General features: G+C 35.0%; 3 protein-coding genes and 2 long non-coding RNA genes across 5 annotated transcripts; 2 read left to right on the forward strand and 3 right to left on the reverse strand.

Annotated features, from left to right (window-relative positions):
* Nucleotides 1-10,957: 10,957 nt before the first annotated feature.
* LOC149201464 (uncharacterized) lies at nucleotides 10,958-11,541 on the reverse strand. The gene is made up of 2 exons (XM_089399736.1): nucleotides 11,239-11,541; nucleotides 10,958-11,119 (listed from the first exon to the last, which is right to left on the reverse strand). Exons 1-2 carry the CDS (start codon nucleotides 11,395-11,397, stop codon nucleotides 10,958-10,960), a joined length of 321 nt encoding a protein of 106 aa, XP_089255862.1. The 5' UTR covers nucleotides 11,398-11,541.
* Nucleotides 11,542-35,812: 24,271 nt separating this feature from the next.
* On the forward strand, nucleotides 35,813-36,482 carry LOC149201465 (abscisic stress-ripening protein 3-like). The gene is made up of 2 exons (XM_089399737.1): nucleotides 35,813-36,115; nucleotides 36,233-36,482. Exons 1-2 carry the CDS (start codon nucleotides 35,957-35,959, stop codon nucleotides 36,392-36,394), a joined length of 321 nt encoding a protein of 106 aa, XP_089255863.1. The 5' UTR covers nucleotides 35,813-35,956; the 3' UTR covers nucleotides 36,395-36,482.
* Nucleotides 36,483-37,982: 1,500 nt separating this feature from the next.
* Nucleotides 37,983-43,851, reverse strand: LOC149201466 (uncharacterized). Its single transcript, XR_016253434.1, has 2 exons — nucleotides 43,576-43,851; nucleotides 37,983-38,218 (listed from the first exon to the last, which is right to left on the reverse strand). It is a non-coding gene; the product is annotated as an uncharacterized LOC149201466 (long non-coding RNA).
* Nucleotides 39,571-42,801, forward strand: LOC149201467 (uncharacterized). The gene is made up of 4 exons (XR_016253433.1): nucleotides 39,571-39,635; nucleotides 40,861-40,936; nucleotides 42,478-42,601; nucleotides 42,784-42,801. It is a non-coding gene; the product is annotated as an uncharacterized LOC149201467 (long non-coding RNA).
* Nucleotides 43,852-64,084: 20,233 nt separating the features above from the next.
* Nucleotides 64,085-64,522, reverse strand: LOC149201468 (abscisic stress-ripening protein 1-like). Its single transcript, XM_089401282.1, has 2 exons — nucleotides 64,364-64,522; nucleotides 64,085-64,246 (listed from the first exon to the last, which is right to left on the reverse strand). The coding sequence occupies exons 1-2, from the start codon at nucleotides 64,520-64,522 to the stop codon at nucleotides 64,085-64,087; spliced, it is 321 nt and encodes a 106-aa protein (XP_089257408.1).
* Nucleotides 64,523-72,089: the final 7,567 nt, after the last annotated feature.

Raw genomic sequence — 72,089 nt, forward strand, 5'->3', positions numbered from 1 at the left:
GAATCATCGGTAAGCCTCCATGTCGACTCCTGCCTGCTTTGAAGCCTCCATGTTGTCTGCCTGCTGCGCCGGTTGTTCCTCCTCGATAAAACAGTGGTAAGGATCCATGTCTTTGTCGTCATGTTGGTCCAGGTTCGTCTCCTTCCCACTTTGCTGTGTCCCTGCAATGTGAGTGCTCTTCTAAACCATGGCTAGTTCTGCTCTGGTGTGGCAACCACCTTCAATGGTCTACTCCTCCTCGCTAGAGGTGATGGGATGGGAGCTCCCCGCAGCTCTGGCTGGCGTTTTGGAATGGTGTCCACCCTCAATTTATTAGTCCTTCTCATGAAAGGCTAAAGAGATGGTGGCAGTAATAATGGGCCTGTTCATGGAGGAACGAAATATGAATTGGGTGGAATTGAGAGGCGGCTGTGGATTGGAAGGAGTTCCACTCGGAGGCGAAGCAGGGGGGGTCGGATTGAGGTGGTGAGGTCATGAGTGGCCTCTGCCACTACGAGTGTTTGGGTAGTAGCCAATATTCTATTGAGCTGAAGAGGATGTGGTTTCAGAGGCTGGAGAATGAGGGGGACAATTCAATCTTCCTCTACTTCCACCCCTGCGACTACACATTCGATATCAAGTTCTCGACATGTTGACTCCAAGTGTATGAGAATTTCTGCTGGGATTAGGCTCAAAGTGTTGAGAAGGCTCGGAAGGATAAGCAGGTAGTTCAGTGGAGGGATTAGCTGCAGAGGCCGAGTGGAAAACAAAATGGCATGCTAGGCTATGAGTGAAGTGAGTTCCTGGGGCTAAATCAATGCAGCAAAGGATGTTGCAGCACCTCCCCGTAGTAGTGCGAGAGCTAGGTGCTGCAGCTGCCTGAGGGCATAGACATTGTAGAGGTAGAGGATAAGAGACAGGTGTGGTTGTATGATTATCACCAGAGGTCATCTTTGCGTGAAGCTGAGGTGAGTAGTTGCAGGGTGGTTGAAGACGGTACCAACTTAAATGCCATTTATGGCTAGTGTTAATGCAATTTTTAGACTGATGTGCCGAATTACAAATGGCCATGTGGGAATGGCTACTTGCCGTCCATTTCGGCTACCACCTTACTATCCTTGCTGAGCACCCGCATCCGGGAGTTGTGCTTCCTTGTGCACCAGGTCTGTGTAGGCTTGTAATTGAGTTTGGTCATTTAAAATATTGATTGTTCCATATTGTTGTACCTGATCTTGTTCAACTCCTATGTTTACCAAAAGATCAGCCACCTTGTTGTTTTCTCTTTTGACGTGAATGAAAGTGGTGGTTTGTCTATTTTCCATCCATTTCTCTATTAGTTCAAGCCGAGCCGCTAGTCTCCAGCTGGTAGCGACTCTCGAAGCTATGGTTCCCATTTGTATTTGGGTAACCATGTTTATCAGAATTTGGGAATCCCCTTTTATTATAATAGGGTGAAAACTATATTGGTGCGCTAGATTCATACCTCGCCACAACCCTTCCAGTTCCGCAGAATTATTCGTGTCCCATCCAATTGAACCAAAGTATACTAGCAAAGGTCGGCCTTCTTGATCTCTGAATATTCCACCATGTCCTGCTTTTCCTAGATTGCCTTTTGAGGAACCATCAAAATTTAGTTTGATCACATTTGTTGGAGGGGGGTTCCAACGTGCTGGCTTCTTGTTGATAATGCTTGATTTGTTGGGATCACTTTGAACCTGTGGGATCCTTAATTTCCAGTTGTCCCATATACTCTATTCATGTGCCTGAGTGGGAAAGTCCTCAACATTCCACTGTTGGAGAGTGAGGGTTTCTTGAATGTTCTAACATAAATTGGTCCAGATGATCTCCAATGTAGTGCTTTGATTTTTGAAAATTCTTTTGTTTCTTTCCTTCCAAATTGTCGAGAAAAGGAAGCCCAAGAGAGTTGTCCATAGCGCATTTAAGAGTCTGCTTTTATATGGAGTAGGGGTCCAATTGCGAATGGTACCTTTGATATCCCCCAAGATTCTGCAAGGTCGCTGACATTTGAATGTGAGTTTTTCCCATAATTTATTAGCCATGTGGCAGGAATCCATGAGATGTTGTTTAGTTCCTCCTTTTTTTTTTGACAATTATGATAGTATGAGGTTCCCTGGAATCCTATATTAATTAAATTATCCCAAGTGAGAATTCTCTGATGATAGAGCAACCAAGTGAAGGTAGAGATTTTGGGCCATATTCCTGTAGTCCAGAGACGAGTCCAAGCAGGATCCACTGGTTCCTATGTTTGGAGCATCAGCCTATATGCTTCTTTTGTTGTGAAAGTTCCCCTTGGAGTGTAACCCCATCTCTGAACATATTTTCCAGTTATGTATCTGATTTTCCTTCTGGTGAGTTACTTGTGTAACTCCGAGTAAAAGTCTTCAGTTTCATGATGTATTATCTCTTCAGTTGGTTTCCATTGTCTAAAGCCTTTATTGTTACTTTGAGTCCAGTACTGTGATACATGGTCAGTTTGGTTGAGGTTATTTCCATCATGATTTGGAGGGGGAAGGATTTCTGCAATTTTTGGCCTCTATTGCCACGAATCCACCCAAAAACGCGCAGCTCAACCATCTCGTATCTCCCAGAAGTTGTGCTTTTGTATTAGCTCTTTATGTTGTTTTGCTGCATTCCCGATTAGAGATCCTGTATCTGTAGTGGTGATACTAATCAACTCTTCCTGCGGATGATTATTCGCATATTTTGCAGTCCATAGTTGGGCCCATGGCTTCTGTGGGCTTGAAACCCATTGCCACCATATTCATGCTCCCATCAATGTATTACTGTTTTGCGAGTCTCGCAATCCTAAACCCCCCGCTTTTTTGGAGTGCAAATGGTGGCCCATTTTACTAGCGTCCATTTACGGCTTTCCCCTATGGAGCCCCATAAAAAGTTGCATTGCAAATCTTTGATCTTTTTTAGAGCCATTTCGGTGCTGCAAGAACTAAGAAGAGATAGAGAGGCGTGGATTGTAAAATCGCCTTTATCAGAATAAGCCTGCTTGCAATGTTGAGAGTTTTGTAGGTCCAAGACGATAAGTGGCTTTTGATTTTCTCAATGAGTTGGTTCCAGGAGGCATGCTTTAAGGCTGATTCTATCAGTGGAGCACCCAAGTATTTAGATGGAAGTTTAGCTTGTGAGAATCCTATGATCCTCGCAATTATTCTTTGGGTAGCAGGAGGAGTATGGAAAAAGAAGAATTGTGATTTAGCAGTATTGATGGTGGTTCCTCAGGCCATGGAAAAAGTGTCTAGCAGAGCTTTGAAAGCATGGGCTTCATTAACAGAAGGATGACCGAACAACATATTTTCATCAAAAAATTGTTGATGAGTTCCAGTCGCAGATCTTTAACCATGTTTAGGGACTATATGGTTTCAATTGCGTCATCTTCCTTAATTGGCTTAACAAGATGAGAATTTTCCTGATACAAAACAATGGAGGTGAGACATGAGATGAAGTATTTCTACATTTCCGAGCCATTTACTTTCTCCCTAGAATGTGGATTCTTGAAGAAGAAAAAGTCCTCTCTTAATTTCCTAGAAAAAAGATATTTTAAGGTGACCTCGAGAAGAAATTTTCTTTACTCGATTCATAGTTTCTCTTTATTTAGTATGCTTGTGAAAAAAGGATGTATTTATATCACATGAGGCTTCGAGACATGAGATGCTAGTATTCTTCCTCCTTTCCTGTTGATTTTAAATATTTGGTTACTAGGTATTTTTCTTCTTCTAACTTCTTGTGAGTGATGGTCTGGACTCCATCAAGCCTTTATCTCTTGCTGCAGGGGCATATAATTTATTTTGTCCCAGGTTCTAAGAGCATAATTCACCTCCTTCATATTTTATTCCCAAACATAGCTAAGAGACCTGCGAACTGGCATAGCCCAAGCATGAGTTATCAGGAGAGCCTCTCTTTCCTTTTGGAGCCCCCCTGGATTAAACCAGAAAGGAATCAGATCTAAATCTTATGGAGAGTCTAAATCCAACCCAATGGGTTTGTGATCAGAATCCCCTTGAGCCAGAATACTAGAAATACATTATATGCCATTTACCAACCAATTACTACGGATGAGAAAGCGGTCTAACTTTTTTGCAATGTGGGAAATGTCACATCTCCAATTTTTCCAAGTATACTTACCCTTTTTTTAAAAGCATTGAGAAGCTCAAACTCACTCACGATATCTTCCATTCTTTCACAGTGAGGATCCCTTACAATGCTTCCACCATTTTTTTCTAAGAAAGATACAAGAGAGGCTAAATCAAAGCAAACTATCAAACTTGGAAACCAACCTCAGATCACAAAATTTCTTCGAAACGTGAGCAACAAAGAAAATGCGAGATGTAAGGCTGGAGGAGGTAAGTATGCTCTCTGAAAGTCTAAATGAAAATTACATCGTTGAATATTAGGAGACTTGGAGACCTCATCAAACCAAAGGTAGTAAAGGAAGTAAAATAACTAGTGAATTTGAGGAAACTGCACGTCTTATTTCTCCAAGAAATAAAACTAACTGAAGAAGAGACCATGGCCTTGTCACAAACAATTCGGAAAAATTGTTTGGGACCTTGGGTGTAGCGCAAAGATCTCAGCGAGATTTTGGTGACATTTGCAGCCTTTGGTAAAAATACCGATTAATGCTAATATATAATGTCAAATTATGTTTCTGGGTGGCTTTCAAAGTAGAAGATAAGTAGTCAAAAGAATCATTGTCCCTTATAAATGTCTCTATGTTCCAGTATTGTAGAGTGAAAAATAATATTTTTGGTACTCTTTAACACTTATAAAGGAGGGTCACTAGCACATAGATAATGTGATAGGAAGTGATTTTAACACAATGATTTTCAATTTTGAAAAACATGGTGGAAGCATTGTAAGGGATCTTCACTGTGAAAGAATGGAAGATGTCATCAGTGATTGGGAGATTCTTAATGGTTTTCAAAAAATGGTAAGTATACTTGGAAAAATTGGAGAAGTGACATTTCCCACATTGCAGAAAAGTTAGACCGCTTTCTCATCCATAGTAATTGGTTGGTAAAGCAATAGATTAGTATGTTAGAAATATTTTCATTTAGTATCATTATGATTATGTTTCATGATGACTCAAGATGGAAAATTAGTTTTGTTTCTATGAATTATCGTTTTCCATTATCTAATAGATACAGAGCATTGCAGTGTGCATTTAATATTACGATCCTAGTGAATCATGTCACCAATTTGTAGTGTGCGTTTAATATTTTGGATGTTATTCCAAAAAAGAAATGAACATTTCCTAGTTGTTTAAATGACTAATCACAATTCTTCAATTCCATTTTTTTTACTAGTTTTTATCTTCAATGATTGTTTATATATCATGATGCTTCTCGAATTTATGCCTTACGACATTTCCTTTGCAACATTTGGTGCAATTTCTAGTAATAATTCTAATGTTACTCTTAACATTAATAAAACTTTATTATAATAAAACCAACGTAGATCCATCTTAAGTAGGGATCTGACAAGAGCTTCGAGGGATCAAATTTGTTCAGGTGCAAACTCAGTTTAGAGTGCAAAAAATAATGTGTAATTTTTCAATGTTTAAATTTTATTTTTGAATGCTATAGAGATTACACCACTTAAACTTGTGATTCCAAAAAATCTTTGTTAGATTTTGACAAACAAACATATACCCAAAAAAGTGTTAAACTTTAAAACGCATAGACCAATTCAAATGTTTTAACCAAAAAAAACTTATCTTTTTCAATAAGTTTATGTGATATTGATTATTTTTTAAAACAATATATAAAATATTTTAAACATAAAATGAGAATTGAGTGATTTTATTAGGGCACATTAAAATTCTTTTTTTGGTTATTAATATATTTTTAATTCATATTAAAATGTTTTATTCGTAAAGCACATTGGATATTTTGTTATATACAACATTCAAATAATTTCTTTTAACACTTTTCTCTATATATAGAGATATATAAAATTGATGTCAATAAAATATAGTTAATGTAGATCTTCAAATAGTTTTTTTAAATCACATGTTAAAATATTTTAAAAAGTGTAAGGTTTAAGCATCTTACTCACACATTTTTTTTAATTCTAATTAGTTCACATGAAATTATATTCGTTGATATGGACAACTAATTAAACAAGCATAACATATAATTTTTTCCCTTTTATTATAGCTAACATCAATTTTCTATTTAGAGAATATTTTATTTTCATTTTAAAAGGAACACACGTCGACATAGTTAAACATCGCCTTCACACTCATTGTAGAATGAGCCTCTCGGCTCAACAAGTGAGTTATTAAGTTTACTAATATTTGTATATAATATTATTAATGTTGTTAGTATTGTTAAATTTTTTAATAATATATTTGATTTATTAATGTAACATGATAAATTTATTAATATTATTAATGGTATTATTAAAAGTGCTTTTTATTAATATTATATTTTTAACAATACTGTTATTTTTTTTCTAGGCAAATAAAAAACATTATATTACCAAAAATATTTTACATAGAGTACATTGTGAGAAAAACTATAAAGGTATAGTTGAGATGAGGAGAAGTATGCAAAGTGCTAATTATGGATTGAAAAGAGATAGGGATGGATCATCTCCTGTGAGAGGGAAACAAGTTGGTCCTTTAGTATGAGCAAATATATGATTGGAAATCATGGACCATACAAAAATGTAGATAGGAGATATAAAACTGAACGAAGACCCTGCAAAAAGGATACCTACTAGTGTGACCATGGAAACTTAAATGACATAATAATCTAAAGAAATACATTGTCGAATAAAGAATATTGGGAAACCCCATCAATGTGCTTTCTTCACTTTGGAACTATTTGGTGCTTTTTTGCTTTGTTGTGGTCTTCTCCACCTACTCCAACATTTTTAGGTGTACCCATTTATCCATTTTCTTCGATGATAAAGCGGCAATAGGAAATCGTTTCTTCCTCAAAGGGTTTTGCTTTAATGGTGTAGTTTACACTTGTGGAAGGCTTCAGTTAATTATCTGCCATTTATTGAGGTTTTTCGCTGTGAAATGATCCTTGGACAATAATGCCTTTTCCTTTCACTTTTGCCACTAGAGGAGAAGGGAGAGGAGGGGAACCAGGTTGGTGTGAGGAATTAAATCAACAGAGCTTTCGATGGAGTTAGTGGTTGTCAAAGTTAGAGGAACATGAGGTAAATCAATGCCTATAGCCCTGGGTAGATTGCATAGCACCAGATGGGTATTGTTGAATTGAATACCCACCTATGCCATCATTCATTCTACTTTTCCCTCACGCCCTCCAAGGTCCAAAGATGGTGCACTACAATTTTTTGAACTTACCAATGGCCATCACCTAAACACCTACACTTTGCCTCCATGGAAGCCACCATGATGCATATGTAGGCTAGTATATCAGGGTCAAACAATTCTACATTTTCATCGTGCTAGGCAGAGTGGGGTGAATTCCCTCATCCTCGGCCTTCTTGTGTCTCTCTACACCCTTCTCTAACCATATTTCATATATGAGAGTCATTGAACCAAGAGCACTGGCTTCTGATATTTTTGGAAGAGAAAATAATGTTTTTGCTGCTTTTGTCAACACCTACCTCCTGAAAGATGGAATGGGGGAGGAAATTAAGGGACTGAGGTATACATATTAACCGGAACATGAGATCCAACTTAAGACCTATCACAAGGAATCAAGATGATTTCGAGGGGAATGTTTCACAAAACCTAAATTAAACGAGGCATATCTCACTTAAAGGAATTGTGCGGTGCATGACTGCAACCTTGACACTTTATTGATGACAGGCGCGATTGTTGTCCCGCAAGACCTAACAAAAATCATAAATCAAAATAGAATCCCAATCAAGGAATTACAAATATTATTATTAATGATATTATTGACATTTCTTTTTGTAAGCTTAGCAGGACTACATCTTCATCATGTCCAATATATCATCCTAATCGAGACAAGGAATTAAACTATTAACTTCACATCAAAGAATGCGTTAACATAGCACCCAATCACACTCATGAACAATAATAATATTAATATTAATATCAAAAACATTATTAATATTATTAATAATATAACTAAATATTAAAAATAATTTTATAATATTAAAGTAAAAATTAATAATACAAAAATAATATAATATCAAATTTATTTTAATATTAACAATTATTTTAAACCTAAAATAAATAATACATCAAATAAAATCTTAATATTTCACCATTTAGCAGTTAAAACCTAAACCTTGATGCAAGAAAACCCTCTTGTTATTTCCACTTCTTCAACAACAAACCACATAAAAAAGCCACCAAATAACCGCATTTAACCACTTAAAACCTTAATGCAAGGAAAACCCTAATGGTAGCTTTTCTCCGCATTTCTTCAACAACGAAACCTCATAAGGCTGCCAACAAATAACCACATTTAATCACAATCACATTTAATTATTTTTATTGCGTTTATCCATGCCCATGCCTAACCACTAACCCTAGTAGAGGAAGATGCGAATCGAATACGTTTGATAAGGAAAGGTTGGATTAAAAAAGGTTGAATACAACTACGGAAAAATGAGTCAAAGAGACAAAAGAAAGGAAGCAAATTGATGAAATAAAGTAAAAATAAAGCTTAGAACGTTCGAGTTACTCAATTACTTTTATTTCGCAAGCATGGTAGCATAAACAACTGCTTATAATGTAATTAGATATAAAAAAATAACACTTATATATAATTCAAAGGAAATGTTACTAAATCTGAGAATTTTAATATTAATATTAAAAAATATCTCATTTAATTTTTTATAACATATTTAAATTATATATATTATTTAAAATATAATTAATTTACAAATTTCTCAACATGAAAATTTATATATATATATTTAATATTTTAAATTATAATTATAATTATTTATTTTTTCCAATATAAATTTATCAAACATACTAAAAATTATATGTTTATAAATTGTACTTGTATTGAAATCTAAATCTCTATGAATTGTGTTTCTTTAATAAGTTTTTTTCTGAGAGATTTACGTGTGTATTGATTTTGAAAAGACAAAATGAAGAAATTAAATTTCACAGAAAAGAAGTTGCAATAGTGAAATTCAACAGCCATTGTTAAATCTAGAAGTAAGCTTCAACATTAATTATTACATATCAAGAATATTGTCAATCAATTCAACAACCCATGTTAAATCCATAAGCAAGCTTAACCATTAGTTATTTCTTATCAAGAGTATAGTCAATCCAGTAACCACATACGATTATCAAATAAGTTATTAGTTATGGAATATGATTACAAAGGCACTGGCTCCAATTCTTCATTTATTTCTAGCTACATTGTACGCATCTAGATATTTGTAGTCTTGAGCTCTAGTGATGGCAAAAAGCAAGCTTCTTGGATGAGTGGTCAAGGTTTATTTTTTTGATGAAGTGATAAGTGGTTAGTGAGTTTATTGGAGTATTAATTATACTTATTGTCTTATCCAAATAAGTTGATGTAATTCCTTGCTTCTAGTCATGATGTAATTCCCTATTTCCTATTGTGGGTGATTTGCAAGCCAATTATATTTCACAACTTATTTTATGTGCAACATCAAAAATCAAATTATTTTACAAGCTGAGGCTCTTAGGCTAACACATTATTTAAAATGAAACAAATACATGTGATGGATTAGAATGGAGAGACAATTTCTAAAAAAACATCATTTCCTAAGTTAAAAAAATTGCACAATTAAAGATTAAAAAAAAATTAAGAATGACACAAAACCTTACCAAGAATAGTATAATTGTTAAAAAAATTAATGAAGAATGACACAAAACCTTACCAATAGCACAATGTGAAATCATTCCATTGTTGTTACAAAATCCCAAAATTTACAAGAATCATTTCATTGTTGTCAACATAATCATTCCATTGGTATCACTGGATCTTACTGAAAGTTCCACCACTTAGCAGAAGTTCCACCACTCTCAGTCCCAAGCAGAAGCTCTTCTCAAACCCTCGCCATAAATGCTAAAGTTACCTAGGCTAAAAAAACCTAATATTCTCTACCCAAATCCCAAATCTAACTCCAAGAAGCTAAACATCTAAAGGGAGAATTGAAGTTGAAATACAATAGTGAATTAAGGGCTTTGATGATGGGCCATAAATGGGGTATCAAATTTTTTGGATTTTTTTATTCCAAGAGTGGAGGAGAACGAGAATGAGAGGGCATTTTAGTAGTCCACATTCCTAAGGGCTAAGCCACTTGTCATGGGAAAGTGGGGAATGTGAATGAACATCTAGACATTTGATAAATAACCAAACATTTTATAACGGCATTTGCAAAATAAAGTTTGGAAGATATATACTTTTTATAAAATATTTTTTTGAATGTAATGGAATGTAATTTCATCAATATACATGTATAGTCAATTATAAAAAACACAATCCATTTTTAATTATAAATGCATTTAGATAAAACAAAAACCATTTTTCCCAACTCGAAAGATATTAAGAAGTATCTTTCATTCCCAATGGTATAATTAGGTTGACTAATATGTTAAATCAGTCTTTTAAGGTATGACAATTTTGGAGGTATGGAATTGATTGATTTCGGAATTTTGGAGGTATGGAATTGGAATAGAGGTGTTGGTGGACTGAGAATCACCGTACAAATATTAATAACAATAACAGCATCACAATACTATTAAGTATTTACGTTAAAATATACTATTAAGTATTTACGTTAAAATGCTTATTAGGATCATAAAGAGATACAATGAACGAATGAAGCTGAAGCCAGTGTCAACATGACGGATGACTTTTTCAGCGAAAGAATGAAAACTGTTTTAAAGCATAGGTACACGGCGCAGGTGGCTAGAAATGATGATCTTTCACTTCCTTTTTGGCTGCCTTCTTTTTGTGACGCTCGTGGAACGCATAGCCCCAGCTCCCACTGCAGCTGGCTAGAAATGATGATCTTTCACTTCCTTTTTGGCTGCCTTCTTTTTGTGACGCTCATGGAACGCATAGCCCCCAGCTCCCACTGCAGCTGTTGCTGCAATCTCCTCCTCAATCTTGTGCCTGTGCACGTTCTCTGGATCCTTCTTTGCTTTATGTTTCTCGTACTGCATACCCAATGAGAGAATTAGTAATCCTATAATTGTATAGGTAAACTCTATAAAACTGATTTAGTTTATCAACTTACTAAAAATTACAGAATAAGAGAGATATATATATATAGTACCAGTGCAAACGTTCCAGCAGCGACTGCTCCGAGTTCACCTAAATGCTCCATTCGCTTATGCTGCTTCTCCTCCTTCATCGCTTTCTCGTACGGCGTCGCCTCCGAGTTGGCGTTCTGGTTCTTGTGATGGTGGAAGTGATGGTGTTTATTCTCAGACATGCTTTCCGAAATTGATTTCAATTACAACGGTTTGAAAGGAAATTCGAAAACCACTTATATACCCTTACAATAATCAAATCTGTAGATCCCAATGCAATGTAAGGAAATGCAGACAATGACTTTTACCCGCTGACAATACTCAAATTCCTGAGCAGATTAGATTACATGAATGAATGGTAGGGAATTAGTCCGGTATATATATAGCCAGAGTTGAATATTAAACACGCTATACCGTGTGGAAACAGCGTTCACGCGTGCGCGGTTTCCAAACGGCCGGTGTGCCTGCATGGTCTCTCCTTATCCAATAGAGAAGACTGACGAGGAAGGTGTGTTTGATCGGAGGTGCGCTAATTTGACATCGTTAACCGAATGGACAACGCGTTCGTGCAGCTTCCAGAGTGGCTGCGGCGACCACATAGCCTGTGCTTATCGGAAAGTGAATGATGATGACGAGGAAGGTACGTTTAATTAGATGGAGTAATGTGACATTGTGAAGAAACGAATATTAATAATTAATAAACTTAAATCACGCTTATAACAGGTCTACGCGGGGCCGTCACATTGATTTTATTAACGTCATGCATAACCGCGAGTTAACTGAATCAGAATCAGACTAATGGTCCATGGTACACAGAGGAAAGCTTTTTAGGTAAAGATGGTTTAAGATAGATCGATAAAGTGCAACATAGTGATTAAACCCATGGGAAAGTAAACACATGTTATTTAGCAGCGTAATCATGCTTTAGAAATGCGCATGGACAAATAAAGTATGCACATTCCAATATACAAGTGGTTTATTACCTCTGTTTAGGAAATTTATGTTACACGTTTTAATTAAAAAAATTCGTTTATTTAGATTTTAAGTTTATGTGGTAGTTTTTTGCAGTTCGGATTATCCACAGTTTCATGTTCATTCCGTCGACGTTTCAAACCCCAAAGGGGGGCCATCATCAGGACTAAATCAGAAAGAATATGAATGAAAACTTATTGAGAGAAGAGCTATAATGACCTAGGTATAAATAAACCTAGAACCCTAATTTTTAAGAAGCATAATTTTTTTCTCATTTATTTTTATTTATTTATATTATTATTATTTCCAAATTAATTATTCCTCTTAATTTACCTAGAACCTAAATTATTTTAATTGATATATCTCATTCATGAATAAGTTTAATTTTTCATTTCCTTCCAACTGTTTTTATTAATTTAACATTTTTTTTTTTTTTTCTAAATTAAGACTACTGCTATATTAAGGAAAAGAAAATATGTACAGAGGTTTACTTTCTGCGAGGAGGCCGAAGCCAGTCCTCAAGCTTAAGCAGCTTTAACCGTATCATGAGACAGAGTCCATTATAGTTCTTGGACTTCATACAATCTAGACCCAAAATGACAAAGACTTCATATTCACTGGCCGGACAGAGCCAGTTTACATTATGAACCATTAAACAGAAATAGCAAATTGCTGAAGCCTGAGGCTTGCAGCAAAGACCTGACCCAAAAACATAAAAAGGACTCCAAAAACACAACATGAAATGCAGTATCATGACGGTAAGAAAAACTAAAACAGAGCACCCGTGACTTAGACTCGCTGGTTGGATGTGGCCTCCTGCCTTCCAGTATCTGGGCTTGGCGGGCCGAGCCAAATCACCGACTCGTCCTCATTCTGGAGCGGGTGTCCCTGGGCTGGCGAAGCACGACCATTGAAGACCTCCACCTCCATATTTGAATTGGGTGGTTGCAGGACCTCGTGAACAGAGGCGGCGTGAACGGTAATGCCCTGTCTCGGAGCACAAGAGCTGTAAACATTCTTCTCCACATTGGAAATGGGCAGCGGCTGGACCTCTTGCCCAGAGGCTTCATGGCCCGAAGTTTCCTGAATTGGTTGCTGGGCAGCGTAACGATGAGTGCGATACACCAGACCTTCCATATCGGCCAGGAAGATGTCGCTGTCTTGGACAATTTCCACTGTAGGGGAGCTGGAAGAAGTCCGGCCAGGCTCCTCTTCTGAGATGAAGACTGTGAAGGTGACCACCACTTCAGGGTGAACAAGGCGGCTGGGAAAACGAAATCTGAATGTCTGGTAAGTGCCCTGAGGGAGGAGACACTCCTGCTCCGAGCTAGAGGACGAAGGTGGCTCTACAGCAATTGGCGCAATTGGGTGTATATCGTCTATAATCACCCGGGTGCCACACCTTCCCCCACGCATAGGAATCCCTCTACTGCGCTGCATGGCTTGAAGGAGAAGCACTACCAAACCCTCAGCAATCCCTTGAGAAGTTGCAGACAGGATGCCTTCCCTCAGAGCTCTTAAAATAACAATAGGATGGTTCTGTGTCGTGTTTGGCATTTCCAGAGCCATATAATACTCAACGTGCAGATTCAACACGGGGGAAAGGCTTTGGGCCTTTCTCCCCTTTCGCATCAGAGCTTGAATCGCCATGCTTGGCGTTAATGCTTCGTCCTCCCTTTTTTGTCGCAGACCAAGAGCCATAAACCACTGCATTAACTCCCTGAGCCTTGTACAGGCTGCCTTGTACAGGCGCCGGCGTTCACTTCTGCCTACAGGTGTCATGGCGCATGCCATGGTGAGGGGCTATTAAAGACACCCGCATCTGGGTTTAATTTAACAAATTTTAATTTTATTTTATTTTATCTGATTGATTAATTAATTAATATAATTCTTACTTATTGTTTTTATTTTCATTTAATTAATTAATTTGAATTTAATTGATTAATTAATTTAATTTATTGTTATTTACCATTCTAATTAATTAGTTAATTAATTACTTTAATTTAATTAGATTAATTTATAATCTTAATTATTTATTAATCCAATGTTAATCCTTGGTTATTATTAATTCTTTTAATTCATTAGCTAATTTTATTTAATTCTTATTTTAATTAGAATAGAATAACTAAATTAATTAATTTTGATTTAATTGATCTATTTAGATTAATTAAATAATTGATTTATAATTCTTCCTATTATTTTTATTCGATTAGTTAATTAAATTAAATTTATTGATTAATTAATCTTATTGATTAATTAATTTTATTTTTATTTAATTAATTAATTAAATAAATTTATTGATTAATTAAATTTATTGATTAATTAACTTTATTTAATTTAATTATAACCATAATTATTTTTAATTAATTTTTGATATTTACCATTTTAACCTATTAAGCCTTCATTGCCTAATTAATTAATTAATTAATCAATTAAATTGATTAATTAATTGATTAATTAAGTGATCGATTAATTAATTAATTAATTAATTTTATTTTATTTTATTTTTATTTTATTTTATTATTATTAATTATTTGAGAAATTCTATTTAATTCTTATTTAGAATTAATTTCAATTTTTATTAAATTAATATAATTAATTAAATAAATAAAATTTTAATTTAATTAATTAATTTTGATTTAATTAATCTAATTAAATTCTACTTAAATTTATCTAATTAAATTTTATTTTTATTAAGAACCCTGATACTATGCTTCCAAAGCCCTGGAGGGGTTTATTTGTTTGATCAGGGGAAGCCAGTTTCCACTAATTTCACTCCCATTGTCCCTGTTGAGGTTTTGAGGAAATTTCATAATTTCGATGGCCTCTCTGATTTTTCTTTTCTGATAATTATTCTCTCTTGCAATCACTTTAGCGTCCTCCACACACACATGATGTTTGGTTTTGGACGAGTGTTCCACAAGCGCCGATGTACGGGATATCTCATTCTTTATATCAGCCACGTGCTCCTTTAGTCTTATTTTCAGAGATCGACCTGTTTCCCCAATATAACTCTTACCACAAGAGCAGTCAATCTTATACACACCCTTGAGTTGTTGAGGATCGATGTTATCCTTTACTGACCTCATCATCTGCCTTATAGTTCCACATGTTGTAAATTGAGTGTTTATGTTCTTCTTCCTTAAAATTTTTGCAATCTTATCTGTAATCCCCTGGATGAATGGAAGGTAGACCTTCCCAGAATCTTCTTTCTTGTCTTCAGGAGGATGCTTGGAGAGGGCCTTATCCTGAGCTCTTCTTATAGCCTTCTTGATACTCCATTCTTTGTATCCAAGGTTTTTGAAGACAAAGGTTAAGTGCTCAATCTCTTCTTTTAGGTGATCCGGGTCAAAATACTGAAAGCCCTAAAAACTAGAGTGTTTAAGACGCCAGATTTTTGGGAAGGATGATGGTAAGAGTCAGCGTGAAGATAACTATCAGTATGAGTTTTCTTTCTTTAGACCTGGCGTCCAAAAGTACCATCCTCTTTTCTACTAATCTGTAATCCCCTGGTTTCCACTTTGTTGCAATGTGGGAAATGTCACATCTCCAATTTTTCCAAGTATACTTACCCTTTTTTGAAAACCATTGAGAAGCTCCAACTCACTGATTATATCTTCCATTCTTTCACAGTGAGGATCCCTTACAATGCTTCCACCATGTTTTTCTAAGAAAGATACAAGAGAGGCTAAATCAAAGCAAACTATCAAACTTGGAAACCAACCTCAGATCACAAAATTTCTTCGGAACATGAGCAACAAAGAAAATGCAAGATGTAACACTGGAGGAGGTAAGTATGCTCTCTCAATGTCTAAATGAAAATTACATCGTTGAATATTAGGGGACTTGGAGACCTCATCAAACAAAAGGTAGTAAAAGAAGTAAAATAATTAGTGGATTTGAGGAAACCGCATGTCTTATTTCTCCAAGAAATAAAACTAGTTGAAGTAGAGACCATGGCCTTGTCACAAGCTATGACTCAGAGTGCAAGTTGTCTACAGTTAGCCGAGCTATTTTCAAAAGTAGTTGATTTTCTGAAAAATGGTATTCCAGCGCGGGTTCCTGCCAATTTACACCAAAAAGAATTTCTTGATTTCATGAGAAAGAGGATAAATGAACATATGAATCAAAAAATGTACAAGCATTATAGACTATTTGTATAAGCTCATTCACAGAGGAAGTTGTTCGAAAGGAATATGACAATAATTTGGAGGTGAAGGGATTTGAAATCTACCGAGTGAAGCTCTAGTGCACAAAAATTGTATGGATGTAAGTTGGCAGCATTGATGGATTATTATGGGTTGCGGAGATTATCAATGGAAACATCATAACTTTGTCAATATTCCATGGTAATAGGAAGCATAGAGATCTAAAGGAAACAATCATGTATGCAGTAAGGTCTCTCAGAACACTGCAGGGGGTGGTTTGAAAATGGCTATCATGATTACGAGAACACTGCAACTAGCTTTGCTGACAAGCAAAGTGCCAAGGCATCAACTGGGTATCATGTAACATGTCACCCAGATTATTGGGGCCGTAAAAATTTGAAAGGATCTGGTACTACCGATCCCCATTTTATAAGTTTTCCATGGGTGATATATGACAAACTACTTAGCATCAAACGCAAGAGGATTACTCTTGTTATTAACATGGAATAAGAGGTTACAGTTAATAAATTGTCATTTAATCATGTGGGCAAGTTGATTATATTGTTTCAAGAAACCTCAAAGTGATGGAGCCCTTGGAAGTCATCTCTCTTCAGCTCGAGAATCATAAAACCGTGCCTGTAAAATGCATTGTTTCACCGTCAGATGTGAAGTGGGTGGTCTCCAGACAACTAATACAGTTACTTGTGTTTATGTTTCAGGGTTTAAATTATGTTTCACTATATTACTGACGGAGATGGTGAATTATTTTTATTTTTCTAGGTGACGAGCAAACTATAGATGGTTGGTTACATTGGCAAAAGGGGCCATGCCTCTGCCATGATTCCTCTACCTAGAGTATAAATTTAATTAATCTTTGAATATAATCAACAGTCTTTGATGTATATTTCCAAACAGAGTTTGATTTTTGATATGAGTGTAAATGGTAAATCTTTTTGAGCAAATAGCTTAAGGTTTTTGTTAGCAAACGTTCTAGGCCAAATTACACATTGAGATTGTCCAGAATCGAGAGAATGAGGACAACTATGTCTCCTTCAGAATTAGAGCTAAAAAGGATGAGTTCGTATTGCCCCCAAACCTTCATTTAAATATGGAGGAGTTAAGAATTCACATTAAAAATTATAAAGAAGTCATCCAGTCGCAGATCTTTAACCATGTTTAGGGACTATATGGTTTCAATTGCGTCATCTTCCTTAATTGGCTTAACAAGATGAGAATTTTCCTGATACAAAACAATGGAGGTGAGACATGAGATGAAGTATTTCTACATTTCCGAGCCATTTACTTTGTCCCTAGAATGTGGATTATTGAAGAAGAAAAAGTCCTCTCTTAATTTCTAGAAAAAAACATATTTTAAGGTGACCTCGAGAAGAAAATTTTATTTACTCGATTCCTAGTTTCTCTTTATTTAGTATGCTTGTGAAAAAAGGATGTATTTATATCACATGAGGCTTCAAGACATGAGATGCCAGTATTCTTCCTCCTTTCCTATTGATTTAAATATTTGGTTACTAGGTTTTTTTTCTTCTTCTAACTTCTTGTGAGTGATGGTCTGGACTCCATCAAGCCTTGATGATCTTCAATCTTTTGAATTAGTTCTTTTATCTCTTGCTGCAGGGGCATATAATTTATTTTGTCCCAGGTTCTAAGAGCATAATTCACCTCCTTCATATTTTATTCCAAAGATAGCTAAGAGACATGCGAACTGGCATAGCCCAAGCATGAGTTATCAGGCCAGCCTCTCTTTCCTTTTGGAGCCCCCCTAGATTAAACCAGAAAGGAATCAGATCTAAATCTTATGGAGAGTCTAAATCCAACCTGATGGGTTTGTGATCAGAATCCCCTTGAGCCAGAATACTAGAAATACATTATATGCCATTTACCAACCAATTACTACGGATGAGAAAGCGGTCTAACTTTTTTGCAATTTGGGAAATGTCACATCTCCAATTTTTCCAAGTATACGTACCCTTTTTTGAAAAGCATTGAGAAGCTCAAAATCACTGACGATATCTTCCATTCTTTCACAGTGAGGATCCCTTACAATGCTTCCACCATTTTTTTCTAAGAAAGATACAAGAGAGGCTAAATCAAAGCAAACTATCAAACTTGGAAACCAACCTCAGATCACAAAATTTCTTCGAAACGTGAGCAACAAATAAAATGCGAGATGTAAGGCTGGAGGAGGTAAGTATGCTCTCTGAAAGTCTAAATGAAAATTACATCGTTGAATATTAGGAGACTTGGAGACCTCATCAAACCAAAGGTAGTAAAGGAAGTAAAATAACTAGTGAATTTGAGGAAACTGCAGGTCTTATTTCTCCAAGAAATAAAATTAACTGAAGAAGAGACCATGGCCTTGTCACAAACAATTCGGAAAAATTGTTTGGGACCTTGGGTGTAGCGCAAATATCTCAGCGAGATTTTGGTGACATTTGCAGCCTTTGGTAAAAATACCGATTAATGCTAATATATAATGTCAAATTATGTTTCTGGGTGGCTTTCAAAGTAGAATATAAGTAGTCAAAAGAATCATTGTCCCTTATAAATGTCTCTATGTTCCAGTAGTGTAGAGTGAAAAATAAGATTTTTGGTACTCTTTAACACTTATAAAGGAGGGTCACTAGCACATAGATAATGTGATAGGAAATGATTTTAACACAATGATTTTCAATTTTGAAAAACATGGTGGAAGCATTGTAAGGGATCTTCACTGTGAAAGAATGGAAGATGTCATCAGTGATTGGGAGATTCTTAATGGTTTTCAAAAAATGGTAAGTATACTTGGAAAAATTGGAGAAGTGACATTTCCCACATTGCAGAAAAGTTAGACCGCTTTCTCATCCATAGTAATTGGTTGGTAAAGCAGTAGATTAGTATGTTAGACATATTTTCATTTAGTATCATTATGATTATGTTTCATGATGACTCAAGATGGAAAATTAGTTTTGTTTCTATGAATTATCGTGTTCCATTATCTAATAGATACAGAGCATTGCAGTGTGCATTTAATATTACGATCCTAGTGAATCATGTCACCAATTTGTAGTGTGCGTTTAATATTTTGGATGTTATTCCAAAAAAGAAATGAACATTGCCTAGTTGTTTAAATGACTAATCACAATTCTTCAATTCCATTATTTTTACTAGTTTTTATCTTCAATGATTGTTTATATATCATGATGCTTCTCGAATTTATGCCTTACGACATTTCCTTTGCAACATTTGGTGCAATTTCTAGTAATAATTCTAATGTTACTCTTAACATTAATAAAACTTTATTATAATAAAACCAACGTAGATCCATCTTAAGTAGGGATCTGACAAGACCTTCGAGGGATCAAATTTGTTCAGGTGCAAACTCAGTTTAGAGTGCAAAAAATAATGTGTAATTTTTCAATGTTTAAATTTTATGTTTGAATGCTATAGAGATTACACCACTTAAACTTGTGATTCCAAAAAATCTTTGTTAGATTTTGACAAACAAACATATACCCAAATAAGTGTTAAACTTTAAACGCATAGACAAATTCAAATGTTTTAACCAAAAAAAACTTATCTTTTTCAATAAGTTTATGTGATATTGATTATTTTTTAAAACAATATATAAAATATTTTAAACATAAAATGTGAATTGAGTGATTTTATTAGGGCACATTAAAATGCTTTTTTTGGTTATTAATATATTTTTAATTCATATTAAAATGTTTTATTCGTAAAGCACATTGGATATTTTGTTATATACAACATTCAAATAATTTCTTTTAACACTTTTCTCTATATATAGAGATATATAAAATTGATGTCAATAAAATATAGTTAATGTAGATCTTCAAATAGTTTTTTTTAAATCACATGTTAAATATTTTAAAAAGTGTAAGGTTTAACCATCTTACTCACACATTTTTTTTAATTCTAATTAGTTCACATGAAATTATATTAGTTTATATGGACAACTAATTAAACAAGCATAACATATAATTTTTTCCCCTTTATTATAGCTAACATCAATTTTCTATTTAGAGAATATTTTATTTTCATTTTAAAAGGAACACACGTCGGCATAGTTAAACATCGCCTTCACACTCGTTGTAGAATGAGCCTCTCGGCTCAACAAGTGAGTTATTAAGTTTACTAATATTTGTATATAATATTATTAATGTTGTTAATATTGTTAAATTTTTTATTAATATATTTGATTTATTAATGTAACATGATAAATTTATTAATATTATTAATGGTATTATTAAAAGTGTTTTTATTAATATTATATTTTTAACAATACTGTTATTTTTTTTCTAGGCAAATAAAAAACATTATATTACCAAAAATATTTTACATAGAGTACATTGTGAGAAGAACTATAAAGGTATAGTTGAGATGAGGAGAAGTATGCAAAGTGCTATTTCTGAATTGAAAAGAGATAGGGATGGATCATCTCCTGTGAGAGGGAAACCAGTTGGTCCTTTAGTATGAGCAAATATATGATTGGAAATCATGGACCATACAAAAATGTAGATAGGAGATATAAAACTGAACGAAGACCCTGCAAAAAGGATACCTACTAGTGTGACCATGGAAACTTAAATGACATAATAATCTAAAGAAATACTTTGTCGAATAAAGAATATTGGGAAACCCCATCAATGTGTTTTCTTCATTTTGGAACTATTTGGTGCTTTTGTGCTTTGTTGTGGTCTTCTCCACCTACTCCAACATTTCTAGGTGTACCCATTTATCCATTTTCTTCGATGATAAAGCGGCAATAGGAAATCGTTTCTTCCTCAAAGGGTTTTGCTTTAATGGTGTAGTTTACACTTGTGGAAGGTTTCAGTTAATTATCTGCCATTTATTGAGGTTTTTCGCTGCGAAATGATCCTTGGACAATAATGCCTTTTCCTTTCACTTTTTCCACTAGAGGAGAAGGGAGAGGAGGGGAACCAGGGTGGTGTGAGGAATTAAATCAACAGAGCTTTCGATGGAGTTAGTGGTTGCCAAAGTTAGAGGAACATGAGGTAAATCAATGCCTATAACCCTGGGTAGATTGCATAGCACCAGATGGGTATTGTTGAATTGAATACCCACCTATGCCATCATTCATTCTACTTTTCCCTCACGCCCTCCAAGGTCCAAAGATGATGCACTACAATTTTTTGAACGTACCAATGGCCATCACCTAAACACCTACACTTTGCCTCCATGGAAGCCACCATGATGCATATGTAGGCTAGTATATCAGGTCAAACACACTACATTTTCATCGTGCTAGGCAGAGTGGGGTGAATTCCCTCATCCTCGGCCTTCTTGTGTCTCTCTACACCCTTCTCTAACCATATTTCATATATGAGAGTCATTGAACCAAGAGCACTGGCTTCTGATATTTTTGGAAGAGAAAATAATGTTTTTGCTGCTTTTGTCAACACCTACCTCCTGGAAGATGGAATGGGGGAGGAAATTAAGGGACTGAGGTATACATATTAACCGGAACATGAGATCCAATTTGAGACCTATCACAAGGAATCAAGATGATTTCGAGGGGAATGTTTCACAAAACCTAAATTAAACGAGGCATATCTCACTTAAAGGAATTGTGCGGTGATGAAGGAGGAGAAGCACCATATGCGAATGGAGCATTTAGGTGAACTGGGAGTAGTCGCTGCTGGAACGTTTGCACTGGTACTATATATATATATATCTCTCTTATTCTGTAACTTTTAGTAAGTTGATAAACTAAATCAGGTTTATAGAGTTTACCTATACAATTATAGGATTACTAATTCTCTCATTGGGTATGCAGTACGAGAAACATAAAGCAAAGGATCCAGAGAACGCGCACAGGCACAAGATTGAGGAGGAGATTGCAGAAACATCTGCAGTGGGAGCTGGGGGCTATGCCTTCCACGAGCATCACAAAAAGAAGGCAGCCAAAAAGGAAGTGAAAGATCATCATTTCTAGGCACCTGCGCCCGTACCTATGCTTTAAAACAGTTTTCATTCTTTCGCTGAAAAAGTCATCCGTGAGGTTGACACTGGCTTCAGCTTCATTCGTTCATTGTATCTCTTTATGATCCTAATAAGCATTTTAACGTAAATAAACTAATAGTATTGTGATGCTGTTATTGTTATTAATATTTGTATGGTGATTCTCAGTCCACCAACACCTCTATTCCAATTCCATACCTCCAAAATTCCGAAATCAATCAATTCCATACCTCCAAAATTGTCATACCTTAAGAGACAAATTGTCATACCTTAAAAGACTGATTTAACATATTAGTCAACCTAATTATACCATTGGGAATGAAAGATACTTCTTAATATATTTCGAGTTGGGAAAAATGGTTTTTGTTTTATCTAAATGCATTTATAATTAAAAATGGATTGTGTCTTTTATAATTGACTATACATGTATATTGATGAAATTACATTCCATTACATTCAAAAAATATTTTATAAAAAGTATATATCTTCCAAATTTTTATTTGCAAATGTCCTTATAAAATGTTTGGTTATTTATCAAATGTCTAGATGTTCATTCACATTCCCCACTTTCCATAACAAGTGGCTTAGCCCTTAGGAATGTGGACTACTAAAATGCCTTCTCATTCTCGTTCTCCTCCACTCTTTGGAATAAAAAAATCCAAAAAATCTGATAACCCTTTTATGGCCCATCATCAAAGCCCTTAATTCACTATTGTATTTCAACTTCAATTCTCCCTTTAGATGTTTAGCTTCTTGGAGTTAGATTTGGGATTTGGGGTAGAGAATATTAGGTTTTTTAGCCTAGGTAACTTTAGCATTTATGGCGAGGGTTTGAGAAGAACTTTTGCTTGGGACTGAGAGTGGTGGAACTTCTGCTAAGTGGTGGAACTTTCGGTAAGATCCAGTGGTACCAATGGAATGAATATGTTGACAACAATGAAATGATTCTCGTAAATTTTTAGATTTTGTAACAACAATGGAATGATTTTAGATTGTGCTATTGGTAAGGTTTTGTGTCATTCTTCATTTTTTTTTTTTTAACAATTATACTATTCCTGGTAAGGTTTTGTGTCATTCTTAATTTTTTTAATAATTGTGCCAATTTTCTTTAACTTAGGAAATGATGTTTTTTTTAGAAATTGTCTCTCCATTCTAATCCATCACATGTATTTGTTTCATTTTAAATAATGTGTTAGCCTAAGAGCCTCAGCTTGTAGAATAATTTGATTTTTGATGTTGCACATAAAATAAGTTGTGAAATATAATTGGCTTGCAAATCACCCACAATAGGAAATAGGGAATTACATCAATATGGACATGACTAGAAGCAAGGAATTACATCAACTTATTTGGATAAGACAATAAGTATAATTAAGGTTGCAGTCAAGGTTGCAGTCATGCACCGCACAATTCCTTTAAGTGAGATATGCCTCGTTTAATTTAGGTTTTGTGAAACATTCCCCTCGAAATCATCTTGATTCCTTGTGATAGGTCTCAAATTGGATCTCATGTTCCGGTTAATATGTATACCTCAGTCCCTTAATTTCCTCCCCCATTCCATCTTCCAGGAGGTAGGTGTTGACAAAAGCAGCAAAAACATTATTTTCTCTTCCAAAAATATCAGAAGCCAGTGCTCTTGGTTCAATGACTCTCATATATGAAATATGGTTAGAGAAGGGTGTAGAGAGACACAAGAAGGCCGAGGATGAGGGAATTCACCCCACTCTGCCTAGCACGATGAAAATGTAGTGTTTGACCCTGATATACTAGCCTACATATGCATCATGGTGGCTTCCATGGAGGCAAAGTGTAGGTGTTTAGGTGATGGCCATTGGTAAGTTCAAAAAATTGTAGTGCATCATCTTTGGACCTTGGAGGGCGTGAGGGAAAAGTAGAATGAATGATGGCATAGGTGGGTATTCAATTCATCAATACCCATCTGGTGCTATGCAATCTACCCAGGGTTATAGGCATTGATTTACCTCGTGTTCCTCTAACTTTGGCAACCACTAACTCCATCGAAAGCTCTGTTGATTTAATTCCTCACACCACCCTGGTTCCCCTCCTCTCCCTTCTCCTCTAGTGGAAAAAGTGAAAGGAAAAGGCATTATTGTCCAAGGATCATTTCGCAGTGAAAAACCTCAATAAATGGCAGATAATTAACTGAAGCCTTCCACAAGTGTAAACTACACCATTAAAGCAAAACCCTTTGAGGAAGAAACGATTTCCTATTGCTGCTTTATCATCGAAGAAAATGGATAAATGGGTACACCTAGAAATGTTGGAGTAGGTGGAGAAGACCACAACAAAGCACAAAAGCACCAAATAGTTCCAAAGTGAAGAAAACACATTGATGGGTTTTCCCAATATTCTTTATTCGACAAAGTATTTCTTTAGATTATTATGTCATTTAAGTTTCCATGGTCACACTAGTAGGTATCCTTTTTGCAGGGTCTTCGTTCAGTTTTATATCTCCTATCTACATTTCTGTATGGTCCATGATTTCCAATCATATATTTGCTCATACTAAAGGACCAACTGGTTTCCCTCTCACAGGAGATGATCCATCCCTATCTCTTTTCAATCGAGAATTAGCACTTTGCATACTTCTCCTCATCTCAACTATACCTTTATAGTTCTTCTCACAATGTACTATATGTAAAATATTTTTGGTAATATAATGCTTTTTATTTGCCTAGAAAAAAATAACAGTATTGTTAAAAATATAATATTAATAAAAACACTTTTAATAATACCATTAATAATATTAATAAATTTATCATGTTACATTAATAAATCAAATATATTATTAAAAAATTTAACAATATTAACAACATTAATAATATTATATACAAATATTAGTAAACTTAATAACTCACATATTGAGCTGAGAGGCTCATTCTACAACGAGTGTGAAGGCGATGTTTAACTATGTCGACGTGTGTTCCTTTTAAAATGAAAATAAAATATTCTCTAAATAGAAAATTGATGTTAGCTATAATAAAAGGGAAAAAATTATATGTTATGCTTGTTTAATTAGTTGTCCATATCAACGAATATAATTTCATGTGAACTAATTAGAATTAAAAAAATTGTGTGAGTAAGATGCTTAAACCTTACACTTTTTAAAATATTTTAACATGTGATTTAAAAAAAACTATTTGAAGATCTACATTAACTATATTTTATTGAGATCAATTTTATATATCTCTATATATAGAGAAAAGTGTTAAAAGAAATTATTTGAATGTTGTATATAACAAAATATCCAATGTGCTTTAGGAATAAAACATTTTAATATGAATTAAAAATATATTAATAACCAAAAAAAGCATTTTAATGTGCCCTAATAAAATCACTCAATTCACATTTTATGTTTAAAATATTTTGTATATTGTTTTAAAAAATAATCAATATCACATAAACTTATTGAAAAAGATAAGTTTTTTTTGGTTAAAACATTTGAATTGGTCTATGCGTTTTAAAGTTTAACACTTTTTTGGGTATATGTTTGTTTGTCAAAATCTAACAAAGATTTTTTGTTATCACGAGTTAAAGTGGTGTAATCTCTATAGCATTCAAAAATAAAATTTAAACATTGAAAAATTACACATTATTTTTTGCACTCTAAACTGAGTTTGCACCTGAACAAATTTGATCCCTCGAAGCTCTTGTCAGATCCCTACTTAAGATGGATCTACGTTGGTTTTATTATAATAATTTTTTGTTAATGTTAAGAGTAACATTAGAATTATTACTAGAAATTGCACCAAATGTTGCAAAGGAAATGTCGTAAGGCATAAATTCGAGAAGCATCATGATATATAAACAATCATTGAAGATAAAAACTAGTAAAAAAAATGGAATTGAAGAATTGTGATTATTCATTTAAACAAGTAGGCAATGTTCATTTCTTTTTTGGAATAACATCCAAAATATTAAACGCACACTACAAATTGGTGACATGATTCACTAGGATCGTAATATTAAATGCACACTGCAATGCTTTGTATCTATTAGATAATGGAAAACGATAATTCATAGAAAGAAAACTAATTTTCCATCTTGAGTCATCATGAAACATAATCATAATGATACTAAATGAAAATATGTCTAACGTACTAATCTACTGCTTTACCAACCAATTACTATGGATGAGAAAGCGGTCTAACTTTTCTGCAATGTGGGAAATGTCACTTCTCCAATTTTTCCAAGTATACTTACCATTTTTTGAAAACCATTAAGAATCTCCCAATCACTGATGACATCTTCCATTCTTTCACAGTGAAGATCCCTTACAATGCTTCCACCATGTTTTTCAAAATTGAAAATCATTGTGTTAAAATCACTTCCTACCACATTATCTATGTGCTAGTGACCCTCCTTTATAAGTGTTAAAGAGTACCAAAAATCTTATTTTTCACTCTACAATACTGGAACATAGAGACATTTATAAGGGACAATGATTCTTTTGACTACTTATCTTCTACTTTGAAAGCCACCCAGAAACATAATTTGACATTATATATTAGCATTAATCGGTATTTTTACCAAAGGCTGCAAAAGTCACCAAAATCTCGCTGAGATCTTTGCGCTACACCTAAGGTCCCAAACAATTTTTCCGAATTGTTTGTGACAAGGCCATGGTCTGTTCTTCAGTTAGTTTTATTTCTTGGAGAAATAAGACCTGCAGTTTCCTCAAATTCACTAGTTATTTTACTTCCTTTACTACCTTTGGTTTGATGAGGTCTCCAAGTCTACTGATATTCAACGATGTAATTTTCATTTATACTTTCAGAGAGCATACTTACCTCCTCCAGCCTTACATCTCGCATTTTCTTTGTTGCTCACGTTTCGAAGAAATTTTGTGATCTGAGGTTGGTTTCCAAGTTTGATAGTTTGCTTTGATTTAGCCTCTCTTGTATCTTTCTTAGAAAAAAATGGTGGAAGCATTGTAAGGGATCCTCACTGTGAAAGAATGGAAGATATCGTCAGTGAGTTTGAGCTTCTCAATGCTTTTCAAAAAAGGGTAAGTATACTTGGAAAAATTGGAGATGTGACATTTCCCACATTGCAAAAAAGTTAGACCGCTCTCTCATTCGTAGTAATTGGTTGGTAAATGGCATATAATGTATTTCTAGTATTCCGGCTAAAGGGGATTCTGATCACAAACCCATCAGGTTGGATTTAGACTCTCCATAAGATTTAGATCTGATTCCTTTCTGGTTTAATCCAGGGGGGCTCCAAAAGGAAAGAGAGGCTGGCCTGATAACTCATGCTTGGGCTATGCCAGTTCACAGGTCTCTTAGCTATGTTTGGGAATAAAATATGAAGGAGGTGAATTATGCTCTTAGAACCTGGGACAAAATAAATTATATGCCCCTGCAGCAAGAGATAAAAGAACTAATTCAAAAGATTGAAGATCATCAAGGCTTGATGGAGTCCAGACCATCACTCACAAGAAGTTAGAAGAAGAAAAAAACCTAGTAACCAAATATTTAAAATCAACACGAAAGGAGGAAGAATATTGGCATCTCATGTCTCGAAGCCTCATGTGATTTAAATACATCCTTTTTTCACAAGCATACTAAATAAAGAGAAACTAGGAATCGAGTAAAGAAAATTTCTTCTCGAGGTCACCTTAAAATATGTTTTTTCTAGGAAATTAAGAGAGGACTTTTTCTTCTTCAAGAATCCACATTCTAGGGACAAAGTAAATGGCTCGGAAATGTAGAAATACTTCATCTCATGTCTCACCTCCATTGTTTTGTATCAGGAAAATTCTCATCTTGTTAAGCCAATTAAGGAAGATGACGCAACTGAAACCATATAGTCCCTAAACATGGTTAAAGATCTGCGACTGGATGACTTCTTTATAATTTTTAATGTGAATTCTTAACTCCTCCATATTTAAATGAAGGTTTGGGGGCAATACCAACTCATCCTTTTTAGCTCTAATTCTGAAGGAGACATAGTTGTCCTCATTCTCTCGATTCTGGACAATCTCAATGTGTAATTTGGCCTAGAAGTTTCTAAAAAAAAAATTAGCTATTATGCTCAAAAAGATTTTCCCTACAATCATGTCAAAAAACCAAGTTGGTTTCATGAAGCATTGATAAATCATAGACATCATCATTCTTGTTCAGGAGGTAATTCATTCAAGAAAGAAACGGGGTTAGCTGGGTATGATTATCAAACTTGACATGGAAAACACCTTCAATAGAACCCATCACTCCTCGGTGATGGAAAAGTTGGGTTTCTGTAATGAGTTCATAAATTGGACTAGAGATTGTATTGGAAGCCCGTGGATAGCTCCTTTAGAAACCTTAATATATTAGTGGCAGAAAACTTAATAAGGAACCCAGAGATGGGAAGAAGGGAAGGGAAGGGAGAATATGAGGACTAAGTATAGAAAATAGCAATAAATATGTGTATCATTCCCAGTTTGCTGACGATACATTGTTGTTAGGGGTAGCCTCCAAAAATTATTGCTCAGCGATTCAAACCAGTGTTGGATCAATATCTAGACCTATTGGGGGGATTCATGGATAAAACAAAGAGCCTAATGATAGGATGGAACTGTCCACTTCAAAATATTAATGAAATTTTGATGGTTCTTGGATTCCCTTTAGAATGGAATGGAAATTATTTAGATATTTAGGAATTCCCCTTTTGATCGGTGCCTCTAATATGGAGAGTTGAATCGATAGCTTAAATAAATTTTCGAAGAAATTTCAAGCCTGGGGTGCTCAATGGCTCTCTTCATTAGAATGTGTTGTGATAGTTAAATATGTTCTATCGTCACTTCCTATCTACCTATAATCTGACCTTCTTGACCCAAAAGTTGTGCTCAATCAGTTGAGCTTGTTAATTCACAAGTTTCTATGGCATGGAGGGAGGAATAGTGAAAGAAAATTCCATTTAGTAAACTGGAATGTAATTTGTCTCCCAACGGTTAATGGGGTATTGGCAGTCTAAGACCCTATATTTATGAATATTGCTCCTAGAGCTACAATCATTTGGATACTTATTTCAGATTTCAGTGTGTGGTGGAAATTTGGCTTTCTGCCGGAATATTCAATAAGAATTCTCTCATCAGGGTAGAATCAACTTATTAGGCAGGTCTAGGTTTTACTATTTGAAATCTGTGAAAGGAAGCAACCCCTCTTATTATTGATCACCTTAGTTGGAAACGGGGAAATAGGTCTTGCTTATATATTTTGAGATAACAAATATTTCCAAATATCCTATTGAGTGGAAGTGAAGAATTCAAAATCCTTGCTCAGTGGATGAAAAAAATGGTTTTTCTCAAATTAAAGGACATATAAGTATGGGATATCAAAGGGGTATGGAAGGGTTGGATCAACCTAGAGCTGCTGATTCATTTAAAGCTGGTTTGGGTTAATTAGAATTTAGTGATAAATGGTTGTTTATAGGAGCTGCCTAAACGTGTAGCAAACTTCCCTCCCTTGCCGAAGTGTTATGTAAAATTCAGTCAGAGTGTTGATTGATCTGGAACTCTGACTGTTTTGGATGATCTGGTTTAATTTAAAATTGGGCAAAACAAACCAATGGAATCATTCCAACACAGAGAATCTTCACTGTGTGTGAAATTCTTGCTGGATTCTTGTCAAATTTGTGGTTGGAAAGAGGGTCTGTTTGCTATACAATTAACGTACTCTATTGTTCATGAGTAGCATGGTTTTTGTACCCCAATGAGCTTGTCAAATATTTCTGAAATGATATTTTGAACAGGTCAATCCTCACAATCATCAACCAAAGTTATGTGATTTTGGAAGTGCCAAATGCTCTGGTGAGTTGTTGGTGAAGTGTAACTAGTAGATTCCTGAATTGGTTTAAATGATTTGATGGCAGCATTTAATGTTTTATGAAATGTGTAATGTTTAGAATACTAGATTTTGTTCAATGGACTTGGGATTTAAGGTTTGATTCATGAGTCTATTTAATGTAGAACTTCATTTCTCTGTATGTATGTATATATGTATATGTTGATGCTCTTCTTATAAGGTAAAAGGTGAACCAAATATATCATACATTTTCTTCAGTTATTATAGAGCTCCTGAGCTTATATTTGGAGCCACTGAGCATACTTTTGCTATTGATATCTGGTCCATGGGTTGTGTCTTGGTTGAGCTACTTCTTGGTCAGGGAAGTGGGTTTTCAGTTTTAGAGTAGTCTTACCTCTACAGATCATGCATCAATACCGAAGTTGCAGTTTGTAATATTCCTAATGACATCATGCTTACATATACTTGATGAAATTTTACCAAATTTGTACCAAAAGACAGTGTAGCATGCTGATAATTCTCACTATGCAGAAATCCTGCAATCATGTTTCGATATTATATCAATTAAGGTATTCTAGGAACACAAATTTATGATTTTCCTTGCTCTTTACAGGCTCTCTTAGGCTCCCACTGGGATCATATTTCATCCCCAGCTATCACTACCCAGTGTGTGGGTTGGAACAAAAGGTCTTTTGATCATTAGTGTAAAAGCTACATACAGTTTGACAAAGATATGTAAATTATTATTATCAAAGTATGGAAATTTAGGATTTTATTTTTTATGCAGTTGGAAAATATTAAGGCTAAGTAGTAAGGTTTCTTTGTGTAAGTTCAGTAATATGGTTAAACTTCTAATAGTCATACTTCAAAAAATCACTTTTGAACAGTCCAAGTAGTGTACTGCTAAGTCAGGAATAGAAGGACCAATTCAGCTTCAATTCAACATGAATGCATGAATAACTATAGTGTTGCAGTAAGTTATGTAAGCCGAATTGTTTTGAATAGTGGAGGTGTTTAGTAGGTTTGAGAATACCCTATACTAGCCTTGGGTATGATATTCAAAGCATCAAAATCACTCTCGGTTTTCTAGGCCATACTGCCTTGAGCATTAACCCTAATTAAGAGGCATACAGTTGGAGAATATATTTGGATTTTGTATCATTGCACTCGGATATAAGCATCCAATTGAATGGTCATTGTCCTCTTTTCACCTTACACGTTTGCAAATATGCCTCTTTTCACCTTAAGCTATTTGACAAAAATGGATTTACCATTTACACTCATATCCTATCAAACTCTGCTTGGAAATATACAAATCACTGTTGATTATATTCAAAGATTAATTAAATTTATACTCTAGGTAGAGGAATCATGGCAGAGCATGGCCCCTTTTGCCAATGTAACCAACCATCTATAGTTTGCTCGTCACCTAGAAAAATAAAAATAATTCACCATCTCCGTCAGTAATATAGTGAAACATAATTTAAACCCTGAAACATGAACACAAGTAACTGTATTAGTTGTCCTGGAGACCACCCACTTCACATCTGACGGTGAAACAATGCATTTTACAGGCACGGTTTTATGATTCTCGAGCTGAAGAGAGATGACTTCCAAGGGCTCCATCCCTTTGAGGTTTCTTGAAACAATATAATCAAGTTGCCCACATGATTAAATGACAATTTATTAACTGTAACCTCTTATTCCATGTTAATAACAAGAGTAATCCTCTTGCGTTTGATGCTAAGTAGTTTGTCATATATCACCCATGGAAAACTTATAAAATGGGGATCGGTAGTACCAGATCCTTTCAAATTTTTACGGCCCCAATAATCTGGGTGACATGTTACATGATACCCAGTTAATGCCCTGGCACTTTGCTTGTCAGCAAAGCTAGTTGCAGTGTTCTCGTAATCATGATAGCCATTTTCAAACCACCCCCTGCAGTGTTCTGAGAGACCTTACTGCATACATGATTGTTTCCTTTAGATCTCTATGCTTCCTATTACCATGGAATATTGACAAAGTTATGATGTATCCATTGATAATCTCCGCAACCCATAATAATCCATCAGTGCTGCCAACTTACATCCATACAATTTTTTGTGCACTAGAGCTTCACTGAGGTAGATTTCAAATCCCTTCACCTCCAAATTATTGTCATATTCCTTCCGAACAACTTCCTCTGTGAATGAGCTTATACAAATAGTCTATAATGCTTGTACATGTTTTGATTCATATGTTCATTTATCCTCTTTCTCCATGAAATCAAGAAATTCTTTTTGGTGTAAATTGGCAGGAACCCGCGCTGGAATACCATTTTTCAGAAAATCAACTACTTTTGAAAATAGCTCGGCTAACTGTAGACAACTTGCACTCTGAGTCATAGCTTGTGACAAGGCCATGGTCTCTACTTCAACTAGTTTTATTTCTTGGAGAAATAAGACATGTGGTTTCCTCAAATTCACTAATTATTTTACTTCTTTTACTACCTTTGGTTTGATGAGGTCTCCAAGTCCCCTAATATTCAACGATGTAATTTTCATTTAGACATTGAGAGAGCATACTTACCTCCTCCAGTGTTACATCTCGCATTTTCTTTGTTGCTCATGTTCCGAAGAAATTTTGTGATCTGAGGTTGGTTTCCAAGTTTGATAGTTTGCTTTGATTTAGCCTCTCTTGTATCTTTCTTAGAAAAACATGGTGGAAGCATTGTAAGGGATCCTCACTGTGAAAGAATGGAAGATATAATCAGTGAGTTGGAGCTTCTCAATGGTTTTCAAAAAAGGGTAAGTATACATGGAAAAATTGGAGATGTGACATTTCCCACATTGCAACAAAGTGGAAACCTGGGGATTACAGATTAGTAGAAAAGAGGATGGTACTTTGGGACACCAGGTCTACAGAAAGAAAACTCATACTGATAGCTATCTTCACGCTGACTCTTACCATCATCCTTCCCAAAAATCTGGCGTCTTAAACACTCTAGTTGTTAGGGCTTTCATTATTTCTGACCCGGATCACCTAAAAGAAGAGATTGAGCACTTAATCTCTCTCTCAAAAACCTTGGATACAAAGAATGGAGTATCAAGAAGGCTATAAGAAGAGCTCAGGATAAGGCCCTCTCCAAGCATCCTCCTGAAGACAAGAAAGAAGATTCTGGGAAGGTCTACCTTCCATTCATCCAGGGGATTACAGATAAGATTGCAAAAATTTTAAGGAAGAAGAACATAAACACTCAATTTACAACAAGTGGAACTATAAGGCAGATGATGAGGTCAGTAAAGGATAACATTGATCCTCAACAACTCAAGGGTGTGTATAAGATTGACTGCTCTTGTGGTAAGAGTTATATTGGGGAAACAGGTCGATCTCTGAAAATAAGACTAAAGGAGCACGTGGCTGATATAAAGAATGAGAGATCCCGTACATCGGCGCTTGTGGAACACTCGTCCAAAACCAAACGTCATGTGTGTGTGGAGGACGCTAAAGTGATTGCAAGAGAGAATAATTATCAGAAAAGAAAAATCAGAGAGGCCATCGAAATTATGAAATTTCCTCAAAACCTCAACAGGGACAATGAGAGTGAAATTAGTGGAAATTGGCTTCCCCTGATCAAACAAATAAACCCCTCCAGGGCTTTGGAAGCATAGTATCAGGGTCTCTTAATAAAAATAAAATTTAACTAGATAAATTTAATTAGATTAATTAAATCAAAATTAATTAATTAAATTAAAATTTTATTATTTAATTAATTATACTAATTTAATAAAAATTGTAATTAATTCTAAATAAGAATTAAATAAAATTTCTCAAATAATTAATAATAATAAAATAAAATAAAATTAATTAATTAATTAATTAATCGATCACTTAATTAATTAATTAATTAATCAATCAATTAATTAATTAATTAATTAATTAGGCAATGAAGGCTTAATAGGTTAAAATGGTAAATATCAAAAATTAATTAAAAAAAATTATGGTTATAATTAAATTAAATAAAGTTAATTAATCAATAAAGTTAATTAATCAATAAAATTAATTAATCAATAAATTTAATTTAATTAATTAATTAAATAAAAATAAAATTAATTAATCAATAATATTAATTAATCAATAAATTTAATTTAATTAATTAACTAAATAAAAATTAATTAATCAATAAGATTAATTAATCAATAAATTTAATTTAATTAACTAATCGAATAAAAATAATAGGAAGAATTATAAATCAATCATTTAATTAATCTAAATAGATGAATTAAATCAAAATTAATTAATTTAGTTATTCTATTCTAATTAAAATAAGAATTAAATAAAATTAGCTAATTAATTAAAAGAATTAATAATAACCAAGGATTAACATTGGATTAATAAATAATTAAGATTATAAATTAATCTAATTAAATTAAAGTAATTAATTAAAGTAATTAATTAACTAATTAATTAGAATGGTAAATAACAATAAATTAAATTAATTAATCAATTAAATTTAAATTAATTAATTAAATGAAAATAAAAACAATAAGTAAGAATTATATTAATTAATTAATTAATCAAATTAAATTAAATAAAATTAAAATTTGTTAAATTAATAAAAACAGTTGGAAGGAAATGAAAATTAAACTTATTCATGAATGAGATATATCAATTAAAAAATTTAGGTTCTAGGTAAATTAAGAGGAATAATTAATTTGGAAATTATAATAATATAAATAAATAAAAATAAATGAGAAAAAAATTATGCTTTTTAAAAAATAGGGTTGTAGGTTTATTTATACCTAGGTCATTATAGCTCTTCTGTCAATAAGTTTTCATTCATATTCTTTCTGATTTAGTCCTGATGATGGACCCCTTTGGGGTTTGAAACGTCGACGGAATGAACATGAAACTGTGGATAATCCGGATCATACCACTGCAAAAAACTACCACATAAACTTAAAATCTAAATAAACGAATTTTTTTAATTAAAACGTGTAACATAAATTTCCTAAACACCTTTTCAATGAGGTAATAAACTACTTGTATATTGAATGTGCATACTTTATTTGTCCATGCGCATTTCTAAAGCATGATTACGCTGCTAAATAACATGTGTTTACTTTCCCATGGGTTTAATCACTATGTTGCACTTTATCGATCTATCTTAAACCATGTTGACCTAAAAAGCTTTACTCTGTGTACCATGGACCATTAGTCTGATTCTGATTCAGTTAACTCGCGGTTATGCATGACGTTAATAAAATCAATGTGACGGCCCCGCGTAGACCTGTTATAAGCGTGATTTAAGTTTATTAATTATTAATATTCGTTTCTTCACAATGTCACATTACTCCATCTAATTAAACGTACCTTCCTCGTCATCATCATTCACTTTCCGATAAGCACAGGCTATGTGGTCGCCGCAGCCACTCTGGAAGCTGCACGAACGCGTTGTCCATTCGGTTAACGATGTCAAATTAGCCCACCTCCGATCAAACACACCTTCCTCGTCAGTCTTCTCTATTGGATAAGGAGAGACCATGCAGGCACACCGGCCGTTTGGAAACCGCGCACGCGTGAACGCTGTTTCCACACGGTATAGCGTGTTTAATATTCAACTCTGGCTATATATATACCGGACTAATTCCCTACCATTCATTCATGTAATCTAATCTGCTCAGGAATTTGAGTATTGTCAGCGGGTAAAAGTCATTGTCTGCATTTCCTTACATTGCATTGGGATCTACAGATTTGATTATTGTAAGGGTATATAAGTGGTTTTCGAATTTCCTTTCAAACCGTTGTAATTGAAATCAATTTCGGAAAGCATGTCTGAGAATAAACACCATCACTTCCACCATCACAAGAACCAGAACGCCAACTCGGAGGCGACGCCGTACGAGAAACCGATGAAGGAGGAGAAGCACCATAAGCGAATGGAGCATTTAGGTGAACTGGGAGCAGTCGCTGCTGGAACGTTTGCACTGGTACTATATATATATCTCTCTTATTCTGTAATTTTTAGTAAGTTGATAAACTAAATCAGGTTTATAGAGTTTACCTATACAATTATAGGATTACTAATTCTCTCATTGGGTATGCAGTACGAGAAACATAAAGCAAAGAAGGATCCAGAGAACGCGCACAGCCACAAGATTGAGGAGGAGATTGCAGCAACAGCTGCAGTGGGAGCTGGGGGCTATGCCTTCCACGAGCATCACAAAAAGAAGGCAGCCAAAAAGGAAGTAAAAGATCACCATTTCTAGCCACCTGCGCCCCGTACCTATGCTTTAAAACAGTTTTCATTCTTTCGCTGAAAAAAGTCATCCGTCATGTTCACACTGGCTTCAGCTTCATTCGTTCATTGTATCTCTTTATGATCCTAATAAGCATTTTAACGTAAATACTTAATAGTATTGTGATGCTGTTATTGTTATTACTATTTGTATGGTGATTCTTAGTCCACCAACACCTCTATTCCAATTCCATACCTCCAAAATTCCGAAATCAATCAATTCCATACCTCCAAAAACTGATTTAACATACTAGTCAACCTAATTATACCATTGGGAATGAAAGATACTTCTTAATATTTTTCGACTTGGGAAAAATGGTTTTTTTTTTATCTAAATGCATTTATAATTAAAAATCGATTGTGTCTTTTATAATTGACTATATATTGATGAAAATTACATTCCACTACATTCAAAAAAATATTTTATAAAAAGTACATATCTTCCAAACTTTATTTTGCAAATGCAAAATGTTTGGTTATTTATCAAATGTCTAGATGTTCATTCACATTCCTCACTTTCCCATGACAAGTGGCTTAGCCCTTAGGAATGTGGACTACTAAAATGCCCTCTCATTCTCGTTCTCCTCCACTCTTGGAATAAAAAAATCCAAAAAATATGATACCCCATTTATGGCCCATCATCAAAGCCCTTAATTCACTATTGTATTTCAACTTCAATTCTCCCTTTAGATGTTTAGCTTCTTGGAGTTAGATTTGGGATTTGGGTAGAGAATATTAGGTTTTTTTAGCCTAGGTAACTTTAGCATTTGTGGCGAGGGTTTGAGAAGAGCTTTTGCTTGGGACTGAGAGTGGTGGAACTTCTGCTAAGTGGTGGAACTTTCAGTAAGATCGAGTGGTACCAATGGAATGATTATGTTGACAACAATGAAATGATTCTCGTAAATTTTTGGATTTTGTAACAACAATGGAATGATTTCAGATTTTGCCATTGGTAAGGGGCAAGGGCAAACCAGCCATATATTGTGTCATAAATGCCCTTGCCAGCTATGTATGTGGTGCAAACTTGGGATGGCATACATATCCATAGGCATCGGACTCCGGCGGCCACCTCGCGTTTCCGATGACCCACTCGTGACCCACCCTGTCTCTTTCAATAACATAATTCTGAGAAATACTTTCGCGCGCCAATTTAACTCTACAACCAGAACCCGTTTTCTCTGCAACCCAGTGCCCGCAGGACTGAAGCGCTGCGCGCATTGAAACTCTGCAACCCAGTGCCCGCCGGACTGAGCTCTGTTACCTCCTGGTAAATTGAGGAACACTACTAGAATAAATTGAGGAACACTACTAGAAATGCCTGATAGTTTTGTATCACCATATGGTTCCCTGGCCACACAATTGGAATTACCATCCAACCTTCTATCAAAACCAGTGCTGCCAGAAGTTGTCGTCTGGACACTTGAAACACGTTGCACATGTTCAGCTGGTTTGGCAAATGCCCATTGCATAAGTCGGTTACTTCTGGAGACAATCTCAAGCAATTTTGACTGGGATACATCTGAGGTAAATTTTGCACCTGCCAGATTGACTTCACTGGATTTAGCAATTGATGAAGCTGATTTCAACTCACTCTGTTTGACTCCTTGCAAAGGCGTTTGAAAATTTATATTGTTGGCTGACTGTGAACTCATAGATAGAGGAACAGGTAACCCAGTAGATTGCGACAGAGATACTAGTCCTGTAGATTGAGCAACTGTTGCAACTGTAGATTGAGCCAAGGTCTGTTGATCCTTGATCTCCTCACGCAATAACAAAGCACCAGGAGGAGCTTCAGCTGTAACAAAAAAGAAAAAAACACGTTGTTATGCAATCGCATACCCGCCATGGCCTTATATAACAAAACGAGCCAATTATATATATATACTCTTTGTCAGCTCAAAATTTATAACCAAAAATAAATAATCAAAATACAAGCATTATCCAAAAGGAAAAAGTGTACTGTAGATGTTATGAAATCAGAGTAAACAATCTCAGGGATCTGAGCAATTGTAAATAGTGTGATCTTATGAAATAAGAGTAAACAATCTCAGGGATCAATGCTCAGAGCACTAGTTTGGTGACTTGCGGGCCTAAATGTTAAGTTCTAGTAGATTCGGACAAACAATCAAGGGTGAATGTTCACTCCTAACAGTCCAGGCCAAAAAAATCATATAGCAGTCGAGGCCAAAAATAATCATTTATACAAGTCCCTGGGGGAGTAGCTTCATGTGTCTACAAGCTGGTGTTGCACATCCACTTGCTAATATTGTGTATGTAATTGTGGTTATCCATATATCAGTTTAACTTGAAGTAACCATTTTTCCTTTTTCTGTTACTAGTCTCATAATTCAAGAATGCTTACACAGCCTTGTGAATGATCCGCATTAAGTAGCCAGAACTTATTATTATTAAAAAATGTTAATGGAAACCTCTAATTTATTGCAGTGTAATAGAAAAGAGCATACAGTTTGTATATAGAAATTTATAAGCATATTGATGCACTTTTACTGTTCAGCTTCATCTCTCCTTCAAACTTTCTTTCAAATCATTTCAAGGATAGTGATCCAAAAAGTGCTCATAACCAAAATCGCTATAAGTTAAATCAAAAGTGACTAGATGAAAGTCCAGTTCAGAGTTAATGGAAACCTATAAGTTAAATCAAAAGTGACTAGATGAAAGTCCAGTTCAGAGTTAATGGAAACCTCTAATTCTGAGTTTGTCAGCACTGTTATGTTATTCACCCCATTGTGTTTTGCCTCTTTTAAACCTGCAACAAGTGTAATGTAGTATGCTTCGTTATTGGTTGTCTTTCCTTGCACTTCCCATATTCTATAAATCACATGATTTTTTGTCCCATTGTGAAGGACAATTTTTAAAGATGCTTGACCCGGATTGGGGCGGCATGATACTTCAATGCATAGTGTCCACTTTTCCACCATTCCGTGGGCTTAGAAGCACTGCATAGTGACAACAACAAAAGAGATTCATGTTAGAATACTTTAACATGACAAAATATACTGATTGAAATTGATTATTTTTATGCTACCTCAAGTTTGAATGCACATCCTTGAAAAATAACAGAAAATACCATATCATTGATAAGACTTAGAGGATGCACATCCTCAGCATCATCAAGTGTCAGAGACACCTACACCTAACTTTCCTAATGTGTCTCGGTGGTACAACCATATCAGTGCCCTACTGGCTTCGAGGTACTGTTTTCTTACGATATACAGATGTTAACAGTAAGAATTTGGATTTGCTTAGTGCGCTTTAGCATTGTTGTTTGATTACACACGGGATGTGCATGGTTGGTGAGCTGGGTTTGATTCTATGGTCAGTGGGATGCATTTGATGAAGTGTTTTAGGGCTAAAGATCGGTAAGGTGCTTCTGTTGAAGTGTGATCTGGTTAAAGGGTAATGAGCTGAATTGGTTGGCGTGCGTTTAGGCCAATGGCTAGTCGGTTGAACTGTTGAAGAGTATTTCAGTAGATAGCAGTTGGGGAAGCTGGTTTTTCCCTGGTTTTCTTTTATTTTGATTGTTCCCTAGCAAAGGTCAAGGCTCAAGTAACGTTCTTTGCCTTTTAGGCACCGAGAACCGGCATTTATATTGTGGCCAGGTGAGTTTGCATCGGCCAATTCTGAATTTTTGGTCATCGCCGGCTATCCATTTACGATTTGCCTTTGTTCTATGGGTACTATGATATTATGGTCACTTTTTAAATAACTTCAACCAAAAGGATCCAACAAAATCCCTCAAAAGGGAGGGGTTGTACTGTCAAATGCCTTTAGGACACCTTAGCATTTATTCTAGTGAAGGTAGAACATACATGTAGAGATTGTTGGGGATTTGCTTTGTATATAATTGTCTGTGAGTGTTGGTTAGTGCCCTGCCGTGAATGAAATGAGTGGGTATTGGGAGCTAGGATAGATGATTTTAGAGCGTTAATTACTGATTTGCAGTAATAAATCGGGTTTTGGCCATCGAGAATAGGGACTGTGGTTTTGGGCTGTATTAGAAGTTGGTTTGGCATAGGTTTAAGTGGGTTGTAGTAGAAGTGGGTTTTGCCTGATGGTTCATTGGACTCTGCATCTGTTGGAGTGTGTTGGTTGCATTTACGTTGCCTAATTGAGGATACCGTCAGCGCCTAATTCTCTATAATGGGTAAATGCTTTTACCTTACTGTTGTTCATTATGGGGAAATAAGTGATCCTAATTCATGTCTTTCTATATTGCATTTCACGATTATGCAATTCCTGAGAACGTCTGTTGCAAAATGATAATAATTTGGGATTCCAGCATCCGTGAGTAGTCTTCATATATTGTATGCACATGTGTTGTCTCTTGTTGCAATAAATCTTAACTAATGGCCGTTCACTTACCAAGTTCATTTTGCTTGTCTTATTTACCTTACAAAATAATTGTTCTCGTGACAGTTTTCCTGGTGAGCCTATCGGTGTAGAAATAGGAGCAGCTCCAACAGCTGCACCGGTTACGGAGAGTACAACTGAGGTTTGTATCTTGTGCTGTAATCAAAATTTCGTTAGTGAGATTTATTATATTTTTAAATGAAAACACACTTGTTTTTGGTAAAATTGAAAATTTCTTATTTAGAAGATACACATATTACATGCAAGAGAAGGCTTGTAGGCGTGTCCTATTTAACTTTCTAACATTCTATTCCTTTAAGCAAAGGTAACTGCAACTATATTTATTGTTTATAACGTTTTCATTATATTCTGGGAATGCCAGCACTAATTAAGATTTTCTTTTAGATTTCTCATAGCCCTTTTCCGTCTTCCAGTGGATTCTCTTTAGAAATCGTTGCTTTTACCAAATTCATTTGACTCTGGTATTCTCACCCTTGTCATTTTTCTTCCCTCTCTGTGAGAAAGAGTGAAGAAAGAGATTTTTCCATGATTTGGGATATATTCTTAGCCTCACTGCAGAAAAACACCTCTATATCTATAAATTACAAAACCTCACTCAAGGTAATGTAACTGGCTTTTAGAGAGGAAAACTTAGCAATGGGGATAGCTTTATTATAGATATTCCTTCTGGGTAGAGTGGCCCAAATCTCATCTTTGTGAAACTGCTTAGCTCAGGGATGGGCCAATTTCCTGAAACTGTTTACAGCAACAATGGGCAAATTTCCTTCAAATTACCGAACTAATTTTGAAATGTAAAATATTAGAGAAGCTATTTGGCCAGCTGCAATTGCAGGTTGGAGAGTTGTCCTTCAAATGTTTTTTTTTTTAAATTGTTTCCTTCTTTTATTTTAATTTTATAGTTTATTAAAGTTGGTTTTGTTCATGTAAAAATTATCCAAGCCACGTTAATGGCTGGATGGAAGGTTGTTTACTAGGATGGTATTCCACCAAACAATTCCTTACATCGTACAGTGATGGATCTGGAAACCCTCTCGATGAAGGTGTGTTTTTGAAAAGTTGATATTGATGGCAGCTGTGTCCTTAGAAGTTAGTAGGAAATTTAAAGCTGTTTGAGCTACAACTTCATGCCCCTTAACCTGCTTTTTCTCTCTTTTCTCTGTATCCATTCTGCATCCACATTGACATGAAAGTGCAAGCATTTCAGGCTGGTAATGATCTGATAAAAATACTTTTAAGTTGAATTATAAATTTCTTACTGGGATTAATGTGTTTAGTACTATATAATCCATCAATAAAAGGCACGTCCAGGCCCTTGTAGACCAGGACCTACAGTATCAAACTATGAATTCTATTCTCTGTTTTGATTTTGGGAGGTCTTTGGCTACTTCACAATCTTATTTTTTATGTTCTATGCTAATCCATAAATGAATATCTGTTTATTAGTTGTAAATAATTTTTGTTATTTTTTAGTTAACACAAAGAATGAAACTTTGGTTCTGTTAGACCTACTTATTTCTAACTTCTCATTGACAATTATTTAGATTACACTTATAACCTATCATGAGTTATTTAGGATTATAGTGGCACATTTGACTTTATGATCTAGAAAATTTACATCTTATTTCATGGTCATGTACTGAGAATTTAATGACTTGTTGTCAGTCTCCTCCTAAAGATGAGGAAGATGATGATGACTTGGACCTCTTTGGTGAGGAGACCGAGGACGAAAAGAAGGCAGCACCAGAACGAGAAGCATCTAAAAAAGCATCAAGCAAAAAGAAAGAAAGTGAGCATCTATTTGTTTACTTAGACCTTGTTTCTTGAACCATTTTTATAAATGTCTAGATGCATTTGGCTTATCCGACTGAAAATTATGTGCCTTCAGGCCCATCTATTGATGTGGCTGTATCTGTGTTTACAAAGTTATCCGTTGACGTGGTTGTATCGACTGTTTACAACATTAACAAGTGGAAAGTCTTCTGTGCTCATTATCTAAACTTAATACCAAGCTATCTTTATTGATTGTGATAATTCCATATACATGAATGAATAGGGAATAAGGTGGGTTTCTGCAGGATACCCTGTTCTGATATTTTTGTTAACAATTTATATCTACAGATAAAAGGTTATGGGTTCCAAGCACTCCGGTGTTCTCCAGCTTGGTGTTTTGGTTAAAATCCATGCCTATGAATTTTATCTCCTTCAGCAGTCTTTCTTGATTGCAACAGCTCCTGATATCGAGAAAATCTTAAATAACTACTGATATCGATTTAAAACCTGGAGAAATCTTTAATCACGCCTGCTAAACTAGAGTAACGAATTTTCGGATCACCGAGAACCTTTAGATATTCAACTTCGAAATTTTAAGCGCGCTCAGAGGGAGAAAACGAGGTTGCAGAGGCAAGAAAATGTTTAGATGCAAAATTTAAATGTTGTTTCTAATGCATTCTCGTATCTAAAATTATCTGTGCTGAGCATGTCAGATGGTAAAACAATTTTCATATAACAGTGAACTAATCAGGGGGCGCCCGAAAATGAAGGCACGACGTTGATGAAGCCATGGCGTTTGTTTATGGGTTTCAACCCATCTCATTCTGCCCACTTCACTCCCAAATCCTAAGAAGAACCCACCGTTGAATAAGTGTAGAAATGATTGAATAGAAGATGAAAGGCGGAATAAGTGCCAGATTTCGCAGCAGACAAATAGCAGACTTGTCAAATGTACAAAGTCTTATGGAATTTTAGATTGCAGAGAAATACCTGTGATCGCAGAGCAGTCGTAGAGCACGTAGCAGAGGACATGCGAAGCAGGATGCAGCGGTTGTTAGCAACGGATGCGCAGAGCAGGTTGCAGAGCCATCGGCGTTCGAAAATCAATTTTAATGAAATGGGCGCGAGGGAAGAGTTTCATTTGAAAATGGATCCCGTGCGCTGACGTGGATAGCGGGAACGGAGGGACGGGGCGGGCGGGCCCTCGTTGGTGGGTCCCGGGTATGTCACCGGAAACGCGAGGTCGCCCGCCGGAGTGTTTATGTATGCCATCCCAAGTTTGCACCACATACATAGCTGGCAAGGGCATTTATGACACAATATATGGCTGGTTAGCCCTTGCCAATGGACAACGCGTTCGTGCAGCTTCGAGAGTGGCTGCGGCGACCACATAGCCTGTGCTTATCGGAAAGTGAATGATGATGACGAGGAAGGTACGTTTAATTAGATGGAGTAATGTGACATTGTGAAGAAACGAATATTAATAATTAATAAACTTAAATCACGCTTATAACAGGTCTACGCGGGGCCGTCACATTGATTTTATTAACGTCATGCATAACAGCGAGTTAACTGAATCAGAATCAGACTAACTGGTCCATGGTACACAGAGTAAAGCTTTTTAGGTAAACATGGTTTAAGATAGATCGATAAAGTGCAACATAGTGATTAAACCCATGGGAAAGTAAAAACATGTTATTTAGCAGCGTAATCATGCTTTAGAAATGCGCATGGACAAATAAAGTATGCACATTCCAATATACAAGTAGTTTATTACCTCCTTTAGGAAATTTATGTTACACCTTTTAATTAAAAAAATTCGTTTATTTAAATTTTAAGTTTATGTGGTAGTTTTTTGCAGTGGTATGATCCGGATTATCCACAGTTTCATGTTCATTCCGTCGACGTTTCAAACCCAAAGGGGGTCCATCATCAGGACTAAATCATAAAGAATATGAATGAAAACTTATTGAGAGAAGAGCTATAATGGCCTAGGTATAAATAAACCTAGAACCATAATTTTTTTCTCATTTATTTTTATTTATTTATATTATTATTATTTCCAAATTAATTATTCCTCTTAATTTACCTAGAACCTAAATTATTTTAAATGATATATCTCATTCATGAATAAGTTTAATTTTTCATTTCCTTCCACCTGTTTTTATTAATTTAACAAATTTTAATTTTATTTAATTTTATTTGATTAATTAATTAATTAATATAATTCTTACTTATTGTTTTTATTTTCATTTAATTAATTAATTTGAATTTAATTGATTAATTAATTTAATTTATTGTTATTTACCATTCTAATTAATTAGTTAATTAATTACTTTAATTAATTACTTTAATTTAATTAGATTAATTTATAATCTTAATTATTTATTAATCCAATGTTAATCCTTGGTTATTATTAATTCTTTTAATTAATTGGCTAATTTTATTTAATTCTTATTTTAATTAGAATAGAATAACTAAATTAATTATTTTGATTTAATTGATATATTTAGATTAATTAAATAATTGATTTATAATTCTTCCTATTATTTTTATTTGATTAGTTAATTAAATGAAATTTATTGATTAATTAATCTTATTGATTAATTAATTTTTATTTAGTTAATTAATTAAATTAAATTTATTGATTAATTAATCTTATTGATTAATTAATTTTATTTTTATTTAATTAATTAATTAATTAAATTTATTGATTAATTAATTTTATTGATTAATTAACTTTATTTAATTTAATTATAACCATAATTCTTTTTAATTAATTTTTGATATTTACCATTTTAACCTATTAAACCTTCATTGCCTAATTAATTAATTGATTAATTAATTAATTAATTAATTAAGTGATTGATTAATTAATTAATTAATTAATTTTATTTTATTTTATTTTTCTTTTATTTTATTATTATTATTATTTGAGAAATTTTATTTATTTCTTATTTAGAATTAATTACAATTTTTATTAAATTAATATAATTAATTAAATAATAAAATTTTAATTTAATTAATTAATTTTGATTTAATTAATCTAATTAAATTCTAATTAAATTTATCTAATTAAATTTATCTAATTAAATTTATCTAATTAAATTTTATTTTTTTAAGAGACCCTGATACTATGCTTCCAAAGCCCTGGAGGGTTTATTTGTTTGATCAGGGGAAGCCAGTTTCCACTAATTTTACTACCATTGTCCCTGTTGAGGTTTTGAGGAAATTTCATAATTTCGATGGCCTCTCTGATTTTTCTTTTGTGATAATTATCCTCTCTTGCAATCACTTTAGCGTCCTCCACACACACATGATGTTTGGTTTTGGACGAGTGTTCCACAAGCGTCGATGTACGGGATCTCTCATTCTTTATATCAGCCACGTGCTCCTTTAGTCTTATTTTCAGTGATCGACCTGTTTCCCCAATATAACTCTTACCACAAGAGCAGTCAATCTTATACACACCCTTGAGTTGTTGAGGATCGATGTTATCCTTTACTGACCTCATCATCTGCCTTATAGTTCCACATGTTGTAAATTGAGTGTTTATGTTCTTCTTCCTTAAAATTTTTGCAATCTTATCTGTAATCCCCTGGATGAATGGAAGGTAGACCTTCCCAGAATCTTCTTTCTTGTCTTCAGGAGGATGCTTGGAGAGGGCCTTATCCTGAGCTCATCTTATAGCCTTCTTGATACTCCATTCTTTGTATCCAAGGTTTTTGAAGACAGAGGTTAAGTGCTCAATCTCTTCTTTTAGGTGATCCGGGTCAAAAATCCTGAGAGCCCTAACAGCTAGAGTGTTTAAGACGCCAGATTTTTGGGAAGGATGATGGTAAGAGTCAGCGTGAAGATAGCTATCAGTATGAGTTTTCTTTCTATAGACCTGGTGTCCCAAAGTACCATCCTCTTTTCTACTAATCTGTAATCCCCTGGTTTCCACTTTGTTGCAATGTGGGAAATGTCACATCTCCAATTTTTCCAAGTATACTTACCCTTTTTTGAAAACCATTGAGAAGCTCCAACTCACTGATTATATCTTCCATTCTTTCACAGTGAGGATCCCTTACAATGCTTCCACCATGTTTTTCTAAGAAAGATACAAGAGAGGCTAAATCAAAGCAAACTATCAAACTTGGAAACCAACCTCAGATCACAAAATTTCTTCGGAACATGAGCAACAAAGAAAATGCGAGATGTAACACTGGAGGAGGTAAGTATGCTCTCTCAATGTCTAAATGAAAATTACATCGTTGAATATTAGGGTACTTGGAGACCTCATCAAACCAAAGGTAGTAAAAGAAGTAAAATAATTAGTGAATTTGAGGAAACCGCATGTCTTATTTCTCCAAGAAATAAAACTAGTTGAAGTAGAGACCATGGCCTTGTCACAAGCTATGACTCAGAGTGCAAGTTGTCTACAGTTAGCCGAGCTATTTTCAAAAGTAGTTGATTTTCTGAAAAATGGTATTCCAGCGCGGGTTCGTGCCAATTTACACCAAAAAGAATTTCTTGATTTCATGGAGAAAGAGGATAAATGAACATATGAATCAAAACATGTACAAGCATTATAGACTATTTGTATAAGCTCATTCACAGAGGAAGTTTTTTGGAAGGAATATGACAATAATTTGGAGGTGAAGGGATTTGAAATCTACCTCAGTGAAGCTCTAGTGCATAAAAAATTGTATGGATGTAAGTTGGCAGCATTGATGGATTATTATGGGTTGCAGAGATTATCAATGGAAACATCATAACTTTGTCAATATTCCATGGTAATAGGAAGCATAGAGATCTAAAGGAAACAATCATGTATGCAGTAAGGTCTCTCAGAACACTGCAGGGGGGTGGTTTGAAAATGGCTATCATGATTACGAGAACACTGCAACTAGCTTTGCTGACAAGCAAAGTGCCAGGGCATCAACTGGGCATCATGTAACATGTCACCCAGATTATTGGGGCCGTACAAATTTGAAAGGATTTGGTACTACCGATCCCCATTTTATAAGTTTTCCATGGGTGATATATGACAAACTACTTAGCATCAAACGCAAGAGGATTACTCTTGTTATTAACATGGAATAAGAGGTTAGAGTTAATAAATTATCATTTAATCATGTGGGCAAGTTGATTATATTGTTTCAAGAAACCTCAAAGGGATGGAGCCCTTGGAAGTCATCTCTCTTCAGCTCGAGAATCATAAAACCGTGCCTGTAAAATGCATTGTTTCACCGTCAGATGTGAAGTGGGTGGTCTCCAGGACAACTAATACAGTTACTTGTGTTTATGTTTCAGGGTTTAAATTATGTTTCACTATATTACTGACGGAGATGGTGAATTATTTTTATTTTTCTAGGTGACGAGCAAACTATAGATGGTTGGTTACATGGCAAAAGGGGCCATGCTCTGCCATGATTCCTCTACCTAGAGTATAAATTTAATTAATCTTTGAATATAATCAACAGTGATTTGTATATTTCCAAGCAGATTTTGATAGGATATGAGTGTAAATGGTAAATCCATTTTTGTCAAATAGCTTAAGGTGAAAAGAGGCATATTTGCAAACGTGTAAGGTGAAAAGAGGACAATGACCATTCAATTGGATGCTTATATCCGAGTGCAATGATACAAAATCCAAATATATTCTCCAACTGTATGCCTCTTAATTAGGGTTAATGCTCAAGGCAGTATGGCCTAGAAAACCGAGAGTGATTTTGATGCTTTGAATATCATACCCAAGGGTAGTATAGGGTATTCTCAAACCTACTAAACACCTCCACTATTCAAAACAATTCGTCTTACATAACTTACTGCAACACTATAGTTATTCATGCATTGATGTTGAATTGAAGCTGAATTGGTCCTTCTATTCCTGACTTAGCAGTACACTACTTGGACCATTCAAAAGTGATTTTTTGAAGTATGACTATTAGAAGTTTAACCATATTACTGAACTTACACAAAGAAACCTTACTGCTTAGCCTTAATATTTTCCAACTGCATAAAAAATAAAATCCTAAATTTCCATACTTTGATAATAATAATTTACATATCTTTGTCAAACTGTATGTAGCTTTTACACTAATGATCAAAAGACCTTTTGTTCCAACCCACACACTGGGTAATGATAGCTGGGGATGAAATATGATCCCAGTGGGAGCCTAAGAGAGCCTGTAAAGAGCAAGGAAAATCATAAATTTGTGTTCCTAGAATACCTTACTTGATATAATATCGAAACATGATTGCAGGATTTCTGCATAGTGAGAATTATCAGCATGCTACACTGTCTTTTGGTACAAATTTGGTAAAATTTCATCAAGTATATGTAAGCATGATGTCATTAGGAATATTACAAACTGCAATTTCGGTATTGATGCATGATCTGTAGAGGTAAGACTACTCTAAAACTGAAAACCCACTTCCCTGACCAAGAAGTAGCTCAACCAAGACACAACCCATGGACCAGATATCAATAGCAAAAGTATGCTCAGTGGCTCCAAATATAAGCTCGGGAGCTCTATAATAACTGAAGAAAATGTATGATATATTTGGTTCACCTTTTACCTTATAAGAAGAGCATCAGCATATACATATATACATACATACAGAGAAATGAAGTTCTACATTAAATAGACTCATCAATCAAACCTTAAATCCCAAGTCCATTGAACAAAATCTAGTATTCTAAACATTACACATTTCATAAAACATTAAATGCTGCCATCAAATCATTTAAGCCAATTCAGGAATCTACTAGTTACACTTCACCAACAACTCACCAGAGCATTTGGCACTTCCAAAATCACATAACTTTGGTTGATGATTGTGAGGATTGACCTGTTCAAAATATCATTTCAGAAATATTTGACAAGCTCATTGGGGTACGAAAACCATGCTACTCATGAACAATAGAGTACGTTAATTGTATAGCAAACAGACCCTCTTTCCAACCACAAATTTGACAAGAATCCATCAAGAATTTCACGCACAGTGAAGATTCTCTGTGTCGGAATGATTCCATTGGTTTGTTTTGCCCAATTTTAAATTAAACCAGATCATCCAAAACAGTCAGAGTTCCAGATCAATCAACACTTTGACTGAATTTTACATAAGACTTCGGCAAGGGAGGGAAGTTTGCTACAGGTTTAGGCAGCTCCTATAAACAACCATTTATCTCTAAAGTCTAATTAACCCAAACCAGCTTTAAATGAATCACCAGCTCTAGGTTGATCCAACCCTTCCATACCCCTTTGATATCCCATTTTTATATGTCCTTTAATTTGAGAAAAACCATTTTTTTCATCCACTGAGAAAGGATTTTGAATTCTTCACTTCCACTCAATAGGATATTTGGAAATATTTGTTATCTCAAAATATATAAGCAAGACCTATTTCCCCGTTTCCAACTAAGGTGATCAATAATAAGAGGGGTTGCTTCCTTTCACAGATTTCAAATAGTAAAACCTGGACCTGCCCAATAAGTTGATTCTACCCTGATGAGAGAATTCTTATTGAATATTCCGGCAGAAAGCCAAATTTCCACCACACACTGAAATATGAAATAAGTATCCAAATGATTGTAGCTCTAGGAGCAATATTCATAAATATAGGGTCTTAGACTGCCAATACCCCATTAACCATTGGGAGACAAATTACATTCCAGTTTACTAAATGGAATTTTCTTTCGCTATTCCTCGCTCCATGCCATAGAAACTTGTGAATTAACAAGCTCAACTGATTGAGCACAACTTTTGGGTCAAGAAGGTCAGATTATAGGTAGATAGGAAGTGACGATAGAACATATTTAACTATCACAACACATTCTAATGAAGAGAGCCATTGAGCACCCCAGGCTTGAAATTTCTTCGAAAATTTATTTAAGCTATCGATTCAACTCTCCATATTAGAGGCAACGATCAAAAAGGGAATTCCTAAATATCTAAATAATTTCCATTCCATTCTAAAGGGAATCCAAGAACCATCAAAATTTCATTAATATTTTGAAGTGGACAGTTCCATCCTATCATTAGGCTCTTTGTTTTATCCATGAAGCCCCCCAATAGGTCTAGATATTGATCCAACACTGGTTTGAATCGCTGAGATATAATTTTTGGAGGCTACCCCTAACAACAATGTATCGTCAGCAAACTGGGAATGATACACATATTTATTGCTATTTTCTATACTTAGTCCTCATATTCTCCCTTCCCTTCCCTTCTTCCCATCTCTGGGTTCCTTATTAAGTTTTCTGCCACTAATATATTAAGGTTTCTAAAGGAGCTATCCACGGGCTTCCAATACAATCTCTAGTCCAATTTATGAACTCATTACAGAAACCCAACTTTTCCATCACCGAGGAGTGATGGGTTATATTGAAGGTGTTTTCCATTTCAAGTTTGATAATCATACCCAGCTAACCCCGTTTCTTTCTTGAATGAATTACCTCCTGAACAAGAATGATGTTGTCTATGATTTATCAATGCTTCATGAAACCAACTTGGTTTTTTGATATGATTGTAGGGAAAATCTTTTTGAGCATAATAGATAATTTTTTTGTTAGAAACTTCTAGGCCAAATTACACATTGAGAATTTCCAGAATCGAGAGAATGAGGACAACTATGTCTCCTTCAGAATTAGAGCTAAAAAGAATGAGTTGGTATTGGTATTGCCCCCAAACCTTCATTTAAAGATGGAGGAGTTAAGAATTCACATTAAAAATTATAAAGAAGTCATCCAGTCGCAGATCTTTAACCATGTTTAGGGACTATATGGTTTCAATTGCGTCATCTTCCTTAATTGGCTTAACAAGATGAGAATTTTCCTGATAAAAAACAATGGAGGTGAGACATGAGATGAAGTATTTCTACATTTCCGAGCCATTTACTTTGTCCCTAGAATGTGGATTCTTGAAGAAGAAAAAGTCCTCTCTTAATTTCCTAGAAAAAACATATTTTAAGGTGACCTCGAGAAGAAATTTTCTTTACTCGATTCCTAGTTTCTCTTTATTTAGTATGCTTGTGAAAAAAGGATGTATTTATATCACATGAGGCTTTGAGACATGAGATGCCAGTATTCTTCCTCCTTTCCTGTTGATTTTAAATATTTGGTTACTAGGTTTTTTTCTTCTTCTAACTTCTTGTGAGTGATGGTCTGGACTCCATCAAGCCTTGATGATCTTCAATCTTTTGAATTAGTTCTTTTATCTCTTGCTGCAGGGGCATATAATTGATTTTGTCCCAGGTTCTAAGAGCATAATTCACCTCCTTCATATTTTATTCCCAAACATAGCTAAGAGACCTGCGAACTGGCATAGCCCAAGCATGAGTTATCAGGCCAGCCTCTCTTTCCTTTTGGAGCCCCCCTGGATTAAACCAGAAAGGAATCAGATCTAAATCTTATGGAGAGTCTAAATCCAACCCGATGGGTTTGTGATCAGAATCCCCTTGAGCCAGAATACTAGAAATACATTATATGCCATTTACCAACCAATTACTACGGATGAGAAAGCGGTCTAACTTTTTTGCAATGTGGGAAATGTCACATATCCAATCTTTCCAAGTATACTTACCCTTTTTTGAAAAGCATTGAGAAGCTCAAACACACTGACGATATCTTCCATTCTTTCACAGTGAGGATCCCTTACAATGCTTCCACCATTTTTTTCTAAGAAAGATACAAGAGAGGCTAAATCAAAGCAAACTATCAAACTTGGAAACCAACCTCAGATCACAAAATTTCTTCGAAACGTGAGCAACAAAGAAAATGGGAGATGTAAGGTTGGAGGAGGTAAGTATGCTCTCTAAAAGTCTAAATGAAAATTACATCGTTGAATATTAGGAGACTTGGAGACCTCATCAAACCAAAGGTAGTAAAGGAAGTAAAATAACTAGTGAATTTGAGGAAACTGCAGGTCTTATTTCTCCAAGAAATAAAACTAACTGAAGAAGAGACCATGGCCTTCTCACAATCAATTCGGAAAAATTGTTTGGGACCTTGGGTGCAGCGCAAAGACCTCAGCGAGATTTTGGTGACATTTGCAGCCTTTGGTAAAAATACCGATTAATGCTAATATATAATGTCAAATTATGTTTCTGGGTGGCTTTCAAAGTAGAAGATAAGTAGTCAAAAGAATCATTGTCCCTTATAAATGTCTCTATGTTCCAGTATTGTAGAGTGAAAAATAAGATTTTTGGTACTCTTTAACACTTATAAAGGAGGGTCACTAGCACATAGATAATGTGATAGGAAGTGATTTTAACACAATGATTTTCAATTTTGAAAAACATGGTGGAAGCATTGTAAGGGATCTTCACTGTGAAAGAATGGAAGATGTGATCAGTGATTGGGAGATTCTTAATGGTTTTCAAAAAATGGTATGTATACTTGGAAAAATTGGAGAAGTGACATTTCCCACATTGCAGAAAAGTTAGACCGCTTTCTCATCCATAGTAATTGGTTGGTAAAGCAGTAGATTAGTATGTTAGACATATTTTCATTTAGTATCATTATGATTATGTTTCATGATGACTCAAGATGGAAAATTAGTTTTGTTTCTATGAATTATCGTTTTCCATTATCTAATAGATACAGAGCATTGCAGTGTGCATTTAATATTACGATCCTAGTGAATCATGTCACCAATTTGTAGTGTGCGTTTAATATTTTGGATGTTATTCCAAAAAAGAAATGAACATTGCCTAGTTGTTTAAATGACTAATCACAATTCTTCAATTCCATTTTTTTTACTAGTTTTTATCTTCAAGGATTGTTTATATATCATGATGCTTCTCGAATTTGTGCCTTACGACATTTCCTTTGCAACATTTGGTGCAATTTCTAGTAATAATTCTAATGTTACTCTTAACATTAATAAAACTTTATTATAATAAAACCAACGTAGATCCATCTTAAGTAGGGATCTGACAAGAGCTTCGAGGGATCAAATTTGTTCAGGTGCAAACTCAGTTTAGAGCGCAAAAAATAATGTGTAATTTTTCAATGTTTAAATTTTATTTTTGAATGCTATAGAGATTACATTGTGAGAAGAACTATAAAGGTATACTTGAGATGAGGAGAAGTATGCAAAGTGCTAATTCTGGATTGAAAAGAGATAGGGATGGATCATCTCCTGTGAGAGGGAAACCAGTTGGTCCTTTAGTATGAGCAAATATATGATTGGAAATCATGGACCATACAAAAATGTAGATAGGAGATATAAAACTGAACGAAGACCCTGCAAAAAGGATACCTACTAGTGTGACCATGGAAACTTAAATGACATAATAATCTAAAGAAATACTTTGTCGAATAAAGAATATTGGGAAACCCCATCAATGTGTTTTCTTCACTTTGGAACTATTTGGTGCTTTTGTGCTTTGTTGTGGTCTTCTCCACCTACTCCAACATTTCTAGGTGTACCCATTTATCCATTTTCTTCGATGATAAAGCGGCAATAGGAAATCGTTTCTTCCTCAAAGGGTTTTGCTTTAATGGTGTAGTTTACACTTGTGGAAGGCTTCAGTTAATTATCTGCCATTTATTGAGGTTTTTCGCTGTGAAATGATCCTTGGACAATAATGCCTTTTCCTTTCACTTTTGCCACTAGAGGAGAAGGGAGAGGAGGGGAACCAGGTTGGTGTGATGAATTAAATCAATAGAGCTTTCGACGGAGTTAGTGGTTGTCAAAGTTAGAGGAACATGAGGTAAATCAATGCCTATAGCCCTGGGTAGATTGAATAGCACCAGATGGGTATTGTTGAATTGAATACCCACCTATGCCATCATTCATTCTACTTTTCCCTCACGCCCTCCAAGGTCCAAAGATGGTGCACTACAATTTTTTGAACTTACCAATGGCCATCACCTAAACACCTACACTTTGCCTCCATGGAAGCCACCATGATGCATATGTAGGCTAGTATATCAGGGTCAAACAATTCTACATTTTCATCGTGCTAGGCAGAGTGGGGTGAATTCCCTCATCCTCGGCCTTCTTGTGTCTCTCTACACCCTTCTCTAACCATATTTCATATATGAGAGTCATTGAACCAAGAGCACTGGCTTCTGATATTTTTGGAAGAGAAAATAATGTTTTTGCTGCTTTTGTCAACACCTACCTCCTGCAAGATGGAATGGGGGAGGAAATTAAGGGACTGAGGTATACATATTAACCGGAACATGAGATCCAATTTAAGACCTATCACAAGGAATCAAGATGATTTTGAGGGGAATGTTTCACAAAACCTAAATTAAACGAGGCATATCTCACTTAAAGGAATTGTGCGGTGCATGACTGCAACTTTGACACTTTAGTGATTACAGGCGCGATTGTTGTCCGGCAAGACCTAACAAAAATCATAAATCAAAATAGAATCCCAATCAAGGAATTACAAATATTATTATTAATGATATTATTGACATTTCTTTTTGTAAGCTTAGCAGGACTACATCTTCATCATGTCCAATATATCATCCTAATCGAGACAGGGAATTAAACTATTAACTTCACATCAAAGAATGCGTTAACATAGCACCCTATCACACTCATGAACAATAATAATATTAATATTAATATCAAAAACATTATTAATATTATTAATAATATAACTAAATATTAAAAATAATTTTATAATATTAAAGTAAAAATTAATAATACAAGAATAATATAATATCAAATTTATTTTAATATTAACAATTATTTTAAACCTAAAATAAATAACACATCAAATAAAATCTTAATATTTCACCATTTAACAGTTAAAACCTAAACCTTGATGAAAGAAAACCCTCTTGGTTATTTCCACTTCTTCAACAACAAACCACATAAAGAAGCCACCAAATAACCGCATTTAACCACTTAAAACCTTAATGCAAGGAAAACCCTAATGGTAGCTTTTCTCCGCATTTCTTCAACAACGAAACCTCATAAGGCGGCCAACAAATAACCACATTTAATCACAATCACATTTAATTATTTTTATTGCGTTTATCCATGCCCATGCCTAACCACTAACCCTAGTAGAGGAAGATGCGAATCGAATACGTTTGATAAGGAAAGGTTGGAGTAAAAAAGGTTGAATACAACTACGGAAAAATGAGTCAAAGAGACAAAATAAAGGAAGCAAATTGATGAAATAAAGTAAAAATAAAGCTTAGAACGTGCGAGTTACTCAAGTAATTTTATTTCGCAAGCATGGTAGCATAAACAACTGCTTATAATGTAATTAGATATAAAAAAATAACACGCATATATAATTCAAAGGAAATGTTACTAAATCTGAGAATTTTAATATTAATATTAAAAAATATCTCATTTAATTCTTTATAACATATTTAAATTATATATATTATTTAAAATATAATTAATTTACAAATTTCTCAACATGAAAATTTATATATATATTTAATATTTAAATTATAATTATAATTATTTATTTTTTCCAATATAAATTTATCAAACATACTAAAAATTATATGTTTATAAATTGTACTTGTATTGAAATCTAAATCTTTATGAATTGTGTTTCTTTAATAAGTTTTTTTCTGCGAGATTTACGTGTGTATTGATTTTGAAAAGACAAAATGAAGAAATTAAATTTCTCAAAAAAGAAGTTGCAATAGTGAAATTCAACAACCCTTGTTAAATCTAGAAGTAAGCTTCAACATTAATTATTACATATCAAGAATATTGTCAATCAATTCAACAACCCATGTTAAATCCATAAGCAAGCTTCAACATTAGTTATTTCTTATCAAGAGTATAGTCAATCCAGTAACCACATACGATTATCAAATAAGTTATTAGTTATGGAATATGATTACAAAGGCACTGGCTCCAATTCTTCATTTATTTCTAGCTACATTGTATGCATCTAGATATTTGTAGTCTTGAGGTCTAGTGATGGCAAAAAGCAAGCTTCTTGGATGAGTGGTCAAGGTTTATTTTTTTGATTAAGCGATAAGTGGTTAGTGAGCTTATTGGAGTATTAATTATACTTATTGTCTTATCCAAATAAGTTGATGTAATTCCTTGCTTCTAGTCATGTCCAGATTGATGTAATTCCCTATTTCCTATTGTGGGTGATTTGCAAGCCAATTATATTTCACAACTTATTTTATGTGCAACATCAAAAATCAAATTATTCTACAAGCTGAGGCTCTTAGGCTAACACATTATTTAAAATGAAACAAATACATGTGATGGATTAGAATGGAGAGACAATTTCTAAAAAAACATCATTTCCTAAGTTAAAGAAAATTGGCTCAATTATTAAAAAAATTAAGAATGACACAAAACCTTACCAGGAATGGTATAATTGTTAAAAAAAATAAATGAAGAATGACACAAACTTTACCAATAGCACAATCTGAAATCATTCCATTGTTGTTACAAAATCCAAAAATTTACGAGAATCATTTCATTGTTGTCAACATAATCATTCCATTGGTACCACTGGATCTTACCGAAAGTTCCACCACTTAGCAGAAGTTCCACCACTCTCAGTCCCAAGCAAAAGCTCTTCTCAAACCCTCGCCATAAATGCTAAAGTTACCTAGGCTAAAAAACCTAATATTCTCTACCCAAATCCCAAATCTAACTCCAAGAAGCTAAACATCTAAAGGGAGAATTGAAGTTGAAATACAATAGTGAATTAAGGGCTTTGATGATGGGCCATAAATGGGGTATCAGATTTTTTGGATTTTTTTATTCCAAGAGTGGAGGAGAACGAGAATGAGAGGGCATTTTAGTAGTCCACATTCCTAACGGCTAAGCCACTTGTCATGGGAAAGTGGGGAATGTGAATGAACATCTAGACATTTGATAAATAACCAAACATTTTATAACGGCATTTGCAAAATAAAGTTTGGAAGATATATACTTTTTATAAATTATTTTTTTGAATGTAATGGAATGTAATTTCATCAATATACATGTATAGTCAATTATAAAAGACACAATCCATTTTTAATTATAAATGCATTTAGATAAAACAAAAACCATTTTTCCCAACTCGAAAGATATTAAGAAGTATCTTTCATTCCCAATGGTATAATTAGGTTGACTAATATGTTAAATCAGTCTTTTAAGGTATGACAATTTGTCTTTTAAGGTATGACAATTTTGGAGGTATGGAATTGATTGATTTCGGAATTTTGGAGGTATGGAATTGGAATAGAGGTGTTGGTGGACTGAGAATCACCATACAAATATTAATAACAATAACAGCATCACAATACTATTAAGTATTTACGTTAAAATGCTTATTAGGATCATAAAGAGATACAATGAACGAATGAAGCTGAAGCCAGTGTCAACATGACGGATGACTTTTTCAGCGAAAGAATTGTTAAATTGTAATTTTAAACAGCGCGCGGCGGTTTTTGAAAACAACCCCGGTCTCCCCGCACCGCCTTTGGCAAAAGGCTGTATCCGCCGGAGGGGACCCGACACAATCACACTCCGCCACGCGTCCCCAGTACGAACGATGAAACCGCTTTCCCCGGACGTTAAAGTCCGTTTTGTTTTCTCGAGGTTGGTGTGCGAACCTCGTTGGATCAGCCAAGTGATCAGGGCGCCCGATCTCACTCGTCGATTTCCGAAGTTGCCCTCCGCCCATGTCAAATCAAGTTTCTGCGTGGAGTAAAAAAAACTTATACGTTGACCGCCGTAGGAGGAATTTAATGGAGTTTAATGTTTGTCGTAGTTTTTTGGTGGAGGACTTTTAATATGTTATGGGAATATGTTTTTTTATGTTTTTCATATATTTTTTTATATACGTTGTTATGTGAGCCAACGTGAATGAGTTTTGTGTGTGTATCGTGCTTGTGCGTCGAGCATTTTTTTTGTGGTATGTTTAGAACGCACAGCAGTGCGAGATGTATTTTGAAAACAGGACTGTAATGGTTATGGGGTATTGTTAAAAACACATAAGCACCATTAAATTGGTTTTGTAATATCCACAGCAGTGGAAAATCTGTGAGAGCAGCAGAGTTTTGTTTTGTGATTCCCTCTTTGCACAGAGGAAGAAATTTGTAACAGAATGTTTGTTTTAATTAATATAAATGCTTTGTGATTGTGTTGTCTTCTGAGTCAATTTGTTTTAAAAACTTCCCTGTCAAAAGATCTTGGACAGAAGAAACAGAGCATTGTCTCTGTGGTGAATATTTTGTTGGTTTTGGTATTTCTCCATTGAAAAATACCCAACAGTGGTATCAGAGCAGGCTTAGGCTCTTTAAAGAAGTTAAAGAAGCTGAAGGGAGAAGGTTGTTGCTGCAGCAAAACTTCTCAGGCAGACAGAAGACTCAGACAAAGAAGGATTCAGGTATTCTTCATAGCTATCTTGTTTGTTATTGAAGAGACAGTCAGTTGTTTTTTTTTTTTAAAATCACAGTCAAGGATTTAAAACCATAGTTCAAGATGCAAGGAATGGCAAGCACAAGCATGGGTATGTTCAACACCCAGCTCCCACACTTTAATGGGAAGAACTATGACTACTGGTCTATAACCATGAGAGCTTTGTTCATCTCTCAAGATATATGGGAACTAGTAGAATATGGGTTTGAGGAACCATCAGATGAAACAACATTTAATAACCTAACTCAGGGAGAGAAGGACCTATTGAAGCTCAATAGGAAGAAGGATGCAAAGGCCATTGTCTTGTTGTATCAAGCAGTGGACCAGAGTATATTCCCAAGGATAGAAGCATCTACAACATCACACAATGCATGGCAAACCCTAAAAACTGCCTATCAAGGCATGGAGAGAGTGAAGACAGCAAAATTGCAAATGCTGAGAAAGGATTTTGAAAACTTGAACATGAAGGAGTCAGACAACATTGAATCATTCTTCATTCATGTGATTGGTGTAATCACACAAATGAGAACTCATGGAGAAACAATTGAAGATAGAAGAATAGTGGAGAAAATATTGAGGGTCTTACCCTCAAGGTTCGATGCCATGGTCACCACCATTGAAGAGACAAAGGATCTCTCAAACTATTCGGTTGATGAGCTACATGCATCACTGATAACACATGAGCAAAGGTTGAGTAGGAATGAAAACTCATCTCTTGAGCAAGCCTTCAAGACCCAGATGTCCTTTGGAAGAGGAAGGGGTAAAGGAAGAGGAAACCGAAGAGGAAGAGGCAGAAGCCAGAACAGAGGTGGAAGGAACAGCCCATCAAATGCAGAAGGAAGAGGCAGCAATCCAAATCAGAACCAAAGTCAAGGCAGTAGCCAACAAAGAGATCAGTATCAGGCTCAAGGACAAAGGTATGATAAATCTAATGTTCAATGCTATTATTGCAAAAAGTATGGACATTATGCTAGTGATTGTAGAAAGAAACAGCATCATATGAACAGTAGACAAAATGCAAATGTTACAAGAGAAAACAGCAGTCAAGAAAATGTCCTGTTAGCTTGTAACATGGCTGAAACACATAGTGAGGACATATGGTTTTTAGACTCAGGTTGCAGCAACCATATGACAGGGAATATGGCCCTCTTTTCAGCCTTAAATCAGAATTTGAAATCAGAGGTCACACTAGGAACTGATAGTAAAGTGTCTGTTATTGGAAAAGGGGAGGTAAAAATATTTACAAAGCAAGGAGAAAGGAAAACCATAGCAGATGTCTACTATGTCCCCGGAATGAGATGTAACCTATTGAGTGTTGGACAGCTTATCCAAAAGGGTTACAATGTTTACTTTGTAAATGATGTGTGCACCATCATGGACATACCACCCAGCAAAAGATGCATTGCTGAAGTGAAGATGACAAGGAACAGGATGTTCCCTCTCCGGATCAGGGCAGACATGAAGAACAAAAGGGAAATGGCAGCAGTCACCCAAGAGGCCTTCCAAAGCGTGCCAAAGGATGAGAACTGGTTATGGCACTTGAGATTCGGGCATCTAAATTTTGGAGGCCTAAACTTATTGAGCAGAAAAGGAATGGTAAAGGGATTACCATTGATAGAGAAGCCGGACAGCCTTTGTGAAGGTTGTATATTGGGCAAACAACATAGAGAGAGTTTTCCATCAGGGAAAAGTATAAGGGCAAAGGCACCCTTAGAGATTATCCACTCAGATTTGTGTGGACCAATGCAAGCTCCATCATTAGCAGGCAGCCTATATTTCTTAACATTCATTGATGACTTTACAAGAAAAACTTGGGCATATTTCCTTAAAAACAAAAGTGAAGTGTTTGAGAAATTCCAAAATTTCAAAGCACTTGTGGAGAACCAAAGCGGGCTGCATATAAAAGTTTTGAGAACTGATAGAGGAGGTGAGTATATCTCCAATGAATTCCTAAAGTTTTGTAGAGAAAATGGAATTCATAAACAGTTTACAACTCGGTACACCCCACACCAAAATGGAGTTGCTGAAAGGAAGAACAGAACCATCATGGAGATGGCAAGGAGCATGTTGAAGGCAAAGCATTTGCCAAATGAGTATTGGGCTGAAGCTGTACATTGTGTAGTTTATATTTTGAACAGGTGTCCTACAAAAGCAGTCATGAACAAAGTGCCAGAAGAGGCATGGAGTGGGAGAAAGCAAGGAGTCACCCACATGAGAGTTTTTGGATGTGTGGCCTATGCACACATTCCAGATCAGCTAAGGAGGAAGTTGGACAGCAAAGGGGAGAAGTGTATCCTTGTTGGATATAGTGATGAATCCAAAGCCTACAGGCTGTACATCCCATCTACCAAGAAGTTTTTTGTAAGAAGGGATGTTCAATTCATTGAAGAAGAAGCTTGGGATGGAAGAATAGAGAAAACAGTGAACATTAAAAACTGTTTGCCTCATGATGAAGATGAAGAGGAGGTGGCTGAAATGAATCCCCAAACAGCAGCACCAACACAAGAACAGAAAGGTACACCATTGAGGATCAATGAGAGTGCTTCTCCAAGCACACCACAAGGAGGAAATTCAAGTGCATCTTCAAGCACTTGCACACCAAGTGAACGAGGTAAGAAGTTTATAAATCTAAGTGACATTTATAATGAAGGAATGAATTCCTTAGTTGCCTTGTTTTGTAATGTTGATGATCCTATTCATTTCGAAGATGCTATTAAAGATAGGAAATGGATAGAAGCTATGGATGAGGAAATCAATGCCATAGAGAGAAACAAAACATGGGATTTGGTTGAGCTACCAAAAGGCAAAGAAGTCATTGGTGTGAAATGGGTCTACAAGACCAAGAGCAATGCTGAAGGCGAGATTGAAAGGCATAAAGCAAGGCTGGTTGTCAAAGGCTACAAGCAGCAGTATGGAAGAGATTATGAGGAGACTTTCGCCCCGGTTGCAAGAATGGAAAGAGTGAGAGCAGTGCTGTCCATAGCAGCTCAAAACAAATGGAAAGTCTACCAAATGGATGTGAAATCAGCATTCCTAAATGGAGTGTTAATGGAAGAGGTTTATGTGGAACAGCCTCTCGGATATGAGAAGAAAGGTGAAGAGCACAAAGTGTGCAGATTGAAGAAAGCTCTTTATGGGCTGAAGCAAGCGCCAAGAGCATGGTACAGCAGGATAGATTCATATATATTGGAGAATGAATTTGACAAATGTGAAGGAGAACCCACAGTCTACATCAAGGAAAAGGATGGTAAAATTTTAATTGTTGTCTTGTATGTAGATGATGTTATTTTCACTGGAAATGATATTTATCTTATTGAGAATTTTAAATCAGTCAGGAAGGATGAATTTGAAATGACTGACATGGGTTTGTTGATATACTTCTTAGGCATAGAAGTAGATCAAAATAAAAAAGGAATTTTTATATCTCAAGCAAGATATGTAAATCAAGTTTTGGGCAGATTTAACACGCAAGAGTGCAAGGAAGCAATCACTCCCACAGTGATGGGATTAAAGCTCAGCAGAGAGGACAGCAGCAAGGATTTTGATCCTAGCTTGTATAAAAGCATTGTGGGCAGCCTTATGTATTTAATAGCAAGTAGGCCTGATATTATGTATGTTGTTAGTTTGATTTCCATATTTATGGAGAGGCCAAAGGAGGCACATTGGCAGGCAGCAAAGAGAATTTTGAGGTATGTCAAAGGCACTAAAATGTTTGGAATTTTATATCATGCCTCAGAACATTCAGATTTGGTTGGGTACATAGATAGCGATTGGGCTGGAAGTGTAGATGATCGGAAGAGCACTTCCGGTTATGTTTTTAATATGGGTTCAAGAGCCATTTCATGGGCTTCTAAGAAGCAGTCCATAGTAGCATTGTCTACAGCAGAGGTAGAATATGTGGCAGCGACTGCAGCAGCATGTCAGGCAGTATGGATGAGAAGAATGTTGAGAAGCTTAGGCCAAGAGCAGGCAAAAGCAACAGTGGTTTTTTGTGACAATAGCTCTACTATTGCTTTGTCAAATAATTCATTGTTTCATAAGAGAACGAAACACATCGATACAAGGTTTCACTACATCAGAGAATTAGTGAACAATGGAGAAATTGTCCTCGAAGATTGCAGGACCCAGGAACAGGTTGCAGACATCTTGACAAAGCCACTGGTTCAGAAGAGTTTCGAATTTTTGAGAAAGTGTTTGGGAATGACCGAATGCGCGGCTGTTAAAATTAAAGGGGAGTGTTAAATTGTAATTTTAAACAGCGCGCGGCGGTTTTTGAAAACAACCCCGATCTCCCCGCACCGCCTTTGGCAAAAGGCTGTATCCACCGGAGGGGACTCGACACAATCACACTCCGCCACGCGTCCCCAGTACGAACGACGAAACCGCTTTCCCCGGACGTTAAAGTCCGTTTTGTTTTCCCGAGGTTGGTGTGCGAACCTCGTTGGATCAGCCAAGTGATCAGGGCGCCCGATCTTAGCCGTTGATTTCCGAAGTTGCCCTCCGCCCACGTCAAATCAAGTTTCTGCATGGAGTAAAAAAAACTTATACATTGACCGCCATAGGAGGAATTTAATGGAGTTTAATGTTTGTCGTAGTTTTTTGGTGGAGGACTTTTAATATGTTATGGGCATATGTTTTTTTTATGTTTTTCATATATTTTTTTATATACGTTGTTATGTGAGACAACGTGAATGAGTTTTGTGTGTGTATCGTGCTTGCGCGTCGAGCATTTTTTTTGTGGTATGTTTAGAACGCACAGCAGTGCGAGATGTCTTTTGAAAACAGGACTGTAATGGTTATGGGGTATTGTTAAAAACACATGAGCACCATTAAATTGGTTTTGTAATATCCACAGCAGTGGAAAATCTGTGAGAGCAACAGAGTTTTGTTTTGTGATTCCCTCTTTGCACAGAGGAATAAATTTGTAACAGAATGTTTGTTTTAATTAATATAAATGCTTTGTGACTGTGTTGTCTTCTGAGTCAATTTGTTTTAAAAGCTTCCCTGTCAAAAGATCTTGGACAGAAGAAACAGAGCATTGTCTCTGTGGTGAATATTTTGTTGGTTTTGGTATTTCTCCATTGAAAAATACCCAACAAGAATGAAAACTGTTTTAAAGCATAGGTACGGGGCACAGGTGGCTAGAAATGATGATCTTTCACTTCCTTTTTGGCTGCCTTCTTTTTGTGACGCTCGTGGAAGGCATAGCCCCCAGCTCCCGTTGCAGCTGTTGCTGCAATCTCCTCCTCAATCTTGTGCCTGTGCGCGTTCTCTGGATCCTTCTTTGCTTTATGTTTCTCGTACTGCATACCCAATGAGAGAATTAGTAATCCTATAATTGTATAGGTAAACTCTATAAACCTGATTTAGTTTATCAACTTACTAAAAATTACAGAATAAGAGAGATATATATATAGTACCAGTGCAAACGTTCCAGCAGCGACTGCTCCCAGTTCACCTAAACGCTCCATTCGCTTATGGTGCTTCTCCTCCTTCATCGCTTTCTCGTACGGCGTCGCCTCCGAGTTGGCGTTCTGGTTCTTGTGATGGTCGAAGTGATGGTGTTTATTCTCAGACATGCTTTCCGAAATTGATTTCAATTACAACGGTTTGAAAGGAAATTCGAAAACCACTTATATACCCTTACAATAATCCAATCTGTAGACCCCAATGCAATGTAAGGAAATGCAGACAATGACTTTTACCCGCTGACAATACTCAAATTCCTGAGCAGATTAGATTACATGAATGAATGGTAGGGAATTAGTCCGGTATATATATAGCCAGAGTTGAATATTAAACACGCTATACCGTGTGGAAACAGCGTTCACGCGTGCGCGGTTTCCAAATGGCCGGTGTGCCTGCATGGTCTCTCCTTATCCAATAGAGAAGACTGACGAGGAAGGTGTGTTTGATCGGAGGTGCGCTAATTTGACATCGTTAACCGAATGGACAACGCGTTCGTGCAGCTTCCAGAGTGGCTGCGACGACCACATAGCCTATGCTTATCGGAAAGTGAATGATGATGACGAGGAAGGTACGTTTAATTAGATGGAGTAATGTGACATTGTGAATAAACGAATATTAATAATTAATAAACTTAAATCACGCTTATAACAGGTCTACGCGGGGCCGTTGCATTGATTTTATTAACGTCATGCATAACCGCGAGTTAACTGAATCAGAATCAGACTAACTGGTCCATGGTACACAGAGTAAAGCTTTTTAGGTAAACATGGTTTAAGATAGATCGATAAAGTGCAACATAGTGATTAAACCCATGGGAAAGTAAACACATTTTATTTAGCAGCGTAATCATGCTTTAGAAATGCGCATGGACAAATAAAGTATGCACATTCCAATATACAAGTAGTTTATTACCTCCTTGAAAAGGTGTTTAGGAAATTTATGTTACACGTTTTAATTAAAAAAATTCGTTTATTTAGCTTTTAAGTTTATGTGGTAGTTTTTTGCAGTGGTATGATCCGGATTATCCACAGTTTCATGTTCATTCCGTCGACGTTTCAAACCCCAAAGGGGGTCCATCATCAGGACTAAATCAGAAAGAATATGAATGAAAACTTATTGAGAGAAGAGCTATAATGACCTAGGTATAAATAAACCTAGAACCCTAATTTTTAAGAAGCATAATTTTTTCCTCGTTTATTTTTATTTATTTATTTATATTATTATTATTTCCAAATTAATTATTCCTCTTAATTTACCTAGAACCTAAATTATTTTAATTGATATATCTGATTCATGAATAAGTTTAATTTTTCATTTCCTTCCAACTCTTTTTATTAATTTAACAAATTTTAATTTTATTTAATTTTATTTGATTAATTAATATAATTCTTACTTATTTTTATTTTTTTCATTTAATTAATTAATTTGAATTTAATTGATTAATTAATTTAATTTATTGTTATTTACCATTCTAATTAATTAGTTAATTAATTACTTTAATTTAATTAGATTAATTTATAATCTTAATTATTTATTAATCCAATGTTAATCCTTGGTTATTATTAATTCTTTTAACTAATTGGCTAATTTTATTTAATTCTCATTTTAATTAGAATAGAATAACTAAATTAATTAATTTTGATTTAATTGATCTATTTAGATTAATTAAATAATTGATTTATAATTCTTCCTATTATTTTTATTCGATTAGTTAATTAAATTAAATTTATTGATTAATTAATCTTATTGATTAATTAATTTTTATTTAGTTAATTAATTAAATTAAATTTATTGATTAATTAAATTTATTTAATTTAATTATAACCATTATTCTTTTTAATTAATTTTTGATATTTACCATTTTAACCTATTAAGCCTTCATTGCCTAATTAATTAATTAATTAATTAATTAATTAATTGATTAATTAATTAATTAATTAAGTGATTGATTAATTAATTAATTAATTAATTTATTTTATTTTATTTTATTTTTCTTTTATTTTATTATTATTAATTATTTGAGAAATTTTATTTAACTCTTATTTAGAATTAATTACAATTTTTATTAAATTAATATAATTAATTAAATAATAAAATTTTAATTTAATTAATTAGTTTTGATTTAATTAATCTAATTAAATTCTAATTAAATTTATCTAATTAAATTTTATTTTTATCAAGAGACCCTGATACTATGCTTCCAAAGCCCTGGAGGGGTTTATTTGTTTGATCAGGGGAAGCCAGTTTCCACTAATTTCACTCCCATTGTCCCTGTTGAGGTTTTGAGGAAATTTCACAATTTCGATGGCCTCTCTGATTTTTCTTTTCTGATAATTATCCTCTCTTGCAATCACTTTAGCGTCCTCCACACACACATGATGTTTGGTTTTGGACGAGTGTTCCACAAGCGCCGATGTACAGGATCTCTCATTCTTTATATCAGCCACGTGCTCCTTTAGTCTTATTTTCAGAGATCGACCTGTTTCCCCAATATAACTCTTACCACAAGAGCAGTCAATCTTATACACACCCTTGAGTTGTTGAGGATCGATGTTATCCTTTACTGACCTCATCATCTGCCTTATAGTTCCACATGTTGTAAATTGAGTGTTTATGTTCTTCTTCCTTAAAATTTTTGCAATCTTATCTGTAATCCCCTGGATGAATGGAAGGTAGACCTTCCCAGAATCTTCTTTCTTGTCTTCAGGAGGATGCTTGGAGAGGGCCTTATCCTGAGCTCTTCTTATAGCCTTCTTGATACTCCATTCTTTGTATCCAAGGTTTTTGAAGACAGAGGTTAAGTGCTCAATCTCTTCTTTTAGGTGATCCGGGTCAGAAATCCTGAAAGCCCTAACAGCTAGAGTGTTTAAGACGCCAGATTTTTGGGAAGGATGATGGTAAGAGTCAACGTGAAGATAGCTATCAGTATGAGTTTTCTTTCTGTAGACCTGGTGTCCCAAAGTACCATCCTCTTTTCTACTAATCTGTAATCCCCTGGTTTCCACTTTGTTGCAATGTGGGAAATGTCACATCTCCAATTTTTCCAAGTATACTTACCCTTTTTGAAAACCATTGAGAAGCTCCAACTCACTGATTATATCTTCCATTCTTTCACAGTGAGGATCCCTTACAATGCTTCCACCATGTTTTTCTAAGAAAGATACAAGAGAGGCTAAATCAAAGCAAACGATCAAACTTGGAAACCAACCTCAGATCACAAAATTTCTTCGGAACATGAGCAACAAAGAAAATGCGAGTTGTAACACTGGAGGAGGTAAGTATGCTCTCTCAATGTCTAAATGAAAATTACATCGTTGAATATTAGGGGACTTGGAGACCTCATCAAACCAAAGGTAGTAAAAGAAGTAAAATAATTAGTGAATTTGAGGAAACCGCATGTCTTATTTCTCCAAGAAATAAAACTAGTTGAAGTAGAGACCATGGCCTTGTCACAAGCTATGACTCAGAGTGCAAGTTGTCTACAGTTAGCCGAGCTATTTTAAAAAGTAGTTGATTTTCTGAAAAATGGTATTCCAGCGCGGGTTCCTGCCAATTTACACCAAAAAGAATTTCTTGATTTCATGGAGAAAGAGGATAAATGAACATATGAATCAAAACATGTACAAGCATTATAGACTATTTGTATAAGCTCATTCACAGAGGAAGTTGTTTGGAAGGAATATGACAATATTTTGGAGGTGAAGGGATTTGAAATCTACCTCAGTGAAGCTCTAGTGCACAAAAAATTGTATGGATGTAAGTTGGCAGCATTGATCGATTATTATGGGTTGCGGAGATTATCAATGGAAACATCATAACTTTGTCAATATTCCATGGTAATAGGAAGCATAGAGATCTAAAGGAAACAATCATGTATGCAGTAAGGTCTCTCAGAACACTGCAGGGGGTGGTTTGAAAATGGCTATCATGATTACGAGAACACTGCAACTAGCTTTGCTGACAAGCAAAGTGCCAGGGCATCAACTAGGTATCATGTAACATGTCACCCAGATTATTGGGGCCGTACAAATTTGAAAGGATCTGGTACTACCGATCCCCATTTTATAAGTTTTCCATTGGTGATATATGACAAACTACTTAGCATCAAACTCAAGAGGATTACTCTTGTTATTAACATGGAATAAGAGGTTACAGTTAATAAATTGTCATTTAATCATGTGGGCAAGTTGATTATATTGTTTCAAGAAACCTCAAAGGGATGGAGCCCTTGGAAGTCATCTCTCTTCATCTCGAGAATCATAAAACCGTGCCTGTAAAATGCATTGTTTCACCGTCAGATGTGAAGTGGGTGGTCTCCAGGACAACTAATACAGTTACTTGTGTTTATGTTTCAGGGTTTAAATTATGTTTCACTATATTACTGACAGAGATGGTGAATTATTTTTATTTTTCTAGGTGACGAGCAAACTATAGATGGTTGGTTACATTGGCAAAAGGGGCCATGCTCTGCCACGATTCCTCTACCTAGAGTATACATTTAATTAATCTTTGAATATAATCAACAGTGATTTGTATATTTCCAAGCATAGTTTGATAGGATATGAGCGTAAATGGTAAATCCATTTTTTTCAAATAGCTTAAGGTGAAAAGAGGCATATTTGCAAACGTGTAAGGTGAAAAGAGGACAATGACCATTCAATTGGATGCTTATATCCGAGTGCAATGATACAAAATCCAAATATATTCTCCAACTGTATGCCTCTTAATTAGGTTTAATGCTCAAGGCAGTATGGCCTAGAAAACCGAGAGTGATTTTGATGCTTTGAATATCATACCCAAGGCTAGTATAGGGTATTCTCAAACCTACTAAACACCTCCACTATTCAAAACAATTCGGCTTACATAACTTACTGCAACACTATAGTTATTCATGCATTGATGTTGAATTGAAGCTGAATTGGTCCTTCTATTCCTGACTTAGCAGTACACTACTTGGAGCGTTCAAAAGTGATTTTTTGAAGTATGACTATTAGAAGTTTAACCATATTACTGAACTTACACAAAGAAACCTTACTGCTTAGCCTTAATATTTTCCAACTGCATAAAAAATAAAATCCTAAATTTCCATACTTTGATAATAATAATTTACATATCTTTGTCAAACTGTATGTAGCTTTTACACTAATGATCAAAAGACCTTTTGTTCCAACCCACACACTGGGTAGTGATAGCTGGGGATGAAATATGATCCCAGTGGGAGCCTAAGAGAGCCTGTAAAGAGCAAGGAAAATCATAAATTTGTGTTCCTAGAATACCTTACTTGATACAATATCGAAACATGATTGCAGGATTTCTGCATAGTGAGAATTATCAGCATGCTACACTGTCTTTTGGTACAAATTTGGTAAAATTTCATCAAGTATATGTAAGCATGATGTCATTAGGAATATTACAAACTGCAATTTCGGTATTGATGCATGATATGTAGAGGTAAGACTACTCTAAAACTGAAAACCCACTTCCCTGACAAATAAGTAGCTCAACCGAGACACAACCCATGGACCAGATATCAATAGCAAAAGTATGCTCAGTGGCTCCAAATATAAGCTCAGGAGCTCTATAATAACTGAAGAAAATGTATGATATATTTGGTTCACCTTTTACCTTATAAGAAGAGCATCAGCATATACATATATACATACATACAGAGAAATGAAGTTCTACATTAAATAGACTCATGAATCAAACCTTAAATCCCAAGTCCATTGAACAAAATCTAGTATTCTAAACATTACACATTTCATAAAACATTAAATGCTGCCATCAAATCATTTAAGCCAATTCAGGAATCTACTAGTTACACTTCACCAACAACTCACCAGAGCATTCGGCACTTCCAAAATCACATAACTTTGGTTGATGATTGTGAGGATTGACCTGTTCAAAATATCATTTCAGAAATATTTGACAAGCTCATTGGGGTACAAAAACCATGCTACTCATGAACAATAGAGTACGTTAATTGTATAGCAAACAGACCCTCTTTCCAACCACAAATTTGACAAGAATCCAGCAAGAATTTCACGCACAGTGAAGCTTCTCTGTGTTGGAATGATTCCATTGGTTTGTTTTGCCCAATTTTAAATTAAACCAGATCATCCAAAACAGTCAGAGTTCCAGATCAATCAACACTCTGACTGAATTTTACATAAGACTTTGGCAAGGGAGGGAAGTTTGCTACACGTTTAGGCAGCTCCTATAAACAACCATTTATCACTAAAGTCTAATTAACCCAAACCAGCTTTAAATGAATCACCAGCTCTAGGTTGATCCAACCCTTCCATACCCCTTTGGTATCCCATTTTTATATGTCCTTTAATTTGAGAAAAACCATTTTTTTCATCCACTGAGCAAGGATTTTGAATTCTTCACTTGCACTCAATAGGATATTTGGAAATATTTGTTATCTCAAAATATATAAGCAAGACCTATTTCCCCGTTTCCAACTAAGGTGATCAATAATAAGAGGGGTTGCTTCCTTTCACAGATTTCAAATAGTAAAACCTGGACCTGCCCAATAAGTTGATTCTACCCTGATGAGAGAATTCTTATTGAATATTCCGGCAGAAAGCCAAATTTCCACCACACACTGAAATCTGAAATAAGTATCCAAATGATTGTAGCTCTATGAGAAATATTCATAAATATAGGGTCTTAGACTGCCAATACCCCATTAACCGTTGGGAGACAAATTACATTCCAGTTTACTAAATGGAATTTTCTTTCACTATTCCTCCCTCCATGCCATAGAAACTTGTGAATTAACAAGCTCAACTGATTGAGCACAACTTTTGGGTCAAGAAGGTCAGATTATAGGTAGATAGGAAGTGACGATAGAACATATTTAACTATGACAACACATTCTAATGAAGAGAGCCATTGAGCACCCCAGGCTTGAAATTTCTTCGAAAATTTATTTAAGCTATCGATTCAACTCTCCATATAAGAGGCACCGATCAAAAGGGGAATTCCTAAATATCTAAATAATTTCCATTCCATTCTAAAGGGAATCCAAGAACCATCAAAATTTCATTAATATTTTGAAGTGGACAGTTCCATCCTATCATTAGGCTCTTTGTTTTATCCATGAAGCCCCCCAATAGGTCTAGATATTGATCCAACACTGGTTTGAATCGCTGAGAAATAATTTTTGGAGGCTACCCCTAACAACAATGTATCATCAGCAAACTGGGAATGATACACATATTTATTGCTATTTTCTATACTTAGTCCTCATATTCTCCCTTCCCTTCCCTTCTTCCCATCTCTGGGTTCCTTATTAAGTTTTCTGCCACTAATATATTAAGGTTTCTAAAGGAGCTATCCACGGGCTTCCAATACAATCTCTAGTCCAATTTATGAACTCATTACAGAAACCCAACTTTTCCATCACCGAGGAGTGATGGGTTCTATTGAAGGTGTTTTCCATGTCAAGTTTGATAATCATACCCAGCTAACCCCGTTTCTTTCTTGAATGAATTACCTCCTGAACAAGAATGATGTTGTCTATGATTTATCAATGCTTCATGAAACCAACTTGGTTTTTTGATATGATTGTAGGGAAAATCTTTTTGAGCATAATAGCTAATTTTTTTGTTAGAAACTTCTAGGCCAAATTACACATTGAGATTGTCCAGAATCGAGAGAATGAGGACA

The sequence above is a fragment of the Pinus tabuliformis genome, chromosome 2_1, assembly GCF_031772625.1.
Source record: "Pinus tabuliformis cultivar Carrire ecotype Pingquan chromosome 2_1, CPIR1, whole genome shotgun sequence".
In the NCBI taxonomy this organism is placed as follows: domain Eukaryota; kingdom Viridiplantae; phylum Streptophyta; class Pinopsida; order Pinales; family Pinaceae; genus Pinus; species Pinus tabuliformis.

What these genes read in the sequence shown, in the direction of transcription:
- LOC149201468 (XM_089401282.1), bottom strand. Translation starts at nt 64,522, where the DNA reads ATGTCTGAGAATAAACACCATCACTTCGACCATCACAAGAACCAGAAC. An exon ending in CTGCTGGAACGTTTGCACTG is followed by an intron (nt 64,247 to 64,363) that starts GTACTATATATA and finishes TTGGGTATGCAG; the next exon opens with TACGAGAAACATAAAGCAAA.
- LOC149201464 (XM_089399736.1), bottom strand. Translation starts at nt 11,397, where the DNA reads ATGTCTGAGAATAAACACCATCACTTCCACCATCACAAGAACCAGAAC. An exon ending in CTGCTGGAACGTTTGCACTG is followed by an intron (nt 11,120 to 11,238) that starts GTACTATATATA and finishes TTGGGTATGCAG; the next exon opens with TACGAGAAACATAAAGCAAA.
- LOC149201465 (XM_089399737.1), top strand. Translation starts at nt 35,957, where the DNA reads ATGTCTGAGAATAAACACCATCACTTCCACCATCACAAGAACCAGAAC. An exon ending in CTGCTGGAACGTTTGCACTG is followed by an intron (nt 36,116 to 36,232) that starts GTACTATATATA and finishes TTGGGTATGCAG; the next exon opens with TACGAGAAACATAAAGCAAA.